Consider the following 72,089-nt stretch of genomic DNA (forward strand, 5'->3'; position numbering starts at 1 on the left):
AGTATGAGCCTGATGAGGGCAAATCCCAGACCTATCCCAGACCTAACTTGCGTTGTCCTCTAAGAGATTGATGGTAACCAGGTTTAATTGACTGTTTCAGTGTTGTACTTCATTACTACGTGATCCAAACCCGAAAAAACCCAGGATCTAGCCATCAAGTATGAGAAATATGCGGAAGAATGAGCCTGATGAGAGCAAATCCCAGACCTAACGTAGACCTAGCATGAATTATCCTCAAAAATATTGATCGAAACCTGGTTTAATCGACTGTTTCAGTGTGGTACCACATTACTATGTGATCCAAACCAGAAAATAACCCAGGATCTGTTCAACGAGTATGTGAAGTGTGCGAAAGAATGAGCCTGATGAGAGCAAATCCCAGACCTAACCTAGACCTTACATGCGTTATCCTCTAAAATATTGAGCGAAACTAGGTTTAATGGACTGTTTCAGTGTGGTACCACACTACTTCGTGATCCAAACCAGAAAAAACCCAGGATCTGTTCAACAAGTATGTGAAAAACGCAAAACTGTGAGCCTGATGAGGGCAAATCTTAGACCTAACCCAGACCTAAGATGCGTTATCCTCTAAAATATTTATCCAGACCAGGTTTCATTCGATGTTTCAGTGTGGTACCACTTTACTGCGTGATCCAATCCAGAAATAGCCCATGATCTAGCCATGAAGTATGAGAAATATGCGAAAGAATGAGCCTGATGAGAGCAAATCCCAGACCTAACGTAGACCTTACATGCGTTATCCTCTAAAAGATTGAGCGAAACCAGGTTTAATGGACTGTTTCAGTGTGGTACCACACTACTTCGTGATCCAAACCAGAAAAAACCCAGGATCTGTTCAACAAGTATGTGAAAAACGCTAAACTGTGAGCCTGATGAGAGCAAATCCCAGACCTATCCTAGACCTTACATGCGTTATCCTCTAAAATATTGAGCGAAACCAGGTTTAATGGACTGTTTCAGTGTGGTCCCACATTACTACGTGATCCAAACGAGAAGTAACCCAGGATCTGTTCTACATGTATGAAACATATGCGAAAGAATGAGCCTGATGAGAGCAAATCCCAGACCTAACCTAGACCTAACATGAATTATTCTCTAAAATATTGATCGAAACCAGGTTTAATTGACTGTTTCAGTGTGGTACCACATTACTACGTGATTCAATCCAGAAATAGCCCAGGATCTAGCCATGAAGTATGAGAAATATGCGAAAGTATGAGCCTGATGAGGGCAAATCCTAGACCTAACCCAGACCTAACATGCGTTATTCTGTAAAATTTTTATCAAGACCAGGTTTAATTGAATGTTTCATTGTGGTACCTCATTACTACGTGATGCAATCCAGAAAAAGCCCAGGATCTAGCCATGAAGTATGAGAAATATGCGAAAGTAAGAGCCTGATGAGGGCAAATCCTAGACCTATCCCAGACCTAACTTGCGTTATCCTCTAAAATATTGATCGAAACCAGGTTTAATTGACTGTTCCAGCGTGGTACCACATTACTACGTGTTACAATCCAGAAACAGCCCAGGATTTAGCCATGAAGTATGAGAAATATGCGAAAGTATGAGCCTGATCAGGGCAAATCCTAGACCTAACCCAGACCTAACAGGCGTTATCCTCTAAAATATTTATCAAGATCAGGTTTAATTGAATGTTTCGGTGTGGTACCGCATTACTACGTGATCCAAACCATAAAAAGGCTGGGATCAGGCCAACAAGTAAGCGAAATATGCGAAAGTACGAGCGAGATGAGGGCAAATAGCAGACCTAAACCAGACAAAATCGGCGTTATCCTCTAAAATATTAATCGGACCCAGGTTTAATTGACTGTTTCGGTGTGGTACCACATTTCTACGTGGTCCAAGCCAGAAAAAGGCGAGGATCTGGCCAAAAACTATTCGATACGTGCGAAAGTACGTGCCAGATGAGGACAAATCCCAGACCTAACCGAGACATAACCGGCGTTATCCTCTAAAGTATTAATCGGATCCAGGTTTAATTGACAGTTTCAGTGTGGTACCACTTCACTACGTGGTCCAAGCCAGAAGAAGGCCAGGATGTGGCCAACAAGTATGCGAAAACTGCGAAAGTACGAGGCAGTTGAGGGCAAATACCAGACCTAACCGAAACATAACCGGCGCTATCCTGTAAAATATTAATCGCAACCAGGTTTAATAGACTGTTTCGGTGTGGAACCACATTACTACGGGATCCAAACCAGAAAAAACCCAGAATCTGGCCAACAACTATGAGAAAAACGAGAAAGTATGAGCCAGATGGTTGCAAATACCAGAACTATCCCAGACATACCCAGCGTTATCCTCTAAAATATTATTCGCAACCAGGTTTAATTGACTGTTTCGGTGCGGTACCACATTACTACGTGGTCCAAGCCAGAAAAAGGCCAGGATCTGGCCAACAAGTATGCGAAAAATGCGAAATTACGAGCCAGGTGAGGGCAAATACCATACCTAACCGAGACATTACCGGCTTTATCCTCTAAAATATTAATCGCAACCAGATTTAATTGACTGTTTCAGTGTGGTACCGCATTACTACGTGATCCAAACCAGAAAGAGGCCAGGATCTGGCCAACAAGTATGCGAAAAACGCGAAAGTACGAGCCAGATGATTGCAAATACCAGAACTCACCCAGACATAACCAGCGCTATCCTCTAAAATACTAATCTGAACCAGGGATAATTGACTGTTTCAGTGTGGTACCACATTACTACGTGATCCAAACCAGAGAAAGGCCAGGATCTGGCCAACAAGTATGCGACAAACGCGAAAGTATGAGGCAGATGATTGCAAATACCAGAACTAACCCAGGCATAACCAGCGATATCCTCTAAAATACAAATCGGAACCAGCTTCTATTGACTGGTTCAGTGTGGTACCACACTACTACGTGATCGAAACCAGAAAAAGGCCAAGATCGGGCCAACAAGTATGCGACAAACGCGAAAGTATGAGGCAGATGATTGCAAATACCAGAACTAACCCAGGCATAACCGGCGTTATCCTCTAAAATATTAATCGCAAACAGTTTAATTGACTGTTTCGGTGTGGTACCACATTGCTACGTGATCCGAACCAGAAAAAGCCCAGGATCTGGCCATCAAGTATGCGAAAAACGCGAATATATGAGCCATATGATTGCAAATACCAGAACTAACCCTGACATAACCAGCGTTATCCTCTAAAATACGCATCGGAACATGCTTTTAATGACTGTTTCACTGTGGTACCACATTACAACCTGATCCAAACCAGAAAAAGCCCAGGATCGGGCCAACAAGAATGCGAAAAATGCGAAAGTACGAGCCTGATGAGGGAAACTCCCAGAGCTAACCGAGACGTAACCGGAGTTATCCCCTAAAATATTAATCGCAACCAGGTGTAATTGACTGTTTCGGTGTGGTACCGCATTGCTACGATGATCCAAACCAGAAAGAGGCCAGGATCTGGCCAACAAGTATGCGAAAAATGCGAAAGTATGAGCCAGATGATTGCAAATACCTGAACTAACCCAGACATAACCAGCGATATCCTCTAAAATATTAATCGCAACCAGGTTTAATTGACTGTTTCGGTGTGGTACTGCATTACTACGTGATCCAGACCAGAAAAAGGCCAGGATCTTGCCAACAAGTATGCGCAAAATGCGAAAGTACGAGCCAGTTGAGGGCAAATCCCAGACCAAAACGAGACGTAACCGGCGTTATCCCCTAAAATATTAATCGCAACCAGGTTTAATTGACTGTTTCGGTGTGGTACCGCATTACTACGTGATCCAAACCAGAAAAAGGCCAGGATCTGGCCAAGAAGTATGTGAAAAATGCGAAAGTATGAGCCAGATGATTGCAAATTCCAGAACTAACCCTGACATAACCAGCGTTATCCTCTAGAATAAGAATCGGAACATGGTTTTAATGACAGTTTCAGTGTTGTAACACATTACTACGTGATCCAAACCAGAAAAATCCCAGGATCGGGCCAACAAGAATGCGAAAAACGCGAAAGTACGAGCCAGATGAGGGAAAATCCCAGACCAAAACGAGACGTAACCGGCGTTATCCCCTAAAATATTAATCGCAACCAGGTTTAATTGACTGTTTCGGTGTGGTACTGCATTACTACGTGATCCAGACCAGAAAAAGGCCAGGATCTGGCCAACAAGTATGCGAAAAACGCGAAAGTATAAGCCAGATGATTGCAAATACCAGAACTAACCCAGGCATAACCAGCGTTATCCTCTAAAATACTAAGCGGAACCAGCTTCTATTGACTGTTTCAGTGTGGTACCACATTACTACGTGATCCAAGCCAGAAAAAGGCCAGGATCTGGCCAACAAGTATGCGAAAAACGCGAAAGTACGAGCCAGATGATTGCAAATACCAGAACTCACCCAGACATAACCAGCGCTATCCTCTAAAATACTAATCTGGACCAGGGTTAATTGACTGTTTCAGTGTGGTACCACATTACTACGTGATCCAAACCAGAAAAATCCCAGGATCGGGCCAACAAGAACGCGAAGAACGCGAAAGTACGAGCCAGATAAGGACAAATCCCAGACCTACCCGAGACATAACCGGCGTTATCCTCTAAAATATTAATCGCAACCAGGTTTAATTGACTGTTTCGGTGTGGAACCTCATTACTACGGGATCTACAACAGAAAAAACCCAGGATCTGGTCAACAAGTATGCGAAAAACGCGAAAGTATGAGCCAGAGGATTGCAAATACCAGAACTAACCCAGACATAACCAGCGTTATCCTCTAAAATACGCATCGGAACATGCTTTTAATGACTGTTTCAGTGTGGTACCACATTACAACGTGATCCAAACCAGAAAAAGCCCAGGATCGGGCCAACAAGAATGCGAAAAATGCGAAAGTACGAGCCTGATGAGGGAAAATCCCAGACCTAACCGAGACATAACCGGCGTTATCCTCTAAAATACTTATCGGAACCAGCTTCTATTGACTGTTTCAGTGTGGTACCACATTACTACGGGATCCAAAACAGAAAAAACCCAGGATCTGGCCAACAAGTATGCGACAAACGCGAAAGTATGAGGCAGATGATTGCAAATACCGGAACTAACCCAGGCATAACCAGCGTTATCCTCTAAAGTATTAATCGCAACCAGGTTAAATTGACTGTTTCGTTGTGGAACCACATTACTGCGGGATCCAACCCAGAAAGAACCCAGGGTCTGGCCAACAAGTATGCGAAAAATGCGAAAGTACGATCCAGATGAGGGCAAATCTCAGACCTAACCGAGACATAACCGGCGTTATCCTCTAAAATATTATTCGCAACCAGGTTTAATTGACTGTTTCGGTGTGGTACCACATTACTACGTGGTCCAAGCCAGAAAAAGGCAAGGATCTGGCCAACAAGTATGCGAAAAACGCGAAAGTACGAGCCAGATGAGGACATATCCCAGACCTACCCGAGACATAACCGGCTTTATCCTCTAAAATATTAATCGCAACCAGCTTCTATTGACTGTTTCAGTGTGGTACCACATTACTACGTGATCCAAACCAGAAAAAGCCCAGGATCTGGCCAACAAGTATGCGAAAAACGCGAATATATGAGCCATATGATTGCAAATACCAGAACTAACCCTGACATAACCAGCGTTATCCTCTAAAATACGCATCGGAACATGCTTTTAATGACTGTTTCAGTGTGGTACCACATTACAACGTGATCCAAACCAGAAAAAGCCCAGGATCGGGCCAACAAGAATGCGAAAAATGCGAAAGTACGAGCCTGATGAGGGAAAATCCCAGACCTAACCGAGACATAACCTGGCGTTATCCTCTAAAATATTAATCGCAACCAGCTTCTATTGACTGTTTCAGTGTGGTACCACATTACTACGTGATCCAATCCAGAAATAGCCCAGGATCTAGCCATGAAGTATGAGAAATATGCGAAAGTATGAGCCTGATGAGGGCAAATCCTAGACCTAACCCAGACCTAACATGCGTTATTCTGTAAAATTTTTATCAAGACCAGGTTTAATTGAATGTTTCATTGTGGTACCTCATTACTACGTGATCAAAACCAGAAAAAACCCAGGATCCGTTCAACAAGTATGTGAAGAATGCGAAAGTATGAGTCTGATCAGTGAAAATCTCAGGCCTTACCTAGACCTAACTTGCGTTGTCCTCTAAAATATAGATGGAAACCAGGTTTCATTGACTGTTTCAGTGTGGTACTACATTACTACGTGATGCAATCCAGAAAAAGCCCAGGATCTAGCCATGAAGTATGAGAAATATGCGAAAGTAAGAGCCTGATGAGGGCAAATCCTAGACCTATCCCAGACCTAACTTGCGTTATCCTCTAAAATATTGATCGAAACCAGGTTTAATTGACTGTTTCAGCGTGGTACCACATTACTACGTGTTACAATCCAGAAACAGCCCAGGATTTAGCCATGAAGTATGAGAAATATGCGAAAGTATGAGCCTGATGAGGGCAAATCCTAGACCTAACCCAGACCTAACATGCGTTATCCTCTAAAATATTTATCAAGATCAGGTTTAATTGAATGTTTCGGTGTGGTACCGCATTACTACGTGATCCAAACCATAAAAAGGCTGGGATCAGGCCAACAAGCAAGCGAAATATGCGAAAGTACGAGCGAGATGAGGGCAAATAGCAGACCTAAACCAGACAAAATCGGCGTTATCCTCTAAAAACATTAATCGGACCCAGGTTTAATTGACTGTTTCGGTGTGGTACCACATTTCTACGTGGTCCAAGCCAGAAAAAGGCGAGGATCTGGCCAAAAACTATTCGAAACGTGCGAAAGTACGTGCCAGATGAGGACAAATCCCAGACCTAACCGAGACATAACCGGCGTTATCCTCTAAAGTATTAATCGGATCCAGGTTTAATTCACAGTTTCAGTGTGGTACCACTTCACTACGTGGTCCAAGCCAGAAGAAGGCCAGGATGTGGCCAACCAGTATGCGAAAACTGCGAAAGTACGAGCCAGTTGAGGGCAAATACCAGACCTAACCGAAACATAACCGGCGCTATCCTGTAAAATATTAATCGCAACCAGGTTTAATAGACTGTTTCGGTGTGGAACCACATTACTACGGGATCCAAACCAGAAAAAACCCAGAATCTGGCCAACAACTATGAGAAAAACGAGAAAGTATGAGCCAGATGGTTGCAAATACCAGAACTATCCCAGACATACCCAGCGTTATCCACTAAAATATTATTCGCAACCAGGTTTGATTGACTGTTTCGGTGTGGTACCACATTACTACGTGATCCGAACCAGAAAAAGCCCAGGATCTGGCCATCAAGTATGCGAAAAACGCGAATATATGAGCCATATGATTGCAAATACCAGAACTTACCCTGACATAACCAGCGTTATCCTATAAAATACGCATCGGAACATGCTTTTAATGACTGTTTCAGTGTGGTACCACATTACAACCTGATCCAAACCAGAAAAAGCCCAGGATCGGGCCAACAAGAATGCGAAAAATGCGAAAGTACGAGCCTGATGAGGGAAACTCCCAGACCTAACCGAGACGTAACCGGCGTTATCCCCTAAAATATTAATCGCAACCAGGTGTAATTGACTGTTTCGGTGTGGTACCGCATTGCTACGATGATCCAAACCAGAAAGAGGCCAGGATCTGGCCAACAAGTATGCGAAAAATGCGAAAATATGAGCCAGATGATTGCAAATACCTGATCTAACCAAGACATAACCAGCGATATCCTCTGAAATATTAATCGCAACCACGTTTAATTGACTGTTTCGGTGTGGTACTGCATTACTAAGTGATCCAGACCAGAAAAAGGCCAGGATCTGGCCAACAAGTATGCGCAAAATGCGAAAGCACGGGCCAGTTGAGGGCAAATCCCAGACCAAAACGAGACGTAACCGGCGTTATCCCCTAAAATATTAATCGCAACCAGGTTTAATTGACTGTTTCGGTGTGGTACCGCATTACTACGTGATCCAAACCAGAAAAAGGCCAGGATCTGGCCAACAAGTATGCGAAAAATGCGAAAGTATGAGCCAGATGATTGCAAATTCCAGAACTAACCCTGACATAACCAGCGTTATCCTCTAGAATACGAATCGGAACATGGTTTTAATGACTGTTTCAGTGTTGTAACACATTACTACGTGATCCAAACCAGAAAAATCCCAGGATCGGGCCAACAAGAATGCGAAAAACGCGAAAGTACGAGCCAGATGAGGGAAAATCCCAGACCAAAGCGAGACGTAACCGGCGTCATCCCCTAAAATATTAATCGCAACCAGGTTTAATTGACTGTTTCGGTGTGGTACTGCATTACTACGTGATCCAGACCAGAAAAAGGCCAGGATCTGGCCAACAAGTATGCGAAAAACGCGAAAGTATAAGCCAGATGATTGCAAATACCAGAACTAACCCAGGCATAACCAGCGTTATCCTCTAAAATACTAAGCGGAACCAGCTTCTATTGACTGTTTCAGTGTGGTACCACATTACTACGTGATCCAAGCCCAAAAAAGGCCAGGATCTGGCCAGCAAGTATGCGGAAAACGCGAAAGTACGAGCCAGATGAGGACAAATCCCAGACCTACCCGAGACGTAACCGGCGTTATCCTCTAGAATACGAATCGGAACATGCTTTTAATGACTGTTTCAGTGTTGTAACACATTACTACGTGATCCAAACCTGAAAAATCCCAGGATCGGGCCAACAAGAATGCGAAAAACGCGAAAGTACGAGCCAGATGAGGGAAAATCCCAGACCTAACCGAGACGTAACCGGCGTTATCCCCTAAAATATTAATCGCAACCAGGTTTAATTGACTGTTTCGGTGTGGAACCACATTACTACGGGATCCAAACCAGAAAAAACCCAGGATCTGGCCAACAAGTATGCGAAAAACGCGAAAGTATGAGCCAGATGATTGCAAATACCAGAACTCAACCAGACATAACCAGCGCTATCCTCTAAAATACTAATCTGAACCAGGGTTAATTGACTGTTTCAGTGTGGTACCACATTACTACGTGATCCAAACCAGAGAAAGGCCAGGATCTGGCCAACAAGTATGCGAAAAACGCGAAAGGACGAGCCAGATAAGGACAAATCCCTGACCTACCCGAGACATAACCAGCGTTATCCCCTAAAATATAAATCGCAACCAGGTTTAATTGACTGTTTCGGTGTTGTGCCGTATTACTACGTGATCCAAATCAGAAAAAGGCCAGGATCTGGCCACCAAGAATGCGAAAAATGCGAAAGTACGAGCCAGATGATTGCAAATACCAGCACTATCCCAGACATAACAAGCGATATCCTCTAAAATACAAATCGGAACCAGCTTCTATTGACTGTTTCAGTGTGGTACCACTTTACTACGTGGTCCAAGCCAGAAGAAGGCCAGGATGTGGCCAACAAGTATGCGAAAAACGCGAAAGGACGAGCCAGATAAGGACAAATCCCAGACCTACCCGAGACATAACCGGCGTTATCCTCTAAAATATTAATCGCAACCAGTTTAATTGACTGTTTCGGTGTGGTACCACATTACTACGTGATCCGAACCAGAAAAAGCCCAGGATCTGGCCATCAAGTATGCGAAAAACGCGAATATATGAGCCATATGATTGCAAATACCAGAACTAACCCTGACATAACCAGCGTTATCCTCTAAAATACGCATCGGATCATGCTTTTAATGACTGTTTCAGTGTGGTACCACATTACAACCTGATCCAAACCAGAAAAAGCCCAGGATCGGGCCAACAAGAATGCGAAAAATGCGAAAGTACGAGCCAGTTGAGGGCAAATCCCAGACCAAAACGAGACGTAACCGGCGTTATCCCCAAAAATATTAATCGCAACCAGGTTTAATTGACTGTTTCGGTGTGGTACCGCATTACTACGTGATCCAAACCAGAAAAAGGCCAGGATCTGGCCAACAAGTATGCGAAAAATGCGAAAGTATGAGCCAGATGATTGCAAATTCCAGAACTAACCCTGACATAACCAGCGTTATCCTCTAGAATACGAATCGGAACATGGTTTTGATGACTGTTTCAGTGTTGTAACACATTACTACGTGATCCAAGCCAAAAAAAGGCCAGGATCTGGCCATCAAGTATGCGAAAAACGCGAATATATGAGCCATATGATTGCAAATACCAGAACTAACCCTGACATAACCAGCGTTATCCTCTAAAATACGCATCGGATCATGCTTTTAATGACTGTTTCAGTGTGGTACCACATTACAACCTGATCCAAACCAGAAAAAGCCCAGGATCGGGCCAACAAGAATGCGAAAAACGCGAAAGTACGAGCCAGATGAGGGAAAATCCCAGACCTAACCGAGACGTAACCGGCGTTATCCCCTAAAATATTAATCGCAACCTGGTTTAATTGACTGTTTCGGTGTGGAACCACATTACTACGGGATCCAAACCAGAAAAAACCCAGGATCTGGCCAACAAGTATGCGAAAAACGCGAAAGTATGAGCCAGATGATTGCAAATACCAGAACTATCCCAGGCATAACCAGCGTTATCCTCTAAAATACTAAGCGGAACCAGCTTTTATTGACAGTGTGGTACCACATTACTACGTGATCCAAACCAGAAAAAGCCCAGGATATGGCCAACATGTATGCGAAACGTGCGAAAGTACGAGGCAGATGAGGGCAAATCCCAGACCTAACCGTGACATAACCGGCGTTATCCTCTAAAATATTAATCGCAACCAGTTTAATTGACTGTTTCGGTGTGGAACCTCATTACTACGGAATCCAAAACAGAAAAAACCCAGGATCGGGCTAACAAGTATGCGAAAAACGCGAAAGTATGAGCCAGATGATTGCAAATACCACAACAATCCCAGGCATAACCAGCGTTATCCTCTAAAATACTAAGCGGAACCAGCTTTTATTGACAGTGTGGTACCACATTACTACGTGATCCAAACCAGAAAAAGCCAAGGATCTGGCCAACAAGTATGCGAAAAACGCGAAAGTACGAGCCAGATGATTGCAAATTCCAGAACTCACCCAGACATAACCAGCGCTATCCTCTAAAATACTAATCTGAACCAGGGTTAATTGACTGTTTCGGTGTGGTACCGCATTACTACGTGATCCACAACAGAAAAAACCCAGGATCTGGTCAACAAGTATGCGAAAAACGCGAAAGTATGATCCAGAGGATTGCAAATACCAGAACTAACCCAGACATAACCAGCGTTATCCTCTAAAATACTTATCGGAACCAGCTTCTATTGACTGTTTCAGTGTGGTACCACTTTACTACGTGGTCCAAGCCAGAAGAAGGCCAGGATGTGGCCAACAAGTATGCGAAAAATGCGAAAGTACGAGCCAGATGAGGCCAAATACCAGACCTAACCGAGACATAACCGGCGTTATCCTCTAAAATATTATTCGCAACCAGGTTTAATTGACTGTTTCGGTGTGGTACCACATTACTACGTGGTCCAAGCCAGAAGAAGGCCAGGATGTGGCCAACAAGTATGCGAAAAATGCGAAAGTACGAGCCAGATGAGGGCAAATACCAGACCTAACCGAGACATAACCGGCGTTATCCTCTAAAATATTAATCGCAACCAGCTTCTATTGACTGTTTCAGTGTGGTACCACATTACTACGTGATCCAAACCAGAAAAAGCCCAGGATCTGGCCAACAAGTATGCGAAAAACGCGAATATATGAGCCATATGATTGCAAATACCAGAACTAACCCTGACATAACCAGCGTTATCCTCTAAAATACGCATCGGAACATGCTTTTAATGACTGTTTCAGTGTGGTACCACATTACAACGTGATCCAAACCAGAAAAAGCCCAGGATCGGGCCAACAAGAATGCGAAAAATGCGAATGTACGAGCCTGATGAGGGAAAATCCCAGACCTAACCGAGACGTAACCGGCGTTATCCCCTAAAATATTAATCGCAACCAGGTGTAATTGACTGTTTCGGTGTGGTACCGCATTGCTACGATGATCCAAACCAGAAAGAGGCCAGGATCTGGCCAACAAGTATGCGAAAAATGCGAAAATATGGGCCAGATGATTGCAAATACCAGAACTAACCCAGACATAACCAGCGATATCCTCTAAAATACGCATAGGAACATGCTTTTAATGACTCTTTCAGTGTGGTACCACATTACAACGTGATCCAAACCAGAAAAAGCCCAGGATCGGGCCAACAAGAATGCGAAAAATGCGAAAGTACGAGCCTGATGAGGGAAAATCCCAGACCTAACCGAGACGTAACCGGCGTTATCCCCTAAAATATTAATCGCAACCAGGTGTAATTGACTGTTTCGGTGTGGTACCGCATTGCTACGATGATCCAAACCAGAAAGAGGCCAGGATCTGGCCAACAAGTATGCGAAAAATGCGAAAGTATGAGCCAGATGATTGCAAATACCAGAACTAACCCAGACATAACCAGCGATATCCTCTAAAATATTAATCGCAACCAGGTTTAATTGACTGTTTCGGTGTAGTACTGCATTACTACGTGATCCAGACCAGAAAAAGGCCAGGATCTGGCCAACATGTATGCGCAAAATGCGCAAGTACGAGCCAGTTGAGGGCAAATCCCAGACCAAACCGAGACATAACCGGCGTTATCCTCTAAAATATTAATCGCAACCAGGTTTAATTGACTGTTTCGGTGTGGTACCACATTACTACGTGATCCAAACCAGAAAAAGGCCAGGATCTGTTCAACAAGTATGTGAAAAACGCGAAAGTATGAGTCTGATGAGGTCAAATCCCAGACCTATCCCAGACTTAACTTGCGTTATCCTCTAAAATATTGATCGAAACCAGGTTTAATCGACTGTTTCAGCGTGGTATCACATTAGTACGTGATACAATCCAGAAACAGCCCAGGATCTAGCCATGAAGTATGAGAAATATGCGAAAGTATGAGCCTGATGAGGGCAAATCCTAGACCTAACCCAATCCTAAAATGCGTTATCCTCTAAAATATTTATCAAGACCAGGTTTAATTGAATGTTTCAGTGTGGTACCACATTAATACGTGAACCAAACCAGAAAAAACCCAGGATCCGTTCAACAAGTATGTTAAAACTGCGACAGTATGACCCTGATGAGGGCAAATCCCAGGCCTAACCTAGACCTAACATGCGTTGTCCTCTAAAATATTGATGGAAACCAGGTTTAATGGACTGTTTCAGTGTGGCACCACTTTACTACGTGATCCAAAGCAGAAAAAACCCTCGATCAGGCCAACATGTATGTTAAAACTGCGAAAGTATGACCCTGATGAGGGCAAATCCCAGGACTAACCTAGACCTAACTTGCGTTATCCTCTAAAATATTGATCGAAACCAGGTTTAATCGACTGTTTCAGCGTGGTACCACATTACTACGTGATCCAATCCAGAAATAGCCCAGGATCTAGCCATGAAGTATGAGAAATATGCGAAAGTATGAGCCAGATGAGGGCAAATCCTAGACCTAACCCAGACCTAACATGCGTTATTCTCTAAAATATTTATCTAGACCAGGTTTAATTGAATGTTTCAGTGTGGTACCACATTACTGCGTGATCAAAACCAGAAAAAACCCAGGATCCGTCCAACAAGTATGTGAAGAATGCGAAAGTATCAGTCTGATCAGTGAAAATCTCAGGCCTTACCTAGACCTAACATGCGTTGTCCTCTAAAATATTGATGGAAACCAGGTTTGAATGACTGTTTCAGTATGGTACTGCATTACTACAAGATGCAATCCAGAAATAGCCCAGGATCTAGCCATCAAGTATGAGAAATATGCGAAAGAATGAGCCTGATGAGAGCAAATCCCAGACCTAACCTAGACCTAACATGCGTTATCCTCTAAGATATTGAGCGAAACCAGGTTTAATGGACTGTTTCAGTGTGGTACCACACTACTTCGTGATCCAAACCAGAGAAAGCCCAGGATCTGTTCAAGAAGTATGTGAAAAACGCTAAACTGTGAGCCTGATGAGAGCAAATCCTAGACCTAACCCAGACCTAACATGCGTTATCCTCTAAAATATTTATCAAGACCAGGTTTAATTGAATGTTTCAGTGTGGTACCACATTACTACGTGAACCAAACCAGAAAAAACCCAGGATCCGTTCAACAAGTATGTTAAAACTGCGACAGTATGACCCTGATGAGGGCAAATCCCAGACCTAACCTAGACCTAACATGAATTATTCTCTAAAATATTGATCGAAACCAGGTTTACTTGACTGCTTCAGTGTGGTCCCACATTACTACGTGATCCAAACCAGAAAAAACCCAGGATCCGTTCAGCAAGTATGTGAAGAATGCGAAAGTATGAGTCTGATGAGGGAAAATCCCAGGCCTAACCTAGACCTAACATGCGCTATCCTCTAAAATATTGATCGAAAGCAGGTTTAGTCGAATGTTTCAGTGTGGTCCCACATTACTACGTGATCCAAACCAGAAAAAACCCAGAATCCGTTCAACAAGTATGTGAAGAATGCGAAAGTATGAGTCTGATGAGGTCAAATCCCAGGCCTAACCTAGACCTAACATGTGTTATCCTCAAAAATATTGATCGAAACCTGGTTTAATCGACTGTTTCAGTGTGGTACCACATTACTATGTGATTCAATCCAGAAAATAACCCAGGATCTGTTCAACGAGTATGTGAAGTGTGCGAAAGTATGAGTCTGATGAGGTCAAATCCCAGACCACTCCCAGACTTAACTTGCGTTATCCTCTAAAATATTGATCGAAACCAGGTTTAATCAACTGTTTCAGTGTGGTACCACATTACTACGTGATCCAATCCAGAAAAAACCCAGGATCTAGCCATCAAGTACGAGAAATATGCGAAAGAATGAGCCTGATGAGAGCAAATCCCAGACCTAACCTAGACCTTACATGCGTTATCCTCTAAAATATTGAGCGAAACCAGGTTTAATGGACTGTTTCAGTGTGGTACCACACTACTTCGTGATCCAAACCAGAAAAAACCCAGGATCTGTTCAACAAGTATGTGAAAAACGCTAAACTGTGAGCCTGATGAGAGCAAATCCCAGACCTATCCTAGACCTTACATGCGTTATCCTCTAAAATATTGAGCGAAACCAGGTTTAATGGACTGTTTCAGTGTGGTCCCACATTACTACGTGATCCAAACCAGAAATAACCCAGGATCTGTTCTACATGTATGAATAATATGCGAAAGAATGAGCCTGATGAGAGCAAATCCCAGACCTAACCTAGACCTAACATGAATTATTCTCTAAAATATTGATCGAAACAAGGTATAATTGACTGTTTCAGTGTGGTACCACATTACTACGTGATGCAATCCAGAAAAAGCCCAGGATCTAGCCATCAAGTATGAGTAATATGCGAAAGAATGAGCCTGATGAAGGCAAATCCCAGACCTAACCTAGACCTAACATGCGTTATCCTCTAAAATATTGAGCGAAACCAGGTTTAATGGACTGTTTCAGTGTGGTACGATACTACTTCGTGATTCAAACCAGAGAAAGCCCAGGATCTGTTCAAGAAGTATGTGAAAAACGGTAAACTGTGAGCCTGATGAGGGCAAATCTTAGACCTAACCCAGACCTAAGATGCGTTATCCTCTAAAATATTGATCGAAACCAGGTTTAGTCGACTGTTTCAGTGTGGTCCCACATTACTACGTGATCCAAACCAGAAAAAACCCAGAATCCGTTCAACAAGTATGTGAAGAATGCGAAAGTATGAGTCTGATGAGGTCAAATCCCAGGCCTAACCTAGACCTAACATGCGTTATCCTCAAAAATATTGATCGAAACCTGGTTTAATCGACTGTTTCAGTGTGGTACCACATTACTATGTGATCCAAACCTGAAAATAACCCAGGATCTGTTCAACGAGTATGTGAAGTGTGCGAAAGTATGAGTCTGATGAGGTCAAATCCCAGACCATTCCCAGACTTAACTTGCGTTATCCTCTAAAATATTTATCAAGATCAGGTTTAATTGATTGTTTCAGTGTGGTCCCACATTACTACGTGATCCAAACCAGAAAAAACCCAGTATCTGTTCAACATGTATGAGAAATATGCGAAAGAATGAGCCTGATGTGAGCAAATCCCAGACCTAACCTAGACCTAACATGAATTATTCTCTAAAATATTGATCGAAACCAGGTTTACTTGACTGCTTCAGTGTGGTCCCACATTACTACGTGATCCAAACCAGAAAAAACCCAGGATCCGTTCAGCAAGTATGTGAAGAATGCGAAAGTATGAGTCTGATGAGGTCAAATCCCAGGCCTAACCTAGACCTAACATGCGTTATCCTCAAAAATATTGATCGAAACCTGGTTTAATCGACTGTTTCAGTGTGGTACCACATTACTATGTGATCCAAACCAGAAAATAACCCAGGATCTGTTCAACGAGTGAAGTGTGCGAAAGTATGAGTCTGATGAGGTCAAATCCCAGACCATTCCCAGACTTAACTTGCGTTATCCTCTAAAATATTGATCGAAACCAGGTTTAATCGACTGTTTCAGTGTGGTACCACATTACTACGTGATCCAAACCAGAAAAATCCCAGGATCTAGCCATCAAGTACGAGAAATATGCGAAAGAATGAGCCTGATGAGAGCAAATCCCAGACCTAACCTAGACCTTACATGCGTTATCCTTTAAAATATTGAGCGAAACCAGGTTTAATGGACTGTTTCAGTGTGGTACCACATTACAACGTGATTCAATCCAGAAATAGCCCAGGATCTAGCCATGAAGTATGAGAAATATGCGAAAGTATGAGCCTGATGAGGGCAAATCCTAGACCTAGCCCAAACCTAACGTGCGTTATCCTCTAAAATATTTATCAAGATCAGGTTTAATTGATTGTTTCAGTGTGGTCCCACATTACTACGTGATCCAAACCAGAAAAAACCCAGGATCCGTTCAACAAGTATGTGAAGAATGCGAAAGTATGAGTCTGATGAGTGAAAATCCCAGGCCTAACCTAGACCTAAGATGCGTTAACCTCTAAAATATTTATCCAGACCAGGTTTCATTGAATGTTTCAGTGTGGTACCACATTACTACGTGATCCAAACCAGAAAAAACCCAGGATTCGTTCAACAAGTATGTGAAGAATGCGAAAGTATGAGTCTGATGAGTGAAAATCCCAGGCCTAACCTAGACCTAACATGCGTTATCCTCTAAAATATTGATCGAAACCTGGTTTAATCGACTGTTTCAGTGTGGTACCACATTACTATGTGATGCAATCCAGAAAAAGCCCAGGATCTAGCCATCAAGTATGAGAAATATGCGAAAGAATGAGCCTAAGATGCGTTAACCTCTAAAATATTTATCCAGACCAGGTTTCATTGAATGTTTCAGTGTGGTACCACATTACTACGTGATCCAAACCAGAAAAAACCCAGGATTCGTTCAACAAGTATGTGAAGAATGCGAAAGTATGAGTCTGATGAGTGAAAATCCCAGGCCTAACCTAGACCTAACATGCGTTATCCTCTAAAATATTGATCGAAACCTGGTTTAATCGACTGTTTCAGTGTGGTACCACATTACTATGTGATGCAATCCAGAAAAAGCCCAGGATCTAGCCATCAAGTATGAGAAATATGCGAAAGAATGAGCCTGATGAGAGCAAATCCCAGACCTAACCTAGACCTAACATGCGTTATCCTCTAAAATATTGAGCGAAACCAGGTTTAATGGACTGTTTCAGTGTGGTCCCACATTACAACGTGATTCAATCCAGAGATAGCCCAGGATCTAGCCATGAAGTATGAGAAATATGCGAAAGTATGAGCCTGATGAGGGCAAATCCTAGACCTAGCCCAAACCTAACGTGCGTTATCCTCTAAAATATTTATCAAGATCAGGTTTAATTGATTGTTTCAGTGTGGTCCCACATTACTACGTGATCCAAACCAGAAAAAACCCAGTATCTGTTCAACATGTATGAGAAATATGTGAAGGAATGAGCCTGATGCGAGCAAATCCCAGACCTAACCTAGACCTAACATGAATTATTCTGTAAAATATTGATCGAAACCAGGTTTACTTGACTGCTTCAGTGTGGTCCCCCATTACTACGTGATCCAAACCAGAAAAAACCCAGGATCCGTTCAGCAAGTATGTGAAGAATGCGAAAGTATGAGTCTGATGAGGTCAAATCCCAGGCCTAACCTAGACCTAACATGCGTTATCCTCAAAAATATTGATCGAAACCTGGTTTAATCGACTGTTTCAGTGTGGTACCACATTACTATGTGATCCAAACCAGAAAATAACCCAGGATCTGTTCAACGAGTATGTGAAGTGTGCGAAAGTATGAGTCTGATGAGGTCAAATCCCAGACCATTCCCAGACTTAACTTGCGTTATCCTCTAAAATATTGAACGAAACCAGGTTTAATCGACTGTTTCAGTGTGGTACCACATTACTACGTGATCCAAACCAGAAAAAACCCAGGATCTAGCCATCAAGTACGAGAAATATGCGAAAGAATGAGCCTGATGAGAGCAAATCCCAGACCTAACCTAGACCTTACATGCGTTATCCTCTAAAATATTGAGCGAAACCAGGTTTAATGAACTGTTTCAGTGTGGTACCACACTACTTCGTGATCCAAACCAGAAAAAACCCACGATCTGTTCAACAAGTATGTGAAAAACGCTAAGCTGTGAGCCTGATGAGAGCAAATCCCAGACCTAACCTAGACCTTACATGCGTTATCCTCTAAAATATTTATCCAGACCAGGTTTAATGGACTGTTTCAGTGTGGTCCCACATTACTACGTGATCCAAACCAGAAATAACACAGGATCCGTTCAACAAGTATGTGAAGAATGCGAAAGTATGAGTCTGATGAGTGAAAATCCCAGGCCTAACCTAGACCTAACATGCGATATCCTCAAAAATATTGATCGAAACCTGGTTTAATCGTCTGTTTCAGTGTGGTACCACATTACTATGTGATCCAAACCAGAAAATAACCCAGGATCTGTTCAACGAGTATGTGAAGTGTGCGAAAGTATGAGTCTGATGAGGTCAAATCCCAGACCAATCCCAGACTTAACTTGCGTTATCCTCTAAAATATTGATCGAAACCAGGTTTAATCGACTGTTTCAGTGTGGTACCCCATGACTACGTGATCCAAACCAGAAAAAACCCAGGATCCGTTCAACAAGTATGTGAAAAACGCGAAAGTATGAGCCTGATGAGGGCAAATCCAAGACCTATCCCAGACCTAACTTGCGTTGTCCTCTAAGATATTGATGGAAACCAGGTTTAATTGACTGTTTCCGTGTTGTACTTCATTTCTACGTGATGCAATCCAGAAAAAGCCCAGGATCTAGCCATCAAGTTTGAGAAATATGCGAAAGAATGAGCCTGATGAGGGCAAATCCCAGACCTAACCTAGACCTAACATGAATTATTCTCTAAAATATTGATCGAAACCAGGTTTAATTGACTGTTTCAGTGTGGTCCCACATTACTACGTGATCCAAACCAGAAAAAACCCAGGATCCGTTCAACAAGTATGTGAAGAATGCGAAAGTATGAGTCTGATGAGTGAAAATCCCAGGCCTAACCTAGACCTAACATGCGTTATGCTCAAAAATATTGATCGAAACCTGGTTTAATCGACAGTTTCAGTGTGGTACCACATTACTATGTGATCCAAACCAGAAAAAACCCAGGATCTGTTCAACAAGTATGTGAAGAACGCTAAACTGTGAGCCTGATGAGGGCAAATCTTAGACCTAACCCAGACCTAAGATGCGTTAACCTCTAAAATATTTATCCAGACCAGGTTTCATTGAATGTTTCAGTGTGGTACCACATTACTACGTGATCCAAACCAGAGAAAACCCAGGATTCGTTCAACAAGTATGTGAAGAATGCGAAAGTATGAGTCTGATGAGAGAAAATCCCAGGCCTAACCTAGACCTAACATGCGTTATCCTCTAAAATATTGATCGAAACCTGGTTTAATCGACTGTTTCAGTGTGGTACCACATTACTATGTGATGCAATCCAGAAAAAGCCCAGGATCTAGCCATCAAGTATGAGAAATGTGCGAAAGAATGAGCCTGATGGGAGCAAATCCCAGACCTAACCTAGACCTAACATGCGTTATCCTCTAAAATATTGAGCGAAACCAGGTTTAATGGACTGTTTCAGTGTGGCACCACACTACTACGTGATCCAAACCAGAAAAAACCCAGGATCAGTTCAACAAGTATGTGAAGAATGCGAAAGTATGAGTCTGATGAGTGAAAATCCCAGGCCTAACCTAGACCTAACATGCGTTATCCTCACAAATATTGATCGAAACATGGTTTAATCGACTGTTTCAGTGTGGTACCACATTACTATGTGATCCCAACCAGAAAATAACCCAGGATCTGTTCAACGAGTATGTGAAGTGTGCGAAAGTGTGAGTCTGATGAGTGAAAATCCCAGGCCTAACCTAGACCTAACATGCGTTATCCTCACAAATATTGATCGAAACATGGTTTAATCGACTGTTTCAGTGTGGTACCACATTACTATGTGATCCCAACCAGAAAATAACCCAGGATCTGTTCAACGAGTATGTGAAGTGTGCGAAAGTGTGAGTCTGATGAGGTCAAATCCCAGACCAATCCCAGACTTAACTTGCGTTATCCTCTTAAATATTGATCGAAACCAGGTTTAATCGACTGTTTCAGTGTGGTACCACATTACTACGTGATCCAAACGAGAAAAAACCCAGGATCTAGCCATCAAGTATGAGAAATATGCGGAAGAATGAACCTGATGAGAGCAAATCCCAGACCTAACCTAGACCTTACATGCGTTATCCTCTAAAATATTGAGCGAAACCAGGTTTAATCGACTGTTTCAGTGTGGTACCACATTACTGTGTGATGCAATCCACAAAAAGCCCAGGATCTAGCCATCAAGTATGAGAAATATGCGAAAGAATGAGCCTGATGAGAGCAAATCCCAGACCTAACCTAGACCTAACATGCGTTATCCTCTAAAATATTGAGCGAAACCAGGTTTAATGGACTGTTTCAGTGCGGCACCACACTACTACGTGATCCAAACCAGAAAAAACCCAGGATCAGTTCAACAAGTATGTGAAGAATGCGAAAGTATGAGTCTGACGAGTGTAATTCCCAGGGCTGACCTAGACCTAACATGCGTTATCCTCTAAAATATTGATCGAAACCAGGTTTAATTGACCGTTTCAGTGTGGTACCACATTACTACGTGATCCAAACCAGAAAAAACCCAGGATCCGTTCAACATGTATGTGAAGAATGCGAAAGAATGAGCCTGATGAGAGCAAATCCCAGACCTAACCTAGACCTTACATGCGTTATCCTCTAAAATATTGAGCGAAACCAGGTTTAATGGACTGTTTCAGTGTGGTACCACATTACTTCGTGATCCAAACCAGAAAAAACCCAGGATCTGTTCAACAAGTATGTGAAAAACGCTAAACTGTGAGCCTGATGAGGGCAAATCCTAGACCTAACCCAGACCTAACATGCGTTAGCCTCTAAAATATTTATCAAGACCTGGTTTAATTGAAAGTTTCAGTGTGGTACCACATTACTACGTGATGCAATCCAGAAAAAGCCGAGGATCTAGCCATCAAGTTTGAGAAATATGCGAAAGAATGTACCTGATGAGAGCAAATCCCAGACCTAACCTAGACCTAACATGAATTATTCTCTAAAATATTGATCGAAACCAGGTTTAATTGACTATTTCAGTGTGGTCCCACATTACTACGTGATCCAAACGAGAAAATAACCCAGGATCTGTTCAAGGAGTATGTGAAGTGTTGCGAAAGTATGAGTCTGATGAGGTCAAATCCGAGACCTATCCCAGACCTAACTTGCGTTATCCTCTAAAATATTGATCGAAACCAGGTTTAATCGACTGTTTCAGTGTGGTACCACGTTACTATGTGATCCCAACCAGAAAATAACCCAGGATCTGTTCAACGAGTATGTGAAGTGTGCGAAAGTGTGAGTCAGATGAGGTCAAATCCCAGACCAATCCCAGACTTAACTTGCGTTATCCTCTTAAATATTGATCGAAACCAGGTTTAATCGACTGTTTCAGTGTGGTACCACATTACTACGTGATCCAAACGAGAAAAAACCCAGGATCTAGCCATCAAGTATGAGAAATATGCGGAAGAATGAACCTGATGAGAGCAAATCCCAGGCCTAACCTAGACCTTACATGCGTTATCCTCTAAAATATTGAGCGAAACCAGGTTTAATCGACTGTTTCAGTGTGGTACCACATTACTGTGTGATGCAATCCACAAAAAGCCCAGGATCTAGCCATCAAGTATGAGAAATATGCGAAAGAATGAGCCTGATGAGAGCAAATCTCAGACCTAACCTAGACCTAACATGCGTTATCCTCTAAAATATTGAGCGAAACCAGGTCTAATGGACTGTTTCAGTGTGGTACCACACTACTTCGTGATCCAAACCAGAAAAAACCCAGGATCAGTTCAACAAGTATGTGAAAAACGCTAAACTGTGAGCCTGATGAGGGCTAATCTTAGACCTTACCCAGACCTAAGATGCGTTATCCTCTAAAATATTTATCCAGACCAGGTTTCATTGAATGTTTCAGTGTGGTCCCACATTACTACGTGATCCAAACCAGAAAAAACCCAGGATCCGTTCAACAAGTATGTGAAGAATGCGAAAGTATGAGTCTGATGAGTGAAAATCCCTGACCTAACCTAGACTTAACATGCGTTATCCTCTAAAATATTGATCGAAACCTGGTTTAATCGACTGTTTCAGTGTGGTACCACATTACTACGTGATCCAAACCAGAAAATAACCCAAGATCTGTTCAAGGAGTATGTGAAGTGTGCGAAAGTATGAGTCTGATGAGGTCAAATCCTAGACCTATCCCAGACCTAACTTGCGTTATCCTCTAAAATATTGATCGAAACCAGGTTTAATCGACTGTTTCAGTGTGGTACCACATTACTATGTGATCCAAACCAGAAAATAACCCAGGATCTGTTCAAGGAGTATGTGAAGTGTGCGAAAGTATGAGTCTGATGAGGTCAAATCCCAGACCTATCCCAGACCTAACTTGCGTTATCCTGTAAATTATTGATCGAAACCAGGTTTAATCGACTGTTTCAGTGCGGTACCACATTACTACGTGATCCAAACCAGAAAAAACCCAGGATCAGTTCAACAAGTATGTGAAGAATGCGAAAGTATGAGTCTGATGAGTGAGAATCCCAGACCTATCCCAGACCTAACATTCGTTATCCTCAAAAATACTGATTGAAACCAGGTTTAATCGACTGTTTCAGTGTGGTACCACATTACTACGTGATCCAAACCAGAAAAAACCCAGGATCTGTTCAAGGAGTATGTGAAGTGTGCGAAAGTATGAGTCTGATGAGGTCAAATCCTAGACCTATCCCAGACCTAACTTGCGTTATCCTCTAAAATATTGATCGAAACCAGGTTTAATCGACTGTTTCAGTGTGGTACCACATTACTATGTGATCCAAACCAGAAAATAACCCAGGATCTGTTCAAGGAGTATGTGAAGTGTGCGAAAGTATGAGTCTGATGAGGTCAAATCCTAGACCTATCCCAGACCTAACTTGCGTTATCCTCTAAAATATTGATCGAAACCAGGTTTAATCGACTATTTCAGTGCGGTACCACATTACTACGTGATCCAAACCAGAAAAAACCCAGGATCAGTTCAACAAGTATGTGAAGAATGCGAAAGTATGAGTCTGATGAGTGAGAATCCCAGACCTATCCCAGACCTAACATTCGTTATCCTTTAAAATATTGATCGAAACCAGGTTTAATCGACTGTTTCAGTGTGGTACCACATTACTACGTGATCCAAACCAGAAAAAACCCAGGATCAGTTCAACAAGTATGTGAAGAATGCGAAAGTATGAGTCTGATGAGTGTAATTCCCAGGGCTGACCTAGACCTAACATGCGTTATCCCCTAAAATATTGATCGAAACCAGGTTTAATCGCCTGTTTCAGTGTGGTATCACACTACTACGTGACCCAAACCAGAAAAAACCCAGGATCTGTACAACAGGAATGTGAAAAACGCGAAAATATGAGCCTGATGAGGGCAAATCCCAGACCAATCCCAGACCTAACTTGCGTTATCCTCTAAAATACTGATCGAAACCAGGTTTGAATGACCGTTTCAGTGTGGTACCACATTACTACGTGATCCAAACCAGAAAAAACCCAGGATCCGTTCAACAAGTATGTGAAAAATGCGAAAGTATGAGTCCGATCAGTGAAAATCTCAGGCCTTACCTAGACCTAACTTGCGTTGTCCTCTAAAATATTGATGGAAACCAGGTTTCATTGACTGTTTCAGTGTGGTACCACATTACTACGTGATCCAAACGAGCAAAAACCCAGGATCTAGCCATCAAGTATGAGAAATATGCGAAAGAATGAACCTGATGAGAGCAAATCCCAGACCTAACCTAGACCTTACATGCCTTATCCTCTAAAATATTGAGCGAAACCGGGTTTAATCGACTGTTTCAGTGTGGTACCACATTAATATGTGATGCAATCCAGAAAAAGCCCAGGATCAGTTCAACAAGTATGAGAAGAATGCGAAAGTATGAGTCTGATGAGTGAGAATCCCAGACCTATCCCAGACCTAACTTGCGTTATCCTCAAAAATATTGATTGAAACCAGGTTTAATCGACTGTTTCAGTGTGGTACCACATTACTACGTGATCCAAACCAGAAAAAACCCAGGATCCGTTCAACAAGTATGTGAAGAATGCGAAAGTATGAGTCTGATAAATGAAAATCCCAGACCTAACCTAGACTTAACATGCGTTATCCTCTAAAATATTGATCGAAACCTGGTTTAATCGACTGTTTCAGTGTGGTACCACTTTACTACGTGATCCAATCCAGAAATAGCCCAGGATCTGTTCAAGGAGTATGTGAAGTGTGCGAAAGTATGAGTCTGATGAGGTCAAATCCTAGACCTATCCCAGACCTAACTTGCGTTATCCTCTAAAATATTGATCGAAACCAGGTTTAATCGACTGTTTCAGTGTGGTACCACATTACTATGTGATCCAAACCAGAAAAAACCCAGGATCAGTTTAACAAGTATGAGAAGAATGCGAAAGTATGAGTCTGATGAGTGAGAATCCCAGACCTATCCCAGACCTAACATTCGTTATCCTCTAAAGTATTGATCGAAACCAGGTTTAATCGACTGTTTCAGTGTGGTACCACATTACTATGTGATCCAAACCAGAAAAAACCCAGGATCAGTTTAACAAGTATGTGAAGAATGCGAAAGTATGAGTCTGATGAGTGAGAATCCCAGACCTATCCCAGACCTAACATTCGTTATCCTCTAAAATATTGATCGAAACCAGGTTTAATCGACTGTTTCAGTGTGGTACCACATTACTACGTGATCCAAACCAGAAAAATCCCAGGATCAGTTCAACAAGTATGTGAAGAATGCGAAAGTATGTGTCTGATGAGTGTAATTCCCAGGCCTAACCTAGACTTAACATGCGTTATCCTCTAAAATATTGATCGAAACCTGGTTTAATCGACTGTTTCAGTGTGGTACCACTTTACTACGTGATCCAATCCAGAAATAGCCCAGGATCTGTTCAAGGAGTATGTGAAGTGTGCGAAAGTATGAGTCTGATGAGGTCAAATCCTAGACCTATCCCAGACCTAACTTGCGTTATCCTCTAAAATATTGATCGAAACCAGGTTTAATCGACTGTTTCAGTGTGGTACCACATTACTATGTGATCCAAACCAGAAAAAACCCAGGATCAGTTTAACAAGTATGAGAAGAATGCGAAAGTATGAGTCTGATGAGTGAGAATCCCAGACCTATCCCAGACCTAACATTCGTTATCCTCTAAAATATTGATCGAAACCAGGTTTAATCGACTGTTTCAGTGTGGTACCACATTACTACGTGATCCAAACCAGAAAAAACCCAGGATCAGTTCAACAAGTATGTGAAGAATGCGAAAGTATGAGTCCGATGAGTGTAATTCCCAGGGCTGACCTAGACCTAACATGCGTTATCCTCTAAAATATTGATCGAAACCAGGTTTAATCGACTGTTTCAGTGTGGTATCACACTACTACGTGACCCAAACCAGAAAAAACCCAGGATCTGTTCAAGGAGTATGTGAAGTGTGCGAAAGTATGAGTCTGATGAGGTCAAATCCTAGACCTATCCCAGACCTAACTTGCGTTATCCTCTAAAATATTGATCGAAACCAGGTTTAATCGACTGTTTCAGTGTGGTACCACATTACTATGTGATCCAAACCAGAAAAAACCCAGGATCAGTTCAACAAGTATGAGAAGAATGCGAAAGTATGAGTCTGATGAGTGAGAATCCCAGACCTATCCCAGACCTAACATTCGTTATCCTCTAAAATATTGATCGAAACCAGGTTTAATCGACTGTTTCAGTGTGGTACCACATTACTACGTGATCCAAACCAGAAAAAACCCAGGATCAGTTCAACAAGTATGTGAAGAATGCGAAAGTATGAGTCTGATGAGTGTAATTCCCAGGGCTGACCTAGACCTAACATGCGTTATCCTCTAAAATATTGATCGAAACCAGGTTTAATCGACTGTTTCAGTGTGGTATCACACTACTACGTGACCCAAACCAGAAAAAACCCAGGATCTGTACAACAAGTATGTGAAAAACGCGAAAGTATGAGCCTGATGAGGGCAAATCCCAGACCTATCCCAGACCTAACTTGCGTTATCCTCTAAAATATTGATCGAAACCAGGTTTGATTGACCGTTTCAGTGTGGTACCACATTACTACGTGATCCAAACCAGAAAAAACCCAGGATACGTTCAACGAGAATGTGAAAAATGCGAAAGTATGAGTCCGATCAGTGAAAATCTCAGGCCTTACCTAGACCTAACTTTTTTTTTTTTTTTTTTTTTTTTTTTTTTTTTTTTTTTTTTTGTCGTGGGGAAAATCTTCGAAAGACTCCCTCCCACCTCCTTGGGGAGAGGTGGGAGGGGTGTGTGGGATTCCCCGCGCCTGTACAACGACAGGCGCGGGACCTACCCACTAAAAACCCCACGGTGACCCTTCGGCACGCTTTGGGAGGATACCGGGAATCGCTCGAAGCATTCTTCCGGTATCCTCCCCGTGCCCGCGCTTTCGCGCCCATCCCCCGGGGGGACAATCGGTCCACCCAGTAGACACACTGCCTCATAGCGGCGGGACGGGGCCACTCCATCCCGCCGCTATCCGTCCCGGGGCCGCGTTTAGTGGCGGCTGCGAGCCCCAACTCGCAACCGCCCGCGACCCCGTTTCCACCCCTCGGCGGTCGGGCTTTCATGGCCGCACCAGACCCCCGAGGGTGCCTCCCCTTGCGTCGGACCTGTAGGGGGAGGCACTCCTACCCCCAACCGGTCCGACCCGGCGCCGCCTGGCGGGAGGAGGGTCCCCTCAGGACCCCCCTCCCAGCCTAGGTCATCCGCCACGCCGAGGCGGCCGCCCGCGACGCCTCGCGACCGGGCGACGATCTCGGGCCACCGCACGAGCGCGAGCTTCAGCGCGCCGCTGAAGCTCGCGCTCCCTCCCCGCGGCCTCCTTCTGCAACATTACGTTCTCGCAGAAGGAGGCCACGTCCCTCCACTTCTCCTCGCTGCCGAGCATGGCGCGCACCACGCCCGGCAGCGAGACATCCCGCCCGACGACGCCGACCAGGACACGGCGCTCCCCCTCCCGCGCGGGGCATACCTCCAGGGTATGATCCGCCGTGTCCTGCTCAGCGTCGCAGTGGCAGCAACGCGCCGTCGGCTCCTTCCCTATCCGGCACAGGTATCTTCCGAAGCTGCCATGCCCGGAAAATACCTGTGCCAGCCGGTAGGTGAGGCTGCCATGGCCTCTGTCCAGCCACTCCTTCAGGAGTGGCCGAACAGCCCCGACAGTCCGGTGCCCCGCGGTTGGCAGAGCCAGCCGCTCCTGCCACGCAAGCAACACGGACTGCCGGGCCTGGCGCCTCAAATCGCCCCAAGCAGGTTCCTGCCCGCCCGGGACCGCCCCCACCCCCGCGCGACGGTCGACGCGGTGCCGGTACATCACCGCGTGCGACCGCGCGAGCAGGTCCATGGGCGGCATCCCCGCTAGAACCGTCGCCGCCTCATGTGACATGGTCCGATACCCGCGGACGACCCTGAGCGCCGGCGCCTCTGCACCCGACGCAGCATAGTCATGCTGCGCCGGGAGGCAGCCAGGTCGTCCGCCCAGACGGGGGCCCCGTACAGGGCCACCGACTGGACCATTGCCACATAGAGGCGACGAACTCGGCCCGCCGGGCCCCCCAGGTTGGGCAGGATCCGGCCCAGAGCCGCAACCATCCTTTCCAACCGGGGGACCAGGCAGCGGAAATGCTGCTCGAAACGCCAGTGGCTATCGAGGATCAGCCCCAGATACCTGATCTGGGGCTTCACCTCGATGTCAGCCCCACCCACCCGAATCAGAGGGGGTGGCGGATCCTGCCGAGGTGAATGAAACGCAATCACCTCGGTCTTATGGACCGCCACCGTCATCCCCATCCCCCTGATCCGGTCGACGACGCGTTGCGACCCCTCCTCCGCGCGACGCATGGCCCTCCCCCAGTGCGCCCCGACGGCCAGCACCAGTGTGTCATCCGCATAACACACCGTGCTGACGCCGTCGGGGAGGCCGGCCCGCAACACCGAGTCGTACGCGATGTTCCACAGGAGTGGCCCGAGGACCGACCCCTGCGGAACACCGCAGTACACCTCCCTCCGCATATCACCATCCCGGCCCGGATACTCGATCCACCTGCCGCGGAGATAATCCCCGACGACCGCCCTGAGACAAGGGGGGACTCGATGATATTCGAGTCCCCTCCTTATCTCTTCCCAGGGGAGGGTGTTAAAGGCATTGGCAATATCCAAGGATATTGCCAATGCCACCCCTCCCCGGGAGACGGCCGCCTCCGAGAGGGCCCTCACACGACCTATCGCGTCGATAGTCGATCGGCCCCCCCGGAAACCGAACTGGCAGTCGGCCAGACCGGGATACCTAGACCTAACTTGCGTTGTCCTCTAAAATATTGATGGAAACCAGGTTTCATTGACTGTTTCAGTGTGGTACCACATTACTACGTGATCCAAACCAGAAAAAACCCAGGATCCGTTCAACAAGTATGTGAAGAATGCGAAAGTATGAGTCTGATGAGTGTAATTCCCATGGCTAACCTAGACCTAACATGCGTTGTCCTCTAAAATATTGAGCGAAACCAGGTTTAATGGACTGTTTCAGTGTGGTACCACACTACTTCGTGATCCAAACCAGGAAAAACCCAGGATCCGTTCAACAAGTATGTGAAGAATGCGAAAGTATGAGTCTGATGAGTGAAAATCCCAGGCCTAACCAAGACCTAACATGCGTTGTCCTCTAAAATATTATTGGAAACCAGGTTTCATTGACTGTTTCAGTGTGGTACCACATTACTACGTGATGCAATCCAGAAACAGCCCAGGATCTAGCCATGAAGTATGAGAAATATGCGAAAGAATGAGCCTGATGAGAGCAAATCCCAGACCTAACCTAGACCTAACATGCGTTATCCTCTAAAATATTGATGGAAACCAGGTTTCATTGACTGTTTCAGTGTGGTACCACAATACTTCGTGATCCAAACCAGGAAAAACCCAGGATCCGTTCAACAAGTATGTGAAAAACGCGAAACTGTGAGCCTGATGAGGGCAAATCTTAGACCTAACCCAGACCTAAGATGCGTTATCCTCTAAAATATTTATCCAGACCAGGTTTCATTGAATGGTTCAGTGTGGTACCACATTACTACGTGATACAATCCAGAAACAGCCCAGGATCTAGCCATGAAGTATGAGAAATATGCGAAAGAATGAGCCTGATGAGAGCAAATCCCAGACCTAACCTAGACCTAACATGAATTATTCTCTAAAATATTGTTCGAAACCAGGTTTAATTGACTGTTTCAGTGTGGTCCCACATTACTACGTGATCCAAACCAGAAAAAACCCAGGATCCGTTCAACAAGAATGTGAAGAATGCGAAAGTATGAGTCTGATGAGTGAAAATCCCAGACCTAACCTAGACCTTACATGCGTTATCCTCTAAAATATTGAGCGAAACCAGGTTTAATGGACTGTTTCAGTGTGGTACCACATTACTTCGTGATCCAAACCAGAAAAAACCCAGGATCTGTTTAACAAGTATGTGAAAAACGCTAAACTGTGAGCCTGATGAGGGCAAATCGTAGACCTAACCCAGACCTAAGATGCGTTAACCTCTAAAATATATATCCAGACCAGGTTTCATTGAATGTTTCAGTGTGGTACCACTTTACTACGTGATGCAATCGAGAAAAAGCCCAGGATCTAGCCATGAAGTATGAGAAATATGCGAAAGTATGAGCCTGATGAGGGCAAATCCTAGACCTAACCCAGACCTAACATGCGTTAGCCTCTAAAATATTTATCAAGACATGGTTTAATTGAAAGTTTCAGTGTGGTACCACATTACTACGTGATACAATCCAGAAAAAGCCCAGGATCTAGCCATCAAGTTTGAGAAATATGCGAAAGAATGTGCCTGATGAGAGCAAATCCCAGACCTAACCTAGACCTAACATGAATTATTCTCTAAAATATTGATCGAAACCAGGTTTAATTGACTGTTTCAGTGTGGTCCCACATTACTACGTGATCCAAACCAGAAAAAATCCAGGATCCGTTCAACAAGTATGTGAAGAATGCGAAAGTATGAGTCTGATGAGTGAAAATCCCAGGCCTAACCTAGACCTAACATGCGTTGTCCTCAAAAATACTGATCGAAACCTGGTTTAATCGACTGTTTCAGTGTGGTACCACATTGCTATGTGATCCCAACCAGAAAATAACCCAGGATCTAGCCATCAAATATGAGAAATATGCGAAAGAATGAACCTGATCAGAGCAAATCCCAGACCTAACCTAGACCTTACATGCGTTATCCTCTAAAATATTGAGCGAAACCAGGTTTAATGGACTGTTTCAGTGTGGTACCACACTACTTCGTGATCCAAACCAGGAAAAACCCAGGATCTGTTCAACAAGAATGTGAAAAACGCTAAACTGTGAGCCTGATGGGGGCAAATCTTAGACCTAACCCAGACCTAAGATGCGTTAACCTCTAAAATATTTATCCAGACCAGGTTTCATTGAATGTTTCAGTGTGGTACCACTTTACTACGTGATCCAATCCAGAAATAGCACAGGATCTAGCCATGAAGTATGAGAAATATGCGAAAGTAAGAGCCTGATGCGGGCAAATCCTTGACCTATCCCAGACCTAACTTGCGTTATCCTCTAAAATATTAATCGAAACCAGGTTTAATTGACTGTTTCAGTGTGGTACCACATTACTACGTGATACAATCCAGAAACAGCCCAGGATCTAGCCTTGAAGTATGAGAAATATGCGAAAGTATGAGCCTGATGAGGGCAAATCCTAAACCTAACCCAGACCTAACATGCGTTATCCTCTAAAATATTTATCAAGACCAGGTTTGATTGACCGTTTCAGTGTGGTACCACATTACTACGTGATCCAAACCAGAAAAAACCCAGGACCCGTTCAACAAGAATGTGAAAAATGCGAAAGTATGAGTCTGATGAGTGAAAATCCCAGGCCTAACCTAGACCTAACATGCGTTATCCTCTAAAATATTGATCGAAACCTGGTTTAATCGACTGTTTCAGTGTGGTACCACATTACTATGTGATCCAATCCAGAAAATAACCCAGGATCTGTTCAAGGAGTATGTGAAGTGTGCGAATGTATGAGTCTGATGAGGTCAAATCCCAGACCTATCCCAGACCTAACTTGCGTTATCCTCAAAAATATTGATTGAAACCAGGTTTAATCGAATGTTTCAGTGTGGTGCCACATTACTACGTGATCCAAACCAGAAAAAACCAAGGATCCGTTCAACAAGTATGTGAAGAATGCGAAAGTATGAGTCTAATGAGTGAAAATCCCAGGCCTAACCTAGACCTAACATGCGTTATCCTCTAAAACATTGATCGAAACCAGGTTTAATCGACTGTTTCAGTGTGGTATCACGCTACTACGTGACCCAAACCAGAAAAAACCCAGGATCTGTACAACAAGTATGTGAAAAACGCGAAAGTATGAGCCTGATGAGGGCAAATCGCAGACCTATCCCAGACCTAACTTGCGTTATCCTCTAAAATATTGATCGAAACCAGGTTTGATTGACCGTTTCAGTGTGGTACCACATTACTACGTGATCCAAACCAGAAAAAACCCAGGATCTGTTCAACAAGTATGTGAAAAACGCTAAACTGTGAGCCTGATGAGGGCAAATCGTAGACCTAACCCAGACCTAAGATGCGTTAACCCCTAAAATATTTATCAAGACCTGGTTTAATTGAAAGTTTCAGTGTGGTACCACATTACTACGTGATACAATCCAGAAAAAGTCCAGGATCTAGCCATCAAGTTTGAGAAATATGCGAAAGAATGTGCCTGATGCGGGCAAATCCTAGACCTATCCCAGACCTAACTTGCGTTATCCTCTAAAATATTGATAGAAACCAGGTTTAATTGACTGTTACAGCGTAGTACCACATTACTACGTGATACAATCCAGAAACAGCCCAGGATCTAGCCATGAAGTATGAGAAATATGCGAAAGAATGAACCTGATGAGAGCAAATCCCAGACCTAACCTAGACCTTACATGCGTTATCCTCTAAAATATTGATCGAAACCAGGTTTAATCGACTGTTTCAGTGTGGTCCCACATTACTACGTGATCCAAACCAGAAACAACCCAGGATCTGTTCAACATGTATGAGACATATGCGAAAGAATGAGCCTGATGAGAGAAAATCCCAGACCTAACATAGACCTAACATGAATTATTCTCTAAAATATTGATCGAAACGAGGTTTAATTGACTGTTTCAGTGTGGTCCCACATTACTACGTGATCCAAACCAGAAAAAACCCAGGATCCGTTCAACAAGTATATGAAGAATGCGAAAGTATGAGTCCGATGAGTGAAAATCCCAGGCCTAACCTAGACCTAACATTCGTTATCCTCAAAAATATTGATCGAAACCTGGATCGACTGTTTCAGTGTGGTACCACATTACTATGTGATCCAAACCAGAAAATAACCCAGGATCTGTTCAACAAGTATGTGAAAAACGCGAAAGTGTGAGTCTGATGAGGTCAAATCCCAGACCTATCCCAGACTTAACTTGTGTTATCCTCTAAAATATTGATCGAAACCAGGTTTAATTGACTGTATCAGTGTGGTACCACATTACTATGTGATCCAAACCAGAAAATAACCCAGGATCTGTTCAACAAGTATGTGAAAAACGCGAAAGTGTGAGTCTGATGAGGTCAAATCCCAGACCTATCCCAGACTTAACTTGCGTTATCCTCAAAAATATTGATTGAAACCAGGTTTAATCGACTGCTTCAGTGTGGTACCACATTACTACGTGATCCAAACCAGAAAAAACCCAGGATCCGTTCAACAAGTATGTGAAGAATGCGAAAGTATGAGTCTGATAAGTGAAAATCCCAGACCTAACCTAGACTTAACATGCGTTATCCTCTAAAATATTGATCGAAACCTGGTTTAATCGACTGTTTCAGTGTGGTACCACTTTACTACGTGATCCAATCCAGAAATAGCCCAGGATCAGTTTAACAAGTATGAGAAGAATGCGAAAGTATGAGTCTGATGAGTGAGAATCCGAGACCTATCCCAGACCTAACATTCGTTATCCTCTAAAATATTGATCGAAACCAGGTTTAATCGACTGTTTCAGTGTGGTCCCACATTACTACGTGATCCAAACCAGAAAAAACCCAGGATCCGTTCAACAAGAATGTGAAGAATGCGAAAGTATGAGTCTGATGAGTGAAAATCCCAGACCTAACCTAGACCTTACATGCGTTATCCTCTAAAATATTGAGCGAAACCAGGTTTAATGGACTGTTTCAGTGTGGTACCACATTACTTCGTGATCCAAACCAGAAAAAACCCAGGATCTGTTTAACAAGTATGTGAAAAACGCTAAACTGTGAGCCTGATGAGGGCAAATCGTAGACCTAACCCAGACCTAAGATGCGTTAACCTCTAAAATATATATCCAGACCAGGTTTCATTGAATGTTTCAGTGTGGTACCACTTTACTACGTGATGCAATCCAGAAAAAGCCCAGGATCTAGCCATGAAGTATGAGAAATATGCGAAAGTATGAGCCTGATGAGGGCAAATCCTAGACCTAACCCAGACCTAACATGCGTTAGCCTCTAAAATATTTATCAAGACATGGTTTAATTGAAAGTTTCAGTGTGGTACCACATTACTACGTGATACAATCCAGCAAAAGCCCAGGATCTAGCCATCAAGTTTGAGAAATATGCGAAAGAATGTGCCTGATGAGAGCAAATCCCAGACCTAACCTAGACCTAACATGAATTATTCTCTAAAATATTGATCGAAACCAGGTTTAATTGACTGTTTCAGTGTGGTCCCACATTACTACGTGATCCAAACCAGAAAAAATCCAGGATCCGTTCAACAAGTATGTGAAGAATGCGAAAGTATGAGTCTGATGAGTGAAAATCCCAGGCCTAACCTAGACCTAACATGCGTTGTCCTCAAAAATACTGATCGAAACCTGGTTTAATCGACTGTTTCAGTGTGGTACCACATTGCTATGTGATCCCAACCAGAAAATAACCCAGGATCTAGCCATCAAATATGAGAAATATGCGAAAGAATGAACCTGATCAGAGCAAATCCCAGACCTAACCTAGACCTTACATGAATTATTCTCTAAAATATTGATCGAAACGAGGTTTAATTGACTGTTTCAGTGTGGTCCCACATTACTACGTGATCCAAACCAGAAAAAACCCAGGATCCGTTCAACAAGTATATGAAGAATGCGAAAGTATGAGTCCGATGAGTGAAAATCCCAGGCCTAACCTAGACCTAACATTCGTTATCCTCAAAAATATTGATCGAAACCTGGATCGACTGTTTCAGTGTGGTACCACATTACTATGTGATCCAAACCAGAAAATAACCCAGGATCTGTTCAACAAGTATGTGAAAAACGCGAAAGTGTGAGTCTGATGAGGTCAAATCCCAGACCTATCCCAGACTTAACTTGTGTTATCCTCTAAAATATTGATCGAAACCAGGTTTAATTGACTGTATCAGTGTTGTACTTCATTATTACGTGATGCAATCCAGAAAAAGCCCAGGATCTAGCCATCAAGTATGAGAAATATGCGAAAGAATGAACCTGATGAGAGCAAATCCCAGACCTAACCTAGACCTAACATGAATTATTCTCTAAAATATTGATCGAAACCAGGTTTAATTGACTGTTTCAGTGTTGTACTTCATTTTTACGTGATGCAATCCAGAAAGAGCCCAGGATCTAGCCATCAAGTATGAGAAATATGCGAAAGAATGAGCCTGATGGGAGCAAATCACTGACCTAACCAAGACCTAACATGAATTATTCTCTAAAATATTGATCAAAACCAGGTTTAATCGACTGTTTCAGTGTGGTACCACATTACTATGTGATCCAAACCAGAAAATAACCCAGGATCTGTTCAACAAGTATGTGAAAAACGCGAAAGTGTGAGTCTGATGAGGTCAAATCCCAGACCTATCCCAGACTTAACTTGCGTTATCCTCAAAAATATTGATTGAAACCAGGTTTAATCGACTGCTTCAGTGTGGTACCACATTACTACGTGATCCAAACCAGAAAAAACCCAGGATCCGTTCAACAAGTATGTGAAGAATGCGAAAGTATGAGTCTGATAAGTGAAAATCCCAGACCTAACCTAGACTTAACATGCGTTATCCTCTAAAATATTGATCGAAACCTGGTTTAATCGACTGTTTCAGTGTGGTACCACTTTACTACGTGATCCAATCCAGAAATAGCCCAGGATCTGTTCAAGGAGTATGTGAAGTGTGCGAAAGTATGAGTGTGATGAGGTCAAATCCTAGAACTATCCCAGACCTAACTTGCGTTATCCTCTAAAATATTGATCGAAACCAGGTTTAATCGACTGTTTCAGTGTGGTACCACATTACTATGTGATCCAAACCAGAAAAAACCCAGGATCAGTTTAACAAGTATGTGAAGAATGCGAAAGTATGAGTCTGATGAGTGTAATTCCCAGGGCTGACCTTGACCTAACATGCGTTATCCTCTAAAATATTGATCGAAACCAGGTTTAATCGACTGTTTCAGTGTGGTATCACACTACTACGTGACCCAAACCAGAAAAAACCCAGGATCTGTACAACAGGAATGTGAAAAACGCGAAAGTATGAGCCTGATGAGGGCAAATCCCAGACCAATCCCAGGCCTAACTTGCGTTATCCTCTAAAATACTGATCGAAACCAGGTTTGAATGACCGTTTCAGTGTGGTACCACATTACTACGTGATCCAAACTAGAAAAAACCCAGGATCCGTTCAACAAGAATGTGTAAAATGCGAAAGTATGAGTCCGATCAGTGAAAATCTCAGGCCTTACCTAGACCTAACTTGCGTTGTCCTCTAAAATATTGATGGAAACCAGGTATCATTGACTGTTTCAGTGTGGTACCACATTACTACGTGATCCAAACGAGAAAAAACCCAGGATCCGTTCAACAGGTATGTGAAAAACGCTAAACTGTGAGCCTGATGAGGGCAAATCTTAGACCTAACCCAGACCTAAGATGCGTTATCCTCTAAAATATTTATCCAGACCAGGTTTCATTGAATGTTTCAGAGTGGTCCCACATTACTACGTGATCCAAACCAGAAAAAACCCAGGATCTGTTCAAGGAGTATGTGAAGTGTGCGAAAGTATGAGTCTGATGAGGTCAAATCCTAGACCTAACCTAGACCTAACATGCGTTGTCCTCTAAAATATTGATGGAAACCAGGTTTCATTGACTGTTTCAGTGTGGTACCACATTACTACGTGATCCAAACCAGAAAAAACCCAGGATCCGTTCAACAAGTATGTGAAGAATGCGAAAGTATGAGTCTGATGAGTGAAAATCCCAGGCCTAACCTAGACCTAACATGCATTGTCCTCTAAAATATTGATGGTAACCAGGTTTCATTGACTGTTTCAGTGTGGTACCACAATACTACGTGATCCAAACCAGAAAAAACCCAGGATCAGTTCAACAAGTATGTGAAGAATGCGAAAGTATGAGTCTGATGAGTGAAAATCCCAGGCCTAACCTAGACCTAACATGCGTTGTCCTCTAAAATATTGATGGAAACCAGGTTTCATTGACTGTTTCAGTGTGGTACCACATTACTACGTGATCCAAACCAGAAAAAACCCAGGATCCGTTCAACAAGTATGTGAAGAATGCGAAAGTATGAGTCTGATGAGTGAAAATCCCAGGCCTAACCTAGACCTAACATGCGTTATCCTCTAAAATATTGAGCGAAACCAGGTTTAATCGACTGTTTCAGTGTGGTACCACATTACTATGTGATGCAATCCAGAAAAAGCCCAGGATCTAGCCATCTAGTATGAGAAATATGCGAAAGAATGAGCCTGATGAGAGCAAATCCCAGACCTAACCTAGACCTTACATGCGTTATCCTCTAAAATATTGAGCGAAACCAGGTTTAATCGACTGTTTCAGTGTGGTACCACATTACTATGTGATGCAATCCAGAAAAAGCCCAGGATCTAGCCATCTAGTATGAGAAATATGCGAAAGAATGAACCTGATGAGAGCAAATCCCAGACCTAACCTAGACCTTACATGCGTTATCCTCTAAAATATTGAGCGAAACCAGGTTTAATCGACTGTTTCAGTGTGGTACCACATTACTATGTGATGCAATCCAGAAAAAGCCCAGGATCTAGCCATCTAGTATGAGAAATATGCGAAAGAATGAGCCTGATGAGAGCAAATCCCAGACCTAACCTAGACCTAACATGCGTTATCCTCTAAAATATTGAGCGAAACCAGGTTTAATGGACTGTTTCAGTGTGGTACCACACTACTTCGTGATCCAAACCAGAAAAAACCCACGATCTGTTCAACACGTATGTGAAAAACGCTAAACTGTGAGCCTGATGAGGGCAAATCTTAGACCTAACCCAGACCTAAGATGCGTTATCCTCTAAAATATTTATCCAGACCAGGTTTCATTGAATGTTTCAGTGTGGTCCCACATTACAACGTGATCCAAACCAGAAAAAACCCAGGATCTGTTCAAGGAGTATGTGAAGTGTGCGAAAGTATGAGTCTGATGAGGTCAAATCCTAGACCTATCCCAGACCTAACATGCGTTATCCTCTAAAATATTGATCGAAAACAGGTTTAATCGACTGTTTCAGTGTGGTACCACATTATTATGTGATCCAAACCAGAAAAAACCCAGGATCAGTTCAACAAGTATGAGAAGAATGCGAAAGTATGAGTCTGATGAGTGAGAATCCCAGACCTATCCCAGACCTAACATTCGTTATCCTCTAAAATATTGATCGAAACCAGGTTTAATCGACTGTTTCAGTGTGGTACCACATTACTACGTGATCCAAACCAGAAAAAACCCAGGATCAGTTCAACAAGTATGTGAAGAATGCGAAAGTATGAGTCTGTTGAGTGTAATTCCCAGGGCTGACCTAGACCTAACATGCGTTATCCTCTAAAATATTGATCGAAACCAGGTTTAATCGACTGTTTCAGTGTGGTACCACATTACTACGTGATCCAAACCAGAAAAACCCAGGATCAGTTCAACAAGTATGTGAAGAATGCGAAAGTATGAGTCTGATGAGTGTAATTCCCAGGGCTGACCTAGACCTAACATGCGTTATCCTCTAAAATATTGATCGAAACCAGGTTTAATCGACTGTTTCAGTGTGGTCCCACATTACTACGTGATCCAAACCAGAAAAAACCCAGGATCCGTTCAACAAGAATGTGAAGAATGCGAAAGTATGAGTCTGATGAGTGAAAATCCCAGACCTAACCTAGACCTTACATGCGTTATCCTCTAAAATATTGAGCGAAACCAGGTTTAATGGACTGTTTCAGTGTGGTACCACATTACTTCGTGATCCAAACCAGAAAAAACCCAGGATCTGTTTAACAAGTATGTGAAAAACGCTAAACTGTGAGCCTGATGAGGGCAAATCGTAGACCTAACCCAGACCTAAGATGCGTTAACCTCTAAAATATATATCCAGACCAGGTTTCATTGAATGTTTCAGTGTGGTACCACTTTACTACGTGATGCAATCCAGAAAAAGCCCAGGATCTAGCCATGAAGTATGAGAAATATGCGAAAGTATGAGCCTGATGAGGGCAAATCCTAGACCTAACCCAGACCTAACATGCGTTAGCCTCTAAAATATTTATCAAGACATGGTTTAATTGAAAGTTTCAGTGTGGTACCACATTACTACGTGATACAATCCAGAAAAAGCCCAGGATCTAGCCATCAAGTTTGAGAAATGTGCGAAAGAATGTGCCTGATGAGAGCAAATCCCAGACCTAACCTAGACCTAACATGAATTATTCTCTAAAATATTGATCGAAACCAGGTTTAATTGACTGTTTCAGTGTGGTCCCACATTACTACGTGATCCAAACCAGAAAAAACCCAGGATCTGTTCAACATGTATGAGAAGTATGCGAAAGAATGAGCCTGATGACAGCAAATCCCAGACCTAACATAGACCTAACATGAATTATTCTCTAAAATATTCATCGAAACCTGGTTTAATCGACTGTTTCAGCGTGGTCCCAAATTACTACGTGATCCAAACCAGAAAAAACCCAGGATCCGTTCAACAAGTATGTGAAGAATGCGAAAGTAAGTGCCTGATGAGGGCAAATCCTAGACCTATCCCAGACCTAACTTGCGTTATCCTCTAAAATATTGATCGAAACCAGGTTTAATTGACTGTTTCAGCGTGGTACCACATTACTACGTGATCCAATCCAGAAACAGCCCAGGATCTAGCCATGAAGTATGAGAAATATGCGAAAGTATGAACCTGATGAGGGCAAATCCTAGACTTAACCCAGACCTAACATGCGTTATCCTCTAAAATATTTATCAAGATCAGGTTTAATTGATTGTTTCAGTGTGGTCCCACATTACTACGTGATGCAAACCAGAAAAAACCCACGATCTGTTCAACATGTATGAGAAATATGGGAAGGAATGAGCCTGACGAGAGCAAATCCCAGACCTAGCTTAGACCTAACATGAATTATCCTCTAAAATATTGATCGAAACCAGGTTTAATCGACTGTTTCAGCGTGGTGCCACATTACTACGTGATACAATCCAGAAACAGCCCAGGATCTAGCCATGAAGTATGAGAAATATGCGAAAGTATGAGCCTGGTGAGGGCAAATCCTAGACCTAACCCAAACCTAACATGCGTTATCCTCTAAAATATTTATCAAGACCAGGTTTAATTGAATGTTTCAGTGTGGTAACACATTACTACGTGAACCAAACCAGAAAAAACCCAGGATCCGTTCAACAAGTATGTTAAAACTGCGACAGTATGACCCTGATGAGGGCATATCCCAGGCCTAACCTAGACCTAACATGCGTTGTCCTCTAGAATATTGATGGAAACCAGGTTTAATTGACTGTTTCAGTGTTGTACTTCATTACTACGTGATGCAATCCAGAAAAAGCCCAGGATCTAGCCATCAAGTATGAGAAATATGCGAAAGAATGAGCCCGATGTGAGCAAATCCCAGACCTAACCTAGACCTAACATGAATTATTCTCTAAAATATTGATCAAAACCAGGTTTATTTGACTGTTTCAGTGTGGTACCACATTACTACGTGATCCAATCCAGAAATAGCCCAGGATCTAGCCATGAAGTATGAGAAATATGCGAAAGTATGAGCCTGATGAGGGCAAATCCTAGACCTAACCCAAACCTAACATGCGTTATCCTCTAAAATATTTATCAAGAAAAGGTTTAATTGAATGTTTCAGTGTGGTACCACATTACTACGTGAACCAATCCAGAAAAAACCCAGGATCCGTTCAACAAGTATGTTAAAACTGCGACAGTATGACCCTGATGAGGGCAAATCCCAGGCCTAACCTAGACCTAACATGCGTTGTCCTCTAAAATATTGATGGAAACCGGGTTTCATTGAATGTTTCAGTGTGGTACCACATTACTACGTGATCCAATCCAGAAATAGCCCAGGATCTAGCCATGAAGTATGAGAAATATGCGAAAGTATGAGCCTGATGAGGGCAAATCCTAGACCTAACCCAAACCTAACATGCGTTATCCTCTAAAATATTTATCAAGAAAAGGTTTAATTGAATGTTTCAGTGTGGTACCACATTACTACGTGAACCAAACCAGAAAAAACCCAGGATCTGTTCAACAAGTATGTTAAAACTGCGACAGTATGACCCTGATGAGGGCATATCCCAGGCCTAACCTAGACCTAACATGCGTTATCCTCTAAAATATTGATCGAAACCTGGTTTAATCGACTGTTTCAGTGTGGTACCACATTACTATGTGATCCAATCCAGAAAATAACCCAGGATCTGTTCAAGGAGTATGTGAAGTGTGCGAATGTATGAGTCTGATGAGGTCAAATCCCAGACCTATCCCAGACCTAACTTGCGTTATCCTCAAAAATATTGATTGATACCAGGTTTAATCGACTGTTTCAGTGTGGTGCCACATTACTACGTGATCCAAACCAGAAAAAACCCAGGATCCGTTCAACAAGTATGTGAAGAATGCGAAAGTATGAGTCTAATGAGTGAAAATCCCAGGCCTAACCTAGACCTAACATGCGTTATCCTCTAAAACATCGATCGAAACCAGGTTTAGTCGACTGTTTCAGTGTGGTATCACGCTACTACGTGACCCAAACCAGAAAAAACCCAGGATCTGTACAACAAGTATGTGAAAAACGCGAAAGTATGAGCCTGATGAGGGCAAATCGCAGACCTATCCCTGACCTAACTTGCGTTATCCTCTAAAATATTGATCGAAACCAGGTTTGATTGACCGTTTCAGTGTGGTACCACATTACTACGTGATCCAAACCAGAAAAAACCCAGGATCTGTTCAACCAGTATGTGAAAAACGCTAAACTGTGAGCCTGATGAGGGCAAATCGTAGACCTAACCCAGACCTAAGATGCGTTAACCTCTAAAATATTTATCAAGACCTGGTTTAATTGAAAGTTTCAGTGTGGTACCACATTACTACGTGATACAATCCAGAAAAAGTCCAGGATCTAGCCATCAAGTTTGAGAAATATGCGAAAGAATGTGCCTGATGCGGGCAAATCCTAGACCTATCCCAGACCTAACTTGCGTTATCCTCTAAAATATTGATAGAAACCAGGTTTAATTGACTGTTACAGCGTAGTACCACATTACTACGTGATACAATCCAGAAACAGCCCAGGATCTAGCCATGAAGTATGAGAAATATGCGAAAGAATGAACCTGATGAGAGCAAATCCCAGACCTAACCTAGACCTTACATGCGTTATCCTCTAAAATATTGATCGAAACCAGGTTTAATCGACTGTTTCAGTGTGGTCCCACATTTCTACGTGATCCAAACCAGAAAAAAATCCAGGATCCGTTCAATAAGTATGTGAAGAATGCGAAAGTATGAGTCTGATGAGTGAGAATCCTAGACCTATCCCAGACCTAACATTCGTTATCCTCTAAAATATTGAGCGAAACCAGGTTTAATCGACTGTTTCAGTGTGGTCCCACATTACTACGTGATCCAAACCAGAAACAACCCAGGATCTGTTCAACATGTATGAGACATATGCGAAAGAATGAGCCTGATGAGAGAAAATCCCAGACCTAACATAGACCTAACATGAATTATTCTCTAAAACATTGATCGAAACGAGGTTTAATTGACTGTTTCAGTGTGGTCCCACATTACTACGTGATCCAAACCAGAAAAAACCCAGGATCCGTTCAACAAGTATGTGAAGAATGCGAAAGTATGAGTCCGATGAGTGAAAATCCCAGGCCTAACCTAGACCTAACATGCGTTATCCTCAAAAATATTGATCGAAACCTGGTTTAATCGACTGTTTCAGTGTGGTACCACATTACTATGTGATCCAAACCAGAAAATAACCCTGGATCTGTTCAACAAGTATGTGAAAAACGCGAAAGTGTGAGTCTGATGAGGTCAAATCCCAGACCTATCCCAGACTTAACTTGTGTTATCCTCTAAAATATTGATCGAAACCAGGTTTAATTGACTGTATCAGTGTTGTACTTCATTATTACGTGATGCAATCCAGAAAAAGCCCAGGATCTAGCCATCAAGTATGAGAAATATGCGAAAGAATGAACCTGATGAGAGCAAATCCCAGACCTAACCTAGACCTAACATGAATTATTCTCTAAAATATTGATCGAAACCAGGTTTAATTGACTGTTTCAGTGTTGTACTTCATTTTTTCGTGATGCAATCCAGAAAAAGCCCAGGATCTAGCCATCAAGTATGAGAAATATGCGAAAGAACGAGCCTGATGGGAGCAAATCACTGACCTAACCTAGACCTAACATGAATTATTCTCTAAAATATTGATCAAAACCAGGTTTATTTGACTGTTTCAGTGTGGTCCCACATTACTACGTGATCAAAACCAGAAAAAACCCAGGATCCGTTCAACAAGTATGTGAAAAACGCGAAAGTATGAGTCTGATGAGGTCAAATCCCAGACCTATCCCAGACTTAACTTGCGTTATCCTCAAAAATATTGATCGAAACCTGGTTTAATCGACTGTTTCAGTGTGGTACCACTTTACTACGTGATCCAATCCAGAAATAGCCCGGGATCTAGCCATGAAGTATGAGAAATATGCGAAAGTAAGAGCCTGATGTGGGCAAATCCTAGACCGTTCCCAGACCTAACTTGCGTTATCCTCTAAAATATTGATCGAAACCAGGTTTAATTGACTGTTTCAGCGTGGCACCACATTACTACGTGATCCAATCCAGAAACAGCCCAGGATCTAGCCATGAAGTATGAGAAATATGCGAAAGTATGAGCCTGATGAGGGCAAATCCTAGACCTAACCCAGACCTAACATGCGTTATCCTCTAAAATATTTATCAAGATCAGGTTTAATTGATTGTTTCAGTGTGGTCCCACATTACTACGTGATGCAAACCAGAAAAAACCCACGATCTGTTCAACATGTATGAGAAATATGCGAAGGAATGAGCCTGATGAGAGCAAATCCCAGACCTAACTTAGACCTAACATGAATTATTCTCTAAAATATTGAGCGAAACCAGGTTTACTTGACTGTTTCAGTGTGGTCCCACATTACTACGTGAACCAAACCAGGAAAAACCCAGGATCCGTTCAACAAGTATGTTAAAACTGCGACAGTATGACCCTGATGAGGGCAAATCCCAGGCCTAACCTAGACCTAACATGCGTTGTCCTCTAAAATATTGATCGAAACCAGGTTTAATTGACTGTTTCAGTGTTGTACTACATTACTACGTGATCAAAACCAGAAAAAACCCAGGATCCGTTCAACAAGTATGTGAAGAATGCGAAAGTATGACTCTGATCAGTGAAAATCTCAGGCCTTACCTAGACCTAACTTGCGTTGTCCTCTAAAATATTGATGGAAACCAGGTTTCATTGAATGTTTCAGTGTGGTACCACATTACTACGTGATCCAATCCAGAAATAGCCCAGGATCTAGCCATGAAGTATGAGAAATATGCGAAAGTAAGGGCCTGATGAGGGCAAATCCTAGACCTATCCCAGACCTAACATGCGTTATCCTCTAAAATATTTATCAAGATCAGGTTTAATTGATTGTGTCAGTGTGGTCCCACATCACTACGTGATCCAAACCAGAAAAAACCCAGGATCTGTTCAACATGTATGAGAAATATGCGAAAGAATGAGCCTGATGAGAGCAAATCCCAGACCTAACCTAGACCTAACATGCGTTGTCCTCTACAATATTGATGGAAACCAGGTTTAGTTGACTGTTTCAGTGTTGTACTTCATTACTACGTGATGCAATCCAGAAAAAGCCCAGGATCTAGCCATCAAGTATGAGAAATATGCGAAAGAATGAGCCTGATGAGAGCAAATCCCAGACCTAACCTAGGCCTAACATGAATTATTCTCTAAAATATTGATCGAAACCAGGTTTAATTGACTGTTTCAGTGTTGTACTACATTACTACGTGATCAAAACCAGAAAAAACCCAGGATCCGTTCAACAAGTATGTGAAGAATGCGAAAGTATGAGTCTGATCAGTGAAAATCTCAGGCCTTACCTAGACCTAACTTGCGTTGTCCTCTAAAATATTGATGGAAACCAGGTTTCATTGACTGTTTCAGTGTGGTACTACATTACTACGTGATGCAATCCAGAAAAAGCCCAGGATCTAGCCACCAAGTATGAGAAATAAGCGAAAGAATGAGCCTGATGAGAGCAAATCCCAGACCTAACCTAGACCTAACATGCGTTATCCTCTAAAATATTGAGCGAAACCAGGTTTAATGGACTGTTTCAGTGTGGTACCACACTACTTCGTGATCCAAACCAGAAAAAACCCAGGATCTGTTCAACAAGTATGTGAAAAACGCTAAACTGTGAGCCTGATGAGGGCAAATCTTAGACCTAACCCAGACCTAAGATGCGTTATCCTCTAAAATATTTATCCAGACCAGGTTTAATGGACTGTTTCAGTGTGGTACCACACTACTTCGTGATCCAAACCAGAGAAAGCCCAGGATCTGTTCAAGAAGTATGTGAAAAACGCTAAACTGTGAGCCTGATGAGGGCAAATCTTAGACCTAACCCAGACCTGAGATGCGTTTCCCCTCTAAAATATTTATCCAGACCAGGTTTCATTGAATGTTTCAGTGTGGTACCACTTTACTACCTGATACAATCCAGAAACAGCCCAGGATCTAGCCATGAAGTATGAGAAATATGCGAAAGTATGAGCCTGATGAGGGCAAATCCTAGACCTGACCCAAACCTAACATGGGTTATCCTCTAAAATATTTATCAAGAAAAGGTTTAATTGAATGTTTCAGTGTGGTACCACATTACTACGTGAACCAAACCAGAAAAAACCCAGGATCCGTTCAACAAGTATGTTAAAAATGCGACAGTATGACCCTGATGAGGGCAAATCCCAGGCCTAACCTAGACCTAACATGCGTTGTCCTCTAGAATATTGATGGAAACCAGGTTTAATTGACTGTTTCAGTGTTGTACTTGATTACTACGTGATGCAATCCAGAAAAAGCCCAGGATCTAGCCATCATGTATGAGAAATATGCGAAAGAATGAGCCTGATGAGAGCAATTCCCAGACCTAACCTAGACCTAACATGAATTATTCTCTAAAATATTGATCGAAACCAGGTTTAATTGACTGTTTCAGTGTTGTACTTCATTATTGCGTGATGCAATCCAGAAAAAGCCCAGGATCTAGCCATCAAGTATGAGAAATATGCGAAAGAATGAGCCTGATGGGAGCAAATCCCTGACCTAACCTAGACCTAACATGAATTATTCTCTAAAATATTGGTCAAAACCAGGTTTAATTGACTGTTTCAGTGTAGTACCACATTACTACGTGATCCAATCCAGAAATAGCCCAGGATCTAGCCATGAAGTATGAGAAATATGCGAAAGTATGAGCCTGATGAGGACAAATCGTAGACCTAACCCAGACCTAACATGCGTTATTCTCTAAAATATTTATCAAGACCAGGTTTCATTGAATGTTTCAGTGTGGTACCATATTACTACGTGATCAAAACCAGAAAAAACCCAGGATCCGTTCAACAAGTATGTGAAGAATGCGAAAGTATGAGTCTGATCAGTGAAAATCTCGGGCCTCACCTAGACCTAACTTGCGTTGTCCTCTAAAATATTGATGGAAACCAGGTTTCATTGACTGTTTCAGTGTGGAACTACATTACTACGTGATGCAATCCAGAAAAAGCCCAGGTTCTAGCCATCAAGTATTTGAAATATGCGAAACAATGAGCCTGATGAGAGCAAATCCCAGACCTAACCTAGACCTACCATGCGTTATCCTCTAACATATTGAGCGAAACCAGGTTTAATGCACTGTTTCAGTGTGGTACCACACTATTTCGTGATCCAAACCAGAGAAAGCCCAGGATCTGTTCAAGAAGTATGTGAAAAACGCTAAATTGTGAGCCTGATGAGGGCAAATCTTAGACCTAACCCAGACCTAAGATGCGTTATCCGCTAAAATATTTATCCAGACCAGGTTTCATTGAATGGTTCAGTGTGGTACCACTTTACTACGTGATCCAATCCAGAAATAGCCCAGGATCTAGCCATGAAGTATGAGAAATATGCGAAAGTAGGAGCCTGATGAGGGCAAATCCTAGACCTATCCCAGACCTAACTTGCGTTATCCTCTAAAATATTGATCGAAACCAGGTTTAATTGACTGTTTCAGCGTGGTACCACATTACTACGTGATACAATCCAGAAACAGCCCAGGATCTAGCCATGAAGTATGAGAAATATGCGAAAGTATGAGCCTGATGAGAGCAAATCCCAGACCTAACCTAGACCTAACATGAATTATTCTCTAAAATATTGATCGAAACCAGGTTTACTTGACTGCTTCAGTGTGGTCCCACATTACTACGTGATCCAAACCAGAAAAAACCCAGGTTCTGTTCAACAAGTATGTGAAGAATGCGAAAGTATGAGTCTGATGAGGGAAAATCCCAGGCCTAACCTAGACCTAACATGCGTTATCCTCTAAAATATTGATCGAAACCAGCTTTAGTCGACTGTTTCAGTGTGGTCCCACATTACTACGTGACCCAAACCAGAAAAATCCCAGGATCCGTTCAACAAGTATGTGAAGAATGCGAAAGTATGAGTCTGATGAGGTCAAATCCCAGACCTATCCCAGACTTAACTTGCGTTATCCTCTAAAATATTGATCGAAACCAGGTTTAATCGACTGTTTCAGCGTGGTACCACATTACTACGTGATACAATCCAGAAACAGCCCAGGATCTAGCCATGAAGTATGAGAAATATGCGAAAGTATGAACCTGATGAGGGCAAATCCCAGGCCTAACCTAGACCTAACATGCGTTGTCCTCTAAAATATTGATGGAAACCAGGTTTAATTGACTGTTTCAGTGTTGTACTTCATTACTACGTGATGCAATCCAGAAAAAGCCCAGGATCTAGCCATCAAGTATGAGAAATATGAGAAAGAATGAGCCTGATGAGAGCAAATCCCAGACCTAACCTAGACCTAACATGAATTATTCTCTAAAATATTGATCGAAACCAGGTTTAATTGACTGTTTCAGTGTTGTACTTCATTACTACGTGATGCAGTCCAGAAAAAGCCCAGGATCTAGTCATCAAGTATGAGAAATATGCGACAGTATGACCCTGATGAGGGCAAATCCCAGGCCTAACCTAGACCTAACATGCGTTGTCCTCTAGAATATTGATGGAAACCAGGTTTAATTGACTGTTTCAGTGTTGTACTTGATTACTACGTGATGCAATCCAGAAAAAGCCCAGGATCTAGCCATCATGTATGAGAAATATGCGAAAGAATGAGCCTGATGAGAGCAAATCCCAGACCTAACCTAGACCTAACATGAATTATTCTCTAAAATATTGATCGAAACCAGGTTTAATTGACTGTTTCAGTGTTGTACTTCATTATTGCGTGATGCAATCCAGAAAAAGCCCTGGATCTAGCCATCAAGTATGAGAAATATGCGAAAGAATGAGCCTGATGGGAGCAAATCCCTGACCTAACCTAGACCTAACATGAATTATTCTCTAAAATATTGGTCAAAACCAGGTTTAATTGACTGTTTCAGTGTAGTACCACATTACTACGTGATCCAATCCAGAAATAGCCCAGGATCTAGCCATGAAGTATGAGAAATATGCGAAAGTATGAGCCTGATGAGGACAAATCGTAGACCTAACCCAGACCTAACATGCGTTATTCTCTAAAATATTTATCAAGACCAGGTTTCATTGAATGTTTCAGTGTGGTACCATATTACTACGTGATCAAAACCAGAAAAAACCCAGGATCCGTTCAACAAGTATGTGAAGAATGCGAAAGTATGAGTCTGATCAGTGAAAATCTCGGGCCTCACCTAGACCTAACTTGCGTTGTCCTCTAAAATATTGATGGAAACCAGGTTTCATTGACTGTTTCAGTGTGGAACTACATTACTACGTGATGCAATCCAGAAAAAGCCCAGGTTCTAGCCATCAAGTATGAGAAATATGCGAAACAATGAGCCTGATGAGAGCAAATCCCAGACCTAACCTAGACCTACCATGCGTTATCCTCTAACATATTGAGCGAAACCAGGTTTAATGGACTGTTTCAGTGTGGTACCACACTACTTCGTGATCCAAACCAGAGAAAGCCCAGGATCTGTTCAAGAAGTATGTGAAAAACGCTAAACTGTGAGCCTGATGAGGGCAAATCTTAGACCTAACCCAGACCTGAGATGCGTTTCCCCTCTAAAATATTTATCCAGACCAGGTTTCATTGAATGTTTCAGTGTGGTACCACTTTACTACCTGATACAATCCAGAAACAGCCCAGGATCTAGCCATGAAGTATGAGAAATATGCGAAAGTATGAGCCTGATGAAAGCAAATCCTAGACCTGACCCAAACCTAACATGGGTTATCCTCTAAAATATTTATCAAGAAAAGGTTTAATTGAATGTTTCAGTGTGGTACCACATTACTACGTGAACCAAACCAGAAAAAACCCAGGATCCGTTCAACAAGTATGTTAAAAATGCGACAGTATGACCCTGATGAGGGCAAATCCCAGGCCTAACCTAGACCTAACATGCGTTGTCCTCTAGAATATTGATGGAAACCAGGTTTAATTGACTGTTTCAGTGTTGTACTTGATTACTACGTGATGCAATCCAGAAAAAGCCCAGGATCTAGCCATCATGTATGAGAAATATGCGAAAGAATGAGCCTGATGAGAGCAAATCCCAGACCTAACCTAGACCTAACATGAATTATTCTCTAAAATATTGATCGAAACCAGGTTTAATTGACTGTTTCAGTGTTGTACTTCATTATTGCGTGATGCAATCCAGAAAAAGCCCAGGATCTAGCCATCAAGTATGAGAAATATGCGAAAGAATGAGCCTGATGGGAGCAAATCCCTGACCTAACCTAGACCTAACATGAATTATTCTCTAAAATATTGGTCAAAACCAGGTTTAATTGACTGTTTCAGTGTAGTACCACATTACTACGTGATCCAATCCAGAAATAGCCCAGGATCTAGCCATGAAGTATGAGAAATATGCGAAAGTATGAGCCTGATGAGGACAAATCGTAGACCTAACCCAGACCTAACATGCGTTATTCTCTAAAATATTTATCAAGACCAGGTTTCATTGAATGTTTCAGTGTGGTACCATATTACTACGTGATCAAAACCAGAAAAAACCCAGGATCCGTTCAACAAGTATGTGAAGAATGCGAAAGTATGAGTCTGATCAGTGAAAATCTCGGGCCTCACCTAGACCTAACTTGCGTTGTCCTCTAAAATATTGATGGAAACCAGGTTTCATTGACTGTTTCAGTGTGGAACTACATTACTACGTGATGCAATCCAGAAAAAGCCCAGGTTCTAGCCATCAAGTATGAGAAATATGCGAAACAATGAGCCTGATGAGAGCAAATCCCAGACCTAACCTAGACCTACCATGCGTTATCCTCTAACATATTGAGCGAAACCAGGTTTAATGCACTGTTTCAGTGTGGTACCACACTATTTCGTGATCCAAACCAGAGAAAGCCCAGGATCTGTTCAAGAAGTATGTGAAAAACGCTAAATTGTGAGCCTGATGAGGGCAAATCTTAGACCTAACCCAGACCTAAGATGCGTTATCCTCTAAAATATTTATCCAGACCAGGTTTCATTGAATGTTTCAGTGTGGTACCACTTTACTACGTGATCCAATCCAGAAATAGCCCAGGATCTAGCCATGAAGTACGAGAAATATGCGAAAGTAGGAGCCTGATGAGGGCAAATCCTAGACCTATCCCAGACCTAACTTGCGTTATCCTCTAAAATATTGATCGAAACCAGGTTTAATTGACTGTTTCAGCGTGGTACCACATTACTACGTGATACAATCCAGAAACAGCCCAGGATCTAGCCATGAAGTATGAGAAATATGCGAAAGTATGAGCCTGATGAGAGCAAATCCCAGACCTAACCTAGACCTAACATGAATTATTCTCTAAAATATTGATCGAAACCAGGTTTACTTGACTGCTTCAGTGTGGTCCCACATTACTACGTGATCCAAACCAGAAAAAACCCAGGATCTGTTCAACATGTATGAGAAATATGCGAAAGAATGAGCCTGATGAGAGCAAATCCCAGACCTAACCTAGACCTAACATGCGTTGTCCTCTACAATATTGATGGAAACCAGGTTTAGTTGACTGTTTCAGTGTTGTACTTCATTACTACGTGATGCAATCCAGAAAAAGCCCAGGATCTAGCCATCAAGTATGAGAAATATGCGAAAGAATGAGCCTGATGAGAGCAAATCCCAGACCTAACCTAGACCTAACATGAATTATTCTCTAAAATATTGATCGAAACCAGGTTTAATTGACTGTTTCAGTGTTGTACTTCATTATTACGTGATGCAATCCAGAAAAAGCCCAGGATCTAGCCATCAAGTATGAGAAATATGCGAAAGAATGTGCCTGATGGGAGCAAATCCCTGACCTAACCTAGACCTAACATGAATTATTCTCTAAAATATTGTTCAAAACCAGGTTTAATTGACTGTTTCAGTGTAGTACCACATTACTACGTGATCCAATCCAGAAATAGCCCAGGATCTAGCCATGAAGTATGAGAAATATGCGAAAGTATGAGCCTGATGAGGACAAATCGTAGACCTAACCCAGACCTAACATGCGTTATTCACTAAAATATTTATCAAGACCAGGTTTAATTGAATGTTTCAGTGTGGTACCATATTACTACGTGATCAAACCCAGAAAAAACCCAGGATCCGTTCAACAAGTATGTGAAGAATGCGAAAGTATGAGTTTGATCAGTGAAAATCTCGGGCCTCACCTAGACCTAACTTGCGTTGTCCTCTAAAATATTGATGGAAACCAGGTTTCATTGACTGTTTCAGTGTGGAACTACATTACTACGTGATGCAATCCAGAAAAAGCCCAGGTTCTAGCCATCAAGTATGAGAAATATGCGAAACAATGAGCCTGATGAGAGCAAATCCCAGACCTAACCTAGACCTACCATGCGTTATCCTCTAACATATTGAGCGAAACCAGGTTTAATGCACTGTTTCAGTGTGGTACCACACTATTTCGTGATCCAAACCAGAGAAAGCCCAGGATCTGTTCAAGAAGTATGTGAAAAACGCTAAATTGTGAGCCTGATGAGGGCAAATCTTAGACCTAACCCAGACCTAAGATGCGTTATCCTCTAAAATATTTATCCAGACCAGGTTTCATTGAATGTTGCAGTGTGGTACCACTTTACTACGTGATCCAATCCAGAAATAGCCCAGGATCTAGCCATGAAGTATGAGAAATATGCGAAAGTAGGAGCCTGATGAGGGCAAATCCTAGACCTATCCCAGACCTAACTTGCGTTATCCTCTAAAATATTGATCGAAACCAGGTTTAATTGACTGTTTCAGCGTGGTACCACATTACTACGTGATACAATCCAGAAACAGCCCAGGATCTAGCCATGAAGTATGAGAAATATGCGAAAGTAGGAGCCTGATGAGGGCAAATCCCAGACCTAACCCAGACCTAACATGCGTTATGCTCTAAAATATTTATCAAGATCAGGTTTAATTGATTGTTTCAGTGTGGTCCCACATTACTACGTGATCCAAACCAGAAAAAACCCAGGATCTGTTCAACATGTATGAGAAATATGCGAAAGAATGAGCCTGATGAGAGCAAATCCCAGACCCAACCTAGACCTAACATGCGTTATCCTCTAAAATATTGAGCGAAACCAGGTTTAATGGACTGTTTCAGTGTGGTACCACACTACTTCGTGATCCAAACCAGAAAAAACCCAGGATCTGTGCAACAAGTATATGAAAAACGCTAAACTGTGAGCCTGATGAGGGCAAATCTTAGACCTAACCCAGACCTAAGATGCGTTATCCTCTAAAATATTTATCCAGACCAGGTTTAATGGACTGTTTCAGTGTGGTACCACACTACTTCGTGATCCAAACCAGAGAAAGCCCAGCATCTGTTCAAGAAGTATGTGAAAAACGCTAAACTGTGAGCCTGATGAGGGCAAATCTTAGACCTAACCCAGACCTAAGATGCGTTATCCTCTAAAATATTTATCCAGACCAGGTTTCATTGAATGTTTCAGTGTGGTACCACTTTACTACCTGATACAATCCAGAAACAGCCCAGGATCTAGCCATGAAGTATGAGAAATATGCGAAAGTAGGAGCCTGATGAGGGCAAATCCTAGACCTAACCCAAACCTAACATGCGTTATCCTCTAAAATATTTATCAAGAAAAGGTTTAATTGAATGCTTCAGTGTGGTACCACATTACTACGTGAACCAAACCAGAAAAAACCCAGGATCCGTTCAACAAGTATGTTAAAACTGCGACAGTATGACCCTGATGAGGGCAAATCCCAGGCCTAACCTAGACCTAACATGCGTTGTCCTCTAGAATATTGATGGAAACCAGGTTTAATTGACTGTTTCAGTGTTGTACTTCATTACTACGTGATGCAATCCAGAAAAAGCCCAGGATCTAGCCATCAAGTATGAGAAATATGCGAAAGAATGAGCCTGATGAGAGCAAATCCCAGACCTAACCTAGACCTAACATGAATTATTCTCTAAAATATTGATCGAAACCAGGTTTAATTGACTGTTTCAGTGTTGTACTTCATTATTACGTGATGCAATCCAGAAAAAGCCCAGGATCTAGCCATCAAGTATGAGAAATATGAGAAAGAATGAGCCTGATGGGAGCAAATCCCAGACCTAACCTAGACCTAACATGAATTATTCTCTAAAATATTGGTCAAAACCAGGTTTAATTGACTGTTTCAGTGTAGTACCACATTACTACGTGATCCAATCCAGAAATAGCCCAGGATCTAGCCATGAAGTATGAGAAATATGCGAAAGTATGAGCCTGATGAGGACAAATCGTAGACCTAACCCAGACCTAACATGCGTTATTCTCTAAAATATTTATCAAGACCAGGTTTAATTGAATGTTTCAGTGTGGTACCATATTACTACGTGATCAAAACCAGAAAAAACCCAGGATCCGTTCAACAAGTATGTGAAGAATGCGAAAGTATAAGTCTGATCAGTGAAAATCTCGGGCCTCACCTAGATCTAACTTGCGTTGGCCTCTAAAATATTGATGGAAACCAGGTTTCATTGACTGTTTCAGTGTGGAACTACATTACAACATGATGCAATCCTGAAAAAGCCCAGAATCTAGCCATCAAGTATGAGAAATATGCGAAACAATGAGCCTGATGAGAGCAAATCCCAGACCTAACCTAGACCTACCATGCGTTATCCTCTAACATATTGAGCGAAACCAGGTTTAATGCACTGTTTCAGTGTGGTACCACACTATTTCGTGATCCAAACCAGAGAAAGCCCAGGATCTGTTCAAGAAGTATGTGAAAAACGCTAAATTGTGAGCCTGATGAGGGCAAATCTTAGACCTAACCCAGACCTAAGATGCGTTATCCTCTAAAATATTTATCCAGACCAGGTTTCATTGAATGTTTCAGTGTGGTACCACTTTACTACGTGATCCAATCCAGAAATAGCCCAGGATCTAGCCATGAAGTATGAGAAATATGCGAAAGTAGGAGCCTGATGAGGGCAAATCCTAGACCTATCCCAGACCTAACTTGCGTTATCCTCTAAAATATTGATCGAAACCAGGTTTAATTGACTGTTTCAGCGTGGTAGCACATTACTACGTGATACAATCCAGAAACAGCCCAGGATCTAGCCATGAAGTATGAGAAATATGCGAAAGTATGAGCCTGATGAGAGCAAATCCCAGACCTAACCTAGACCTAACATGAATTATTCTCTAAAATATTGATCGAAACCAGGTTTAGTCGACTGTTTCAGTGCTGTACTTCATTACTACGTGATGCAATCCAGAAAAAGCCCAGGATCTAGCCATCAAGTATGAGAAATATGAGAAAGAATGAGCCTGATGGGAGCAAATCCCAGACCTAACCTAGACCTAACATGAATTATTCTCTAAAATATTGATCGAAACCAGGTTTAATTGACTGTTTCAGCGTGGTACCACATTACTACGTGATCCAATCCAGAAACAGCCCAGGATCTAGCCATGAAGTATGAGAAATATGCGAAAGTATGAGCCTGATGAGGGCAAATCCTAGACCTAACCCAGACCTAACATGCGTTATGCTCTAAAATATTTATCAAGATCAGGTTTAATTGATTGTTTCAGTGTGGTCCCACATTACTACGTGATCCAAACCAGAAAAAACCCAGGATCTGTTCAACATGTATGAGAAATATGCGAAAGAATGAGCCTGATGAGAGCAAATCCCAGACCTAACCTAGACCTAACATGCGTTGTCCTCTAGAATATTGATGGATACCAGGTTTAGTTGATTGTTTCAGTGTTGTACTTCATTACTACGTGATGCAATCCAGGAAAAGCCCAGGATCTAGCCATCAAGTATGAGAAATATGCGAAAGAATGAACCTGATGAGAGCAAATCCCAGACCTAACCTAGACCTAACATGAATTATTCTCTAAAATATTGATCGAAACCAGGTTTAATTGACTGTTTTAGTGTTGTACTACATTACTACGTGATCAAAACCAGAAAAAACCCAGGATCCGTTCAACAAGTAAGTGAAGAATGCGAAAGTATGAGTCTGATCAGTGAAAATCTCAGGCCTTTCCTAGACCTAACTTGCGTTGTCCTCTAAAATATTGATGGAAACCAGGTTTCATTGACTGTTTCAGTGTGGTACTACATTACTACGTGATGCAATCCAGAAAAAGCCCAGGATCTAGCCATCAAGTATGAGAAATAAGCGAAAGAATGAGCCTGATGAGAGCAAATCCCAGACCTAACCTAGACCTAACATGCGTTATCCTCTAAAATATTGAGCGAAACCAGGTTTAATGGACTGTTTCAGTGTGGTACCACACTACTTCGTGATCCAAACCAGAAAAAACCCAGGATCTGTTCAACAAGTATGTGAAAAACGCTAAACTGTGAGCCTGATGAGGGCAAATCTTAGACCTAACCCAGACCTAAGATGCGTTATCCTCTAAAATATTTATCCAGACCAGGTTTAATGGACTGTTTCAGTGTGGTACCACACTACTTCGTGATCCAAACCAGAGAAAGCCCAGGATCTGTTCAAGAAGTATGTGAAAAACGCTAAACTGTGAGCCTGATGAGGGCAAATCTTAGACCTAACCCAGACCTAAGATGCGTTATCCTCTAAAATATTTATCCAGACCAGGTTTCATTGAATGTTTCAGTGTGGTACCACTTTACTACCAGATACAATCCAGAAACAGCCCAGGATCTAGCCATGAAGTATGAGAAATATGCGAAAGTATGAGCCTGATGAGGGCAAATCCTAGACCTAACCCAAACCTAACATGCGTTATCCTCTAAAATATTTATCAAGAAAAGGTTTAATTGAATGTTTCAGTGTGGTACCATATTACTACGTGATCAAAACCAGAAATAGCCCAGGATCTAGCCATGAAGTATGAGAAATATGCGAAAGTAGGAGCCTGATGAGGGCAAATCCTAGACCTATCCCAGACCTAACTTGCGTTGTCCTCTAAAATATTGATCGAAACCAGGTTTACTTGACTGCTTCAGTGTGGTACCACATTACTACGTGAACCAAACCAGAAAAAACCCAGGATCCGTTCAACAAGTATGTTAAAACTGCGACAGTATGACCCTGATGAGGGCAAATCCCAGGCCTAACCTAGACCTAACATGCGTTGTCCTCTAGAATATTGATGGAAACCAGGTTTAATTGACTGTTTCAGTGTTGTACTTCATTACTACGTGATGCAATCCAGAAAAAGCCCAGGATCTAGCCATCAAGTATGAGAAATATGCGAAAGAATGAGCCTGATGAGAGCAAATCCCAGACCTAACCTAGACCTAACATGAATTATTCTCTAAAATATTGATCGAAACCAGGTTTAATTGACTGTTTCAGTGTTGTACTTCATTATTACGTGATGCAATCCAGAAAAAGCCCAGGATCTAGCCATCAAGTATGAGAAATATGCGAAAGAATGAGCCTGATGGGAGCAAATCCCTGACCTAACCTAGACCTAACATGAATTATTCTCTAAAATATTGATCGAAACCAGGTTTACTTGACTGCTTCAGTGTGGTCCCACATTACTACGTGATCCAAACCAGAAAAAACCCGGGTTCCGTTCAACAAGTATGTGAAGAATGCGAAAGTATGAGCCTGATGAGGACAAATCGTAGACCTAACCCAGACCTAACATGCGTTATTCTCTTAAATATTTATCAAGACCAGGTTTAATTGAATGATTCAGTGTGGTACCATATTACTACGTGATCAAAACCAGAGAAAACCCAGGATCCGTTCAACAAGTATGTGAAGAATGCGAAAGTATGAGTCTGATCAGTGAAAATCTCGGGCCTCACCTAGACCTAACTTGCGTTGTCCTCTAAAATATTGATGGAAACCAGGTTTCATTGACTGTTTCAGTGTGGTACTACATTACTACGTGATGCAATCCAGAAAAAGCCCAGGATCTAGCCATCAAGTATGAGAAATATGCGAAACAATGAGCCTGATGAGCGCAAATCCCAGACCTAACCTAGACCTACCATGCGTTATCCTCTAACATATTGAGCGAAACCAGGTTTAATGCACTGTTTCAGTGTGGTACCACACTATTTCGTGATCCAAACCAGAGAAAGCCCAGGATCTGTTCAAGAAGTATGTGAAAAACGCTAAATTGTGAGCCTGATGAGGGCAAATCTTAGACCTAACCCAGACCTAAGATGCGTTATCCTCTAAAATATTTATCCAGACCAGGTTTCATTGAATGTTTCAGTGTGGTACCACTTTACTCCGTGATCCAATCCAGAAATAGCCCAGGATCTAGCCATGAAGTATGAGAAATATGCGAAAGTAGGAGCCTGATGAGGGCAAATCCTAGACCTATCCCAGGCCTAACTTGCGTTGTCCTCTAAAATATTGATCGAAACCAGGTTTACTTGACTGCTTCAGTGTGGTCCCACATTACTACGTGATCCAAACCAGAAAAAACCCAGGTTCCGTTCAACAAGTATGTGAAGAATGCGAAAGTTTGAGTCTGATGAGGGAAAATCCCAGGCCTACCCTAGACCTAACATGCGTTATCCTCTAAAATATTGATCGAAACCAGGTTTAGTCGACAGTTTCAGTGTGGTCCCACATTACTACGTGATCCAAACCAGAAGAAACCCAGGATCCGTTCAACAAGTATGTGAAGAATGCGAAAGTATGAGTCTGATGAGGTCAAATCCCAGACCTATCCCAGACTTAACTTGCGTTATCCTCTAAAATATTGATCGAAACCAGGTTTAATCGACTGTTTCAGCGTGGTACCACATTACTACGTGATACAATCCAGAAACAGCCCAGGATCTAGCCATGAAGTATGAGAAATATGCGAAAGTATGAGCCTGATGAGGGCAAATCCTAGACCTAACCCAAACCTAACATGCGTTATCCTCTAAAATATTTATCAAGACCAGGTTTAATTGAATGTTTCAGTGTGGTACCACATTACTACGTGAACCAAACCAGAAAAAACCCAGGATCCGTTCAACAAGTATGTTAAAACTGCGACGTTATGACCCTGATGAGGGCAAATCCCAGGCCTAACCTAGACCTAACATGCGTTGTCCACTAAAATATTGATGGAAACCAGGTTTAATTGACTGTTTCAGTGTTGTACTTCATTACTACGTGATGCAATCTAGAAAAAGCCCAGGATCTAGCCATCAAGTATGAGAAATATGCGAAAGAATGAGCCTGTTGAGAGCAAATCCCAGACCTAACCTAGACCTAACATGAATTATTCTCTAAAATATTGATCGAAACCAGGTTTAATTGACTGTTTCAGTGTTGTACTTCATTACTACGTGATGCAATCCAGAAAAAGCCCAGGATCTAGCCATCAAGTATGAGAAATATGCGAAAGAATGAGCCTGATGAGAGCAAATCCCTGACCTAACCTAGACCTAACATGAATTATTCTCTAAAATATTGATCGAAACCAGGTTTACTTGACTGCTTCAGTGTGGTCCCACATTACTACGTGATCCAAACCAGAAAAAACCCGGGTTCCGTTCAACAAGTATGTGAAGAATGCGAAAGTATGAGTCTGATGAGGGAAAATCCCAGGCCTAACCTAGACCTAACATGCGTTATCCTCAAAAATATTGACCGAAACCAGGTTTAATCGACTGTTTCAGTGTGGTACCACATTACTACGTGATCCAAACCAGAAAAAAACCCAGGACCTGTTCAACAAGTATTTGAAGTATGCGAAAGAATGAGTCTGATGAGGGCAAATCCCAGGCCTAAACTGGACCTAACTTGCGTTGTCCTCTCAAATATTGATGGAAACCAGGTTTCATTGACTGTTTCAGTGTGGTACTACATTACTACGTGATGCAATCCAGAAAAAGCCCAGGATCTAGCCATCAAGTATGAGAAATAAGCGAAAGAATGAGCCTGATGAGAGGAAATCCCAGACCTAACCTTGACCTAACATGCGTTATCCTCTAAAATATTGAGCGAAACCAGGTTTAATGGACTGTTTCAGTGTGGTACCACATTACTTCGTGATCCAAACCAGAAAAAGCCAGGATCTGTTCAACAAGTATGTGAAAAACGCTAAACTGTGAGCCTGATGAGGGCAAATCGTAGACCTAACCCAGACCTAAGATGCGTTAACCTCTAAAATATTTATCCAGACGAGGTTTCATTGAATGTTTCCGTGTGGTACCACTTTACTACGTGATGCAATCCAGAAAAAGCCCAGGATCTAGCCATGAAGTATGAGAAATATGCGAAAGTATGAGCCTGATGAGGGCAAATCCTAGCCCTAACCCAGACCTAACATGCCTTAGCCTCTAAAATATTTATCAAGACCTGGTTTAATTGATAGTTTCAGTGTGGTACCACATTACTACGTGATGCAATCCAGAAAAAGCCCAGGATCTAGCCATCAAATTTGAGAAATATGCGAAAGAGTGTGCCTGATGAGAGCAAATCCCAGACCTAACCTAGACCTAACATGAATTATTCTCTAAAATATTGATCGAAACCAGGTTTAATTGACTGTTTCAGTGTGGTCCCACGTTACTACGTGATCCAAACCAGAAAAAACCCAGGTTCCGTTCAACAAGTATGTGAAGAATGTGAAAGTATGAGTCTGATGAGTGAAAATCCCATGCCTAACCTAGACCTAACATGCGTTATCCTCAAAAATATTGAGCGAAACCAGGTTTAATGGACTGTTTCAGTGTGGTACCACACTACGTCGTGATCCAAACCAGAAAAAACCCAGGATCTGTTCAACAAGTATGTGAAAAACGCTAAACTGTGAGCCTGATGAGGGCAAATCTTAGACCTAACCCAGACCTAAGATGCGTTAACCTCTAAAATATTTATCCAGACGAGGTTTCATTGAATGTTTCCGTGTGGTACCACTTTACTACGTGATGCAATCCAGAAAAAGCCCAGGATCTAGCCATGAAGTATGAGAAATATGCGAAAGTATGAGCCTGATGAGGGCAAATCCTAGCCCTAACCCAGACCTAACATGCGTTAGCCTCTAAAATATTTATCAAGACCTGGTTTAATTGAAAGTTTCAGTGTGGTACCACATTACTACGTGATGCAATCCAGAAAAAGCCCAGGATCTAGCCATCATATTTGAGAAATATGCGAAAGAATGTGCCTGATGAGAGCAAATCCCAGACCTAACACAGACCTAACATGAATTATTCTCTAAAATATTGATCGAAACCAGGTTTAATTGACTGTTTCAGCGTGGTACCACACTACTACGTGATCCAAACCAGAAAAAACCCAGGATCTGTTCAACAAGTATGTGAAAAACGCGAAAGTATAAGCCTGATGAGGGCAAATCCCAGACATATCCCAGACCAAACTTGCGTTGTCCTCTAAGATATTGATGGAAACCAGGTTTAATTGACTGTTTCAGTGTTGTACTTCATTCCTACGTGATGCAATCCAGAAAAAGCCCAGGATCTAGCCATCAAGTATGAGAAATATGCGAAAGAATGAGCCTGATGAGAGCAAATCCCAGACCTAACCTAGACCTAACATGAATAATTCTCTAAAATATTTATCGAAACCAGGTTTAATTGACTGTTTCAGTGTGGTGCCACATTACTACGTGATCCAAACCAGAGAAAACCCAGGATCCGTTCAACAAGTATGTGAAGAATGCGAAAGTATGAGTCCGATGAGTGAAAATCCCAGGCCTAACCTAGACCTAACATGCGTTATCCTCAAAAATATTGATCGAAACCTGGTTTAATCGACTGTTTCAGTGTGGTACCACTTTACTACGTGATCCAAACCAGAAAATAACCCAGGATCTCTTGAAGGAGTATGTGAAGTGTTGCGAAAGTATGAGTCTGATTAGGTCAAATCCGAGACCTATCCCAGACCTAACTTGCGTTATCCTCTAAAATATTGATCAAAACCAGGTTTAATCGACTGTTTCAGTGTGGTACCACATTACTACGTGATCCAAACCAGAAAAAACCCAGGATCTAGCCATCAAGTATAAGAAATATGCGAAAGAATGAGCCTGATGAGAGCAAATCCCAGACCTAACCTAGACCTTACATGCGTTATCCTCTACAATATTGAGCGAAACCAGGTTTAATGGACTGTTTCAGTGTGGTACCACATTACTTCGTGATCCAAACCAGAAAAAGCCAGGATCTGTTCAACAAGTATGTGAAAAACGCTAAACTGTGAGCCTGATGAGGGCAAATCGTAGACCTAACCCAGACCTAAGATGCGTTAACCTCTAAAATATTTATCCAGACGAGGTTTCATTGAATGTTTCCGTGTGGTACCACTTTACTACGTGATGCAATCCAGAAAAAGCCCAGGATCTAGCCATGAAGTATGAGAAATATGCGAAAGTATGAGCCTGATGAGGGCAAATCCTAGCCCTAACCTAGACCTAACATGAATAATTCTCTAAAATATTTATCGAAACCAGGTTTAATTGACTGTTTCAGTGTGGTGCCACATTACTACGTGATCCAAACCAGAGAAAACCCAGGATCCGTTCAACAAGTATGTGAAGAATGCGAAAGTATGAGTCCGATGAGTGAAAATCCCAGGCCTAACCTAGACCTAACATGAATTATTCTCTAAAATATTGATCGAAACCAGGTTTAATTGACTGTTTCAGTGTGGTCCCACGTTACTACGTGATCCAAACCAGAAAAAACCCAGGTTCCGTTCAACAAGTATGTGAAGAATGCGAAAGTATGAGTCTGATGAGTGAAAATCCCAGGCCTAACCTAGACCTAACATGCGTTATCCTCAAAAATATTGAGCGAAACCAGGTTTAATGGACTGTTTCAGTGTGGTACCACACGACTTCGTGATCCAAACCAGAAATAACCCAGGATCCGTTCAACAAGTATGTGAAGAATGCGAAAGTATGAGTCTGATGAGTGAAAATCCCAGGCCTAACCTAGACCTAACATGCGTTATCCTCTAAGATATTGATCCAAACCAGGTTTAATGGACTGTTTCAGCGTGGTACCACACTACTACGTGATCCAAACCAGAAAAAACCCAGGATCTGTTCAACAAGTATGTGAAAAACGCGAAAGTATAAGCCTGATGAGGGCAAATCCCAGACATATCCCAGACCAAACTTGCGTTGTCCTCTAAGATATTGATGCAAACCAGGTTTAATTGACTGTTTCAGTGTTATACTTCATTACTACGTGATGCAATCCAGAAAAAGCCCAGGATCTAGCCATCAAGTATGAGAAATATGCGAAAGAATGAGCCTGATGAGAGCAAATCCCAGACCTAACCTAGACCTAACATGAATAATTCTCTAAAATATTGATCGAAACCAGGTTTAATTGACTGTTTCAGTGTGGTCCCACATTACTACGTGATCCAAACCAGAGAAAACCCAGGATCCGTTCAACAAGTATGTGAAGAATGCGAAAGTATGAGTCCGATGAGTGAAAATCCCAGGCCTAACCTAGACCTAACATGCGTTATCCTCAAAAATATTGATCGAAACCTGGTTTAATCGACTGTTTCAGTGTGGTACCACTTTACTACGTGATCCAATCCAGAAACAGCCCAGGATCTAGCCATGAAGTATGAGAAATATGCGAAAGTATGAGCCTGATGAGGGCAAATCCTAGACCTAACCTAGACCTAACATAAATTATTCTCTAAAATATTGATCGAAACCAGGTTTACTTGACTGCTTCAGTGTGGTCCCACATTACTACGTGATCCAATCCAGAAATAGCCCAGGATCTAGCCATGAAGTATGAGAAATATGCGAAAGTACGAGCCTGATGAGGGCAAATCCTAGACCTAACCTAGACCTAACATGAATTATTCTCTAAAATATTGATCGAAACCAGGTTTACTTGACTGCTTCAGTGTGGTCCCACATTACTACGTGATCCAAACCAGAAAAAACCCAGGTTCCGTTCAACAAGTATGTGAAGAATGCGAAAGTATGAGTCTGATGAGGGAAAATCCCAGGCCTAACCTAGACCTAACATGCGTTATCCTCTAAAATATTGATCGAAACCAGGTTTAATCGACTGTTTCAGCGTGGTACCACATTACTACGTGATACAATCCAGAAACAGCCCAGGATCTAGCCATGAAGTATGAGAAATATGCGAAAGTATGAGCCTGATGAGGGCAAATCCTAGACCTAACCCAAACCTAACATGCGTTATCCTCTAAAATATTTATCAAGACCAGGTTTAATTGAACGTTTCAGTGTGGTACCACATTACTACGTGAACCAAACCAGAAAAAACCCAGGATCCGTTCAACAAGTATGTTAAAACTGCGACAGTATGACCCTGATGAGGGCAAATCCCAGGCCAAACTTAGACCTAACATGCGTTGTCCTATAAAATATTGATGGAAACCAGGTTTAATTGACTGTTTCAGTGTTGTACTTCATTACTACGTGATGCAATCCAGAAAAAGCCCAGGATCTAGCCATCAAGTATGAGAAATATGCGAAAGAATGAGCCTGATGAGAGCAAATCCCAGACCTAACCTAGACCTAACATGCGTTATCCTCTATAATATTTATCAAGATCAGGTTTAATTGATTGTTTCAGTGTGGTCCCAAATTACTACGTGATCCAAACCAGAAAAAACCCAGGATCCGTTCAACAAGTATGTGAAGAATGCGAAAGTAAGAGCCTGATGAGGGCAAATCCTAGACCTATCCCAGACCTAACTTGCGTTATCCTCTAAAATATTGATCGAAACCAGGTTTAATTGACTGTTTCAGCGTGGTACCACATTACTACGTGATCCATTCCAGAAACAGCCCAGGATCTAGCCATGAAGTATGAGAAATATGCGAAAGTATGAGCCTGATGAGGGCAAATCCTAGACCTAACCCAGACCTAACATGCATTATCCTTTAAAATATTTATCAAGATCAGGTTTAATTGATTGTTTCAGTGTGGTCCCACATTACTACGTGATACAAACCAGAAAAAACCCACGATCTGTTCAACAAGTATGAGAAATATGGGAAGGAATGAGCCTGATGAGAGCAAATCCCAGACCTAACTTAGACCTAACATGAATTATTCTCTAAAATATTGATCGAAACCAGGTTTACTTGACTGTTTCAGTGTGGTCCCACATTACTACGTGAACCAAACCAGAAAAAACCCAGGATCTGTTCAACAAGTATGTAAAAAACGCGAAAGTATGAGTCTGATGATGTCAAATCCCAGACCTATCCCAGACTTAACTTGCGTTATCCTCTAAAATATTGATCGAAACCAGGTTTAATCGACTGTTTCAGCGTGGTGCCACATTACTACGTGATACAATCCAGAAACAGCCCAGGATCTAGCCATGAAGTATGAGAAATATGCGAAAGTATGAGCCTGGTGAGGGCAAATCCTAGACCTAACCCAAACCTAACATGCGTTATCCTCTAAAATATTTATCAAGACCAGGTTTAATTGAATGTTTCAGTGTGGTAACACATTACTACGTGAACCAAACCAGAAAAAACCCAGGATCCGTTCAACAAGTATGTTAAAACTGCGACAGTATGACCCTGATGAGGGCAAATCCCAGGCCTAACCTAGACCTAACATGCGTTGTCCTCTAGAATATTGATGGAAACCAGGTTTAATTGACTGTTTCAGTGTTGTACTTCATTACTACGTGATGCAATCCAGAAAAAGCCCAGGATCCAGCCATCAAGTATGAGAAATATGCGAAAGAATGAGCCCGATGTGAGCAAATCCCAGACCTAACCTAGACCTAACATGAATTATTCTCTAAAATATTGATCAAAACCAGGTTTATTTGACTGTTTCAGTGTGGTACCACATTACTACGTGATCCAATCCAGAAAAAACCCAGGATCTGTTCAACAAGTTTGTGAAAGACGCTAAACTGTGAGCCTGATGAGGGCAAATCTTAGACCTAACCCAGACCTAAGATGCGTTATCCTCTAAAATATTTATCCAGACCAGGTTTAATGGACTGTTTCAGTGTGGTACCACACTACTTCGTGATCCAAACCAGAGAAAGCCCAGGATCTGTTCAAGAAGTATGTGAAAAACGCTAAACTGTGAGCCTGATGAGGGCAAATCTTAGACCTAACCCAGACCTAAGATGCGTTATCCTCTAAAATATTGATCGAAACCAGGTTTAATCGACTGTTTCAGCGTGGTACCACACTACTTCGTGATCCAAACCAGAAAAAACCCAGGATCTGTTAAACAAGTATGTGAAAAACGCTAAACTGTGAGCCTGATGAGGGCAAATCTTAGACCTAACCCAGACCTAAGATGCGTTATCCTCTAAAATATTTATCCAGACCAGGTTTCATTGAATGTTTCAATGTGGTACCACTTTACTACGTGATCCAATCCAGAAATAGCCCAGGATCTAGTCATGAAGTATGAGAAATATGCGAAAGTAGGAGCCTGATGAGGGCAAATCCTAGACCTATCCCAGACCTAACTTGCGTTATCCTCTAAAATATTGATCGAAACCAGGTTTAATTGACTGTTTCAGCGTGGTACCACATTACTACGTGAACCAAACCAGAAAAAACCCAGGATCCGTTCAACAAGTATGTTAAAACTGCGACAGTATGACCCTGATGAGGGCAAATCCCAGGCCTAACCTAGACCTAACATGCGTTGTCCTCTAGAATATTGATGGAAACCAGGTTTAATTGACTGTTTCAGTGTTGTACTTCATTACTACGTGATGCAATCCAGAAAAAGCCCAGGATCCAGCCATCAAGTATGAGAAATATGCGAAAGAATGAGCCCGATGTGAGCAAATCCCAGACCTAACCTAGACCTAACATGAATTATTCTCTAAAATATTGATCAAAACCAGGTTTATTTGACTGTTTCAGTGTGGTACCACATTACTACGTGATCCAATCCAGAAAAAACCCAGGATCTGTTCAACAAGTTTGTGAAAGACGCTAAACTGTGAGCCTGATGAGGGCAAATCTTAGACCTAACCCAGACCTAAGATGCGTTATCCTCTAAAATATTTATCCAGACCAGGTTTAATGGACTGTTTCAGTGTGGTACCACACTACTTCGTGATCCAAACCAGAGAAAGCCCAGGATCTGTTCAAGAAGTATGTGAAAAACGCTAAACTGTGAGCCTGATGAGGGCAAATCTTAGACCTAACCCAGACCTAAGATGCGTTATCCTCTAAAATATTGATCGAAACCAGGTTTAATCGACTGTTTCAGCGTGGTACCACACTACTTCGTGATCCAAACCAGAAAAAACCCAGGATCTGTTAAACAAGTATGTGAAAAACGCTAAACTGTGAGCCTGATGAGGGCAAATCTTAGACCTAACCCAGACCTAAGATGCGTTATCCTCTAAAATATTTATCCAGACCAGGTTTCATTGAATGTTTCAATGTGGTACCACTTTACTACGTGATCCAATCCAGAAATAGCCCAGGATCTAGTCATGAAGTATGAGAAATATGCGAAAGTAGGAGCCTGATGAGGGCAAATCCTAGACCTATCCCAGACCTAACTTGCGTTATCCTCTAAAATATTGATCGAAACCAGGTTTAATTGACTGTTTCAGCGTGGTACCACATTACTACGTGAACCAAACCAGAAAAAACCCAGGATCCGTTCAACAAGTATGTTAAAACTGCGACAGTATGACCCTGATGAGGGCAAATCCCAGGCCTAACCTAGACCTAACATGCGTTGTCCTCTAGAATATTCATGGAAACCAGGTTTAATTGACTGTTTCAGTGTTGTACTTCATTACTACGTGATGCAATCCAGAAAAAGCCCAGGATCTAGCCATCAAGTATGAGAAATATGCGAAAGAATGAGCCTGATGAGAGCAAATCCCAGACCTAACCTAGACCTAACATGAATTATTCTCTAAAATATTGGTCAAAACCAGGTTTAATTGACTGTTTCAGTGTAGTACCACATTACTACGTGATCCAATCCAGAAATAGCCCAGGATCTAGCCATGAAGTATGAGAAATATGCGAAAGTATGAGCCTGATGAGGACAAATCGTAGACCTAACCCAGACCTAACATGCGTTATTCTCTAAAATATTTATCAACACCAGGTTTAATTGAATGTTTCAGTGTGGTACCATATTACTACGTGATCAAAACCAGAAAAAACCCAGGATCCGTTCAACAAGTATGTGAAGAATGCGAAAGTATGAGTCTGATGAGGTCAAATCCCAGACCTATCCCAGACTTAACTTGCGTTATCCTCTAAAATATTGATCGAAACCAGCTTTAATGGACTGTTTCAGTGTGGTACCACACTACTTCGTGATCCAAACCAGAAAAAACCCAGGATCTGTTAAACAAGTATGTGAAAAACGCTAAACTGTGAGCCTGATGAGGGCAAATCTTAGACCTAACCCAGACCTAAGATGCGTTATCCTCTAAAATATTTATCCAGACCAGGTTTCATTGAATGTTTCAATGTGGTACCACTTTACTACGTGATCCAATCCAGAAATAGCCCAGGATCTAGCCATGAAGTATGAGAAATATGCGAAAGTAGGAGCCTGATGAGGGCAAATCCTAGACCTATCCCAGACCTAACTTGCGTTATCCTCTAAAATATTGATCGAAACCAGGTTTAATTGACTGTTTCAGCGTGGTACCACATTACTACGTGATACAATCCAGAAACAGCCCAGGATCTAGCCATGAAGTATGAGAAATATGCGAAAGTATGAGCCTGATGAGAGCAAATCCTAGACTTAACCCAGACCTAACATGCGTTATCCTCTAAAATATTTATCAAGATCAGGTTTAATTGATTGTTTCAGTGTGGTCCCACATTACTACGTGATCCAAACCAGAAAAAACCCAGGTTCCGTTCAACAAGTATGTGAAGAATGCGAAAGTTTGAGTCTGATGAGGGAAAATCCCAGGCCTAACCTAGACCTAACATGCGTTATCCTCTAAAATATTGATCGAAACCAGGTTAAGTCGACTGTTTCAGTGTGGTCCCACATTACTACGTGATCCAAACCAGAAAAAACCCAGGATCCGTTCAACAAGTATGTGAAGAATGCGAAAGTATGAGTCTGATGAGGTCAAATCCCAGACCTATCCCAGACTTAACTTGCGTTATCCTCTAAAATATTGATCGAAACCAGGTTTAATCGACTGTTTCAGCGTGGTACCACATTACTACGTGATACAATCCAGAAACAGCCCAGGATCTAGCCATGAAGTATGAGAAATATGCGAAAGTATGAGCCTGATGAGGGCAAATCCTAGACCTAACCCAAACCTAACATGCGTTATCCTCTAAAATATTTATCAAGACCAGGTTTAATTGAATGTTTCAGTGTGGTACCACATTACTACGTGAACCAAACCAGAAAAAACCCAGGATCCGTTCAACAAGTATGTTAAAACTGCGACAGTATGACCCTGATGAGGGCAAATCCCAGGCCTAACCTAGACCTAACATGCGTTGTCCTCTAAAATATTGATGGAAACCAGGTTTAATTGACTGTTTCAGTGTTGTACTTCATTACTACGTGATGCAATCCAGAAAAAGCCCAGGATCTAGCCATCAAATTTGAGAAATATGCGAAAGAGTGTGCCTGATGAGAGCAAATCCCAGACCTAACCTAGACCTAACATGAATTATTCTCTAAAATATTGATCGAAACCAGGTTTAATTGACTGTTTCAGTGTGGTCCCACGTTACTACGTGATCCAAACCAGAAAAAACCCAGGTTCCGTTCAACAAGTATGTGAAGAATGTGAAAGTATGAGTCTGATGAGTGAAAATCCCATGCCTAACCTAGACCTAACATGCGTTATCCTCAAAAATATTGAGCGAAACCAGGTTTAATGGACTGTTTCAGTGTGGTACCACACTACGTCGTGATCCAAACCAGAAAAAACCCAGGATCTGTTCAACAAGTATGTGAAAAACGCTAAACTGTGAGCCTGATGAGGGCAAATCTTAGACCTAACCCAGACCTAAGATGCGTTAACCTCTAAAATATTTATCCAGACGAGGTTTCATTGAATGTTTCCGTGTGGTACCACTTTACTACGTGATGCAATCCAGAAAAAGCCCAGGATCTAGCCATGAAGTATGAGAAATATGCGAAAGTATGAGCCTGATGAGGGCAAATCCTAGCCCTAACCCAGACCTAACATGCGTTAGCCTCTAAAATATTTATCAAGACCTGGTTTAATTGAAAGTTTCAGTGTGGTACCACATTACTACGTGATGCAATCCAGAAAAAGCCCAGGATCTAGCCATCATATTTGAGAAATATGCGAAAGAATGTGCCTGATGAGAGCAAATCCCAGACCTAACACAGACCTAACATGAATTATTCTCTAAAATATTGATCGAAACCAGGTTTAATTGACTGTTTCAGCGTGGTACCACACTACTACGTGATCCAAACCAGAAAAAACCCAGGATCTGTTCAACAAGTATGTGAAAAACGCGAAAGTATAAGCCTGATGAGGGCAAATCCCAGACATATCCCAGACCAAACTTGCGTTGTCCTCTAAGATATTGATGGAAACCAGGTTTAATTGACTGTTTCAGTGTTGTACTTCATTCCTACGTGATGCAATCCAGAAAAAGCCCAGGATCTAGCCATCAAGTATGAGAAATATGCGAAAGAATGAGCCTGATGAGAGCAAATCCCAGACCTAACCTAGACCTAACATGAATAATTCTCTAAAATATTTATCGAAACCAGGTTTAATTGACTGTTTCAGTGTGGTGCCACATTACTACGTGATCCAAACCAGAGAAAACCCAGGATCCGTTCAACAAGTATGTGAAGAATGCGAAAGTATGAGTCCGATGAGTGAAAATCCCAGGCCTAACCTAGACCTAACATGCGTTATCCTCAAAAATATTGATCGAAACCTGGTTTAATCGACTGTTTCAGTGTGGTACCACTTTACTACGTGATCCAAACCAGAAAATAACCCAGGATCTCTTGAAGGAGTATGTGAAGTGTTGCGAAAGTATGAGTCTGATTAGGTCAAATCCGAGACCTATCCCAGACCTAACTTGCGTTATCCTCTAAAATATTGATCAAAACCAGGTTTAATCGACTGTTTCAGTGTGGTACCACATTACTACGTGATCCAAACCAGAAAAAACCCAGGATCTAGCCATCAAGTATAAGAAATATGCGAAAGAATGAGCCTGATGAGAGCAAATCCCAGACCTAACCTAGACCTTACATGCGTTATCCTCTACAATATTGAGCGAAACCAGGTTTAATGGACTGTTTCAGTGTGGTACCACATTACTTCGTGATCCAAACCAGAAAAAGCCAGGATCTGTTCAACAAGTATGTGAAAAACGCTAAACTGTGAGCCTGATGAGGGCAAATCGTAGACCTAACCCAGACCTAAGATGCGTTAACCTCTAAAATATTTATCCAGACGAGGTTTCATTGAATGTTTCCGTGTGGTACCACTTTACTACGTGATGCAATCCAGAAAAAGCCCAGGATCTAGCCATGAAGTATGAGAAATATGCGAAAGTATGAGCCTGATGAGGGCAAATCCTAGCCCTAACCTAGACCTAACATGAATAATTCTCTAAAATATTTATCGAAACCAGGTTTAATTGACTGTTTCAGTGTGGTGCCACATTACTACGTGATCCAAACCAGAGAAAACCCAGGATCCGTTCAACAAGTATGTGAAGAATGCGAAAGTATGAGTCCGATGAGTGAAAATCCCAGGCCTAACCTAGACCTAACATGAATTATTCTCTAAAATATTGATCGAAACCAGGTTTAATTG

This window comes from Colletes latitarsis, unplaced genomic scaffold, assembly GCF_051014445.1.
Source record: "Colletes latitarsis isolate SP2378_abdomen unplaced genomic scaffold, iyColLati1 scaffold0018, whole genome shotgun sequence".
Classification (NCBI taxonomy): Eukaryota; Metazoa; Arthropoda; class Insecta; order Hymenoptera; family Colletidae; genus Colletes; species Colletes latitarsis.